The following is a 72089-nucleotide window of genomic DNA, read 5'->3' as shown; positions in this document are numbered from 1 at the left end:
TCCTTGGCTATAAATAAGACCCTCATTGCTCAGAATTAAGGACCTCATGCCCAAGCTTTGAACCTGCAATCCCAAACCCTCACCATTGAAGGATAATCTTGAAGGTTTTCTTTGAAAATCGAGTTTCAAATCTCCATCTATTTTGAGATTGAAACTCCAAGAGTCCAGACCTTTTCTTGATCCTAATTACTTCCAACAAGCATCTGAAGCAAGGCCAAACACAATTGGAATCAAGATCATGCCAATCTGAAGCTCCATTGAAGGTGAATTATCAGAATTTTCTTCTCTTCGATTCTCCCTCAATTCTTTACCATTCTTTGTGATTTTTGGTTGTCTGAAGTCCTATCAATGTAGGTGTAGCGGTAAATTCATGACCATTAAGCTATGAATAAACTTAATGTCCATAAAACCAGAGTCTCCACCGCGCTTTTATTGTTTCCAAAGGAAAAGGGAAAAGTATGAACAAAACCTAAAGATAAGAAGTTTTCAAATCAAAACTAATAAAATGCCAGAGATTACAGGTAATGGGGTTAGTTACACAGAGGGAAGATGTTAGCACCCAAAGTGTCCTAGGTACTCCTAGGGAGCCCTTTTTTTATGTGTGTATGTGTTTTTGGTATAAAATATGTTTGTAATAAATAGAGTGTGGGGATGAGAGGAGAATTCATTGATTATATTTTTGTGTTTGACAAGACCTTCGGACTTGTGCCTACGTACCAACATAAAAATGAGGGATCAAAACCTCGTAGTTCAAGGTATCAATTTCAAAGTGAGTGAATTGCTTTTAAAAAAAATTTAAATTTAAAATAGGCACAAAGGGCCTAAAAGGGTTTGGATGAGTATTAGTTCTTTTTGTCTTTTGAAATTTTAAGTCAATATGATTAAGTTCATTTACAAGTTTGATTTAAGAAAAGAGTTTAAAATGCAATGGCATAAGGCCAAAGTTTCTAATTTGCAATGAAGACTAAGTTTAAAAATCACAAGCAAAGAAGATTTTGAAAAGAGGGAGAGATTTGAAATTTAAGAAGTGGGAGGAGATGAAGAGACTAATCCTAAGCAAAAATTTAAAGTTAAGAGTTGAAAAGATCTGACTAATGGGATGCAATCCAATAGACAAGACTGTCATATAGAAACTCATTTTTCCCTTTGACTTTAGGATCAAGCAATATCAATACACAAATAGTAAAATGAAGAGCAAGGCATCAAATAAAGATAGCCACATCCAAGCTAGCAACTTCATAATCTTCTTTATAATCTTCCCCATGTATCAGATGACATACTCCTTGAATGGCTCAGAATAAGGCATTAGGCACAGGTTCAAAGTAACATTTATTAAGACCATGTAGCAGATGAACTCAAGTGGATCCCAATACTTGCATTAGATGAAAGTTCACATCACAATGCTTGGTTTCAGAAATGTTGGCATTTGCCAAGTCCTTTTGCATAGGAAATGTTGCATAATTCTAAGTCCAAAGCTCAGATCAAAGCCAACCGTCCACACAAACATTTTCTTGTTTTATTCAATAGTGCATTTTTTCTATTTATTTTATTTTGAATTTGTATTAATAAAATAAAAATGATAATTTAATTTCAACGACCACTATCTTCTTTTCAAATTTTTAATCATTTCAATTTTATATATATATATATATATATATATATATATATATATATATATATATATATATATATATATATATATATATATATATAAATTGTTGAATAATGCTCAATCAAAATAAAATAATATCAGAATAAAATAAGAAATATATTGTCATTCCTCATTTTTTTTCTCTTTATGTATTTCTTTCATTATGAATTTTTTTTAATTAATAAGATAAATTTAACATGGTATGAGATATATACTGATCAATCCATTTTTTTTATGTTACATGTTTTTTTTTACTCTATATCCCTTCAATCACTTTTATCTCTATGTTTTATACACATATGTCTATTCAAGCCATTATCTCAAACAATATTTTCATTGCATCAGACAATCAACAACATGGTGTCCATAACTTGTTGATTTTTATTTTTTACAAAATCAAAAAAAATTCACATCTTCTTTTTACAAACTTAGAATTCATTCGATCTCAATCTTGAAAATCTAATAAAATCCAGAAAACTCATCTCCAAAATCCAACAAAATTCTTTTTCATGAAATCAAAACTTGCTTTTGTGTGGTACATAAATACAGCATAGTGATTTGATCGGCTTCTTTCAAATGTCACAGGACTTTCTATTTCTAATAGAGTGTGTCACTTTGATTATTTAATCATGATGGAAAATTTTCAGAATAATTAATTCACTTGAGTAATTTTTAAATATATTAATAATTACTTAGGATAGATATACAATCTATAATGTAATTTTTTATTATAATATTTTTCTTTTATTCAATTATTATATTATAATATTAATAAGTAATAAAAGATAATAATATAAAACAAATATACTATTAATCAACAAAACATGCCAAAGGCCTTCTGTTAACTAGAGTATTTAATTATCTTTTGTATAACCACTGTCCTCGCTTTCCTAGTCCGTCGACTACATTGATCGGCCTGCACACTCAAACTCTCGATAATCTCCGCAAAAGTTTCTATTTTCTTCTTAATCTCGTCGATCGCAAGCTTTACAGCATCCGCATTTCCAAGAGCAAAATCAGCAATTTGCATCATGGACTCAATCTTTATTTCGAGTTGATCGATACGTACCCGAATGTTGTTCATATCCACCAATGCGATATAAGTACCAACCTGCATTGAACTGATTACTTCTCGTTGGCCTTTTAAAGCTGTCTCGTATTTCTTAAAGAGCGAGTTGCACCATTTTCCAACGGAGCCTATTGGAACAGATAATGCCCCGGCCAAAGCCGTTACAACAGGAGGTGCGGCGATTGCAGCTGCCACCACGGAGAAAATCAACACGGCGACAAAAGCAGCTACGAAGATAACGCTTGACACCCTCTTTAGTGTTGTGAGAGATTTCAGTTTCTTATCAAGCTTTTGCTTTCTAATCAGCAATTTCTTCAGCATTGATGATTGTTGAGTATAAACCTTCTGAAACAAAGAATAAAACTCTTCTGTAAAAGGGTCTCCGGTTTCCTTGAAATCCTTCAGACCTTTCAATGTCTTTAAATAAGTCGACCCTTCAACCCCATTTTGAACCTCTTCATCGAAACACGTCATAGCAGAGTTAACCGCGACAAGTTTTTCACGAGCTCGTTTCAAGCATTTCTCAAGAGCATTACAGAACTCCAATGTCTGGAGACTATTGTCGAAAAAATCCTCCACCAAGGAAAACAAGTCGCGGTCTTTCTTGTTCCATATATCTTGTTTGCACTCGAGAATGACTTTGACAACTTCCTGGTTCATGTCAAGAAGACTGCCGGTAACTTCACCTAGTGACTCAAGTGATATCGAACGAACCTCGATCCCTTGAGCAAGAGAGTTGATCACCCTATTGGTGCGCTCTTGAATGGTAGCGTCGAAGGATTGCAAGTTCGGATCATCAACACAAGCAGCTTCATAAGAGGTTAAATCAGCCGCGTAGAGAGAATGCGCGCCCATTTTAATTGGTGTCGGGACTTCGGTATTAGAACTAGTCCCCTTGCTGGACTGACATCCCATCCCAATTTCACAGTCCCAACAGAGAGCTAAGAAGAACAAAAATATTAGTGAGTATTCAATGTTGCAACTACAAAGATTGACTTTGAAAATAGATTCCGATAAAAATTGAGTTAAATGTAAAGTGATTTATATTTGGATACACTCATGGAAAAGTGAGTCGAACAATAATTTCAAACCTAAAAATCAATCATAGAGGCAAAATCTCCAAATTCTAGAAGCAAAATAATTTCTATTCGAGAACATTCAAACATGTCAAAATCAATTGTAGACTATAATCAATTTTGTCTACTGCAAAAGTTTGAACCAAACATATATTAAACCCAGTTTCAAAATTAGAAAGCTACTTGCATTCTTGCAATGGTTTTTGCTCAATTCATCACCAGCAGGGTCAATTCTTCAACAAAAAAAACCCCAGAAAATACAAAGTTTCAAAGTATTCATTTGTTTGATTGAGAAGATTATGAATATAAATTACAAAAAAATATAATAACCCAACTTCAAAGTTTCAATTTTTAAGTATTTATAGACAAAATGGGGGAATCCTAGAAGTTTTTATTACCTGGGTTTATGTCAGAATCTCAGAACTATGTTGGTATGTTTCCGTCCAGAAGAGAAAGGAACTGCAAAATTGAAGTTAAGGGGAAGATGAATGAATAGAGATCTATGGCTAATAATAGAAGCATTGACTTGAGTGGGAAGATGAATAAATATATGTCAACAGAAAAGAACAGTGATTGAGGAAATTGCTCCGAACGTGTGTTAAGAATGAAAGTAGAGATTTGAGATGCTCCCACGCTAAACCACCCTTAGTAAAAAAACAACATTCGCAATCGAAAAGGCAAACATGTTATTTATGGTTGTTTAGTTTTGTTTTCAATAAAAAATTTTACTTTGTCCCTCCGCAGCCATAATAATCATGTAATAAATAATCAATTTAGTTATTAAACTATTGAAATTTACTTAAAAAGTTAGTATTAAAGTGTTATCTTATCTAACTATTGAATGACTCAATAATTACTAGTATGAGAACTACTAGTAATAGCTTAAGATACTTTTAGTTGATTTTTGGAATAATCTCTTTTGTGTGTGTATCGATTATACAATTATTATTATCTATATATACATCCCTCCTCCTATTGTCATTTATAAAAAAAGAATTGAAAAAACGGGTCCTTCACACTATTCTGATCCAATTTGTTATTGTTATATTGTTTAGGCTATAAGCTTCTCAAATAAGGGACCATGATCCTCTGCAGTTATGGGAGTATGCTGTCACACCTTCAAAATTTTATAGACGGTATGATTAAGATTAAGTGGTGTTGATTTATAGTTTGATAAATAAATAAAACGCTATAGCAAATTCAATGGCTAAGATTACCCTGCAGTTATTATTTCACTGCATGAAATCCATTTCCTCAAATAAGCTTCCAAAGTAATCACATACAATATCTTTCATTTCATTTTTGACAATTCTAACTTTTGCTTTCCTCTTCCTCCCGACCACAAACGACTTTCTTCTTTCTTGTATCATTCTTTTTTTTTTTTTGCTTTGGGTTTAAAGAACTCTATAAAAAAAGTAAAATTCTTCAATAATAGTGACATTTGTAATAAGGATTTATTCGAAACCTTCTTCAATAGTGACGTTTTTACACCAATCGTTTTCCTTTGTTTTTTTTACTTCGTCGTTTTTTTCCGTATTCATTTGAAGAAGGGAACATTCATTACATACCTCCATTGAAGTATTTTTTAATTTTTTCGCAGGTGCCTAAATCGAGTTAGAATTTCCACTTCTTCGCCACATTGTAGAAAAATGAGAGATTTGAATGGACGAACGAATGTGACCAGGTCGGCGTTCTTAAAGTTGAAGGTGTTTTTAGTGTCACCGCCCATTCTAACACGCCTAATAACAAGTTCACCGTTATATCTCTACTTGTATGTTACTGATCATGCGTTAAGCTCGGTAATTGTCCAAGAAACAGATAAAGTAGAGCGACCTGTCTATTTTGTGAAGGGCTCTGAGGCTTGTTATTAGAAGATAGAAAGACTCACATTGGCGGTAGTGGTGACCGCAAGAAAGCTCCTTATTTTCAAGAACATCGGATACTGGTAAAAAACGACTATCTTGTACATCAAGTCGTTAAGAAGCCAGACATGTCCGAAATGATGGTATCTTGGGCAGTCAAACTATCTGAATACGACATCCAATATATTTCTAGAGGCAACATCATGTCACATGTCATGGTCGATTTTCAAACGGAGTTCAGCAGTCCCATCGGTGAGGAAGTCTTCCCCGCTTGGATCCTTTTTGTGGGTGGATCCTCTAACATCAAAGGGGTCGAGTAGTCATTAAAGTTTGAATTCAAAGCTAGTAGTAATCAGGCCTAATATGAAGACATCATCGCCGACATGATCCATGTTTTGGAAGTGGGTGTGACGACTCAGCGAGTCAATAATGACTCTCAGTTGGTGGCAAAGCAAGCCTCTGGAGAGTACCAGTCAAAAGAGCCCCCGGTTATCAAATACTTAAAAAAAGGTAATGTGACTTGTCCAAGCGCTTCAAAACTTTTGAGATAGAGTATATGCTTATGGAGCAGAACTTCAGGGCAGATCTGTTTTCCAAATTGCCTAGTTCGAAGAAAGTAGGGTTCAGTCACAATGTAATACATCAAACACTCACCATCCCTTTCATAGAGGCCAGAGAGGCGCATGATATCATCCATAGTCCACTATTTGCAGGAAGTCGAGTTACTGCAAGACGAGTTAGAAACAAAGCAAATTCACAAGTGTGTAGAAAAATAAATCCTTATGTTAGGAAATCTTTATAAAATGGGAAAAGTCACTCGTATGCTAAGATGTATAGGAGAACACGATATCGCCCTGGTCTTGACCAAAGCTCATCAGGGATCATGTGACAACCATATTGGTGGGTGAGGCTTGGCCTACAAGCTATTAAGAACAAGTTACTATTGGCCCTCATTAATGAGTGGCAACATACCTTTCATCAAGAAATGTGACAAATATCAGAGACATGTCAATCTACACCACCCTCTAGTTGAACTCCTCCACTTTGTATCAACGCCTAGGCCATTTTATTAACGGGGCTTTAAAATTGTGGGCCACTTTCCTATAGTTCTTGGTCAACTGAAGTTCCTGTTAGTAGGAATAGACAACTTCACAAAGTGGATAGAAGCATAAGATGTGTCCAAGATAACAGCGAAGAGAGTCTGGTGCTTTTATTTTGTAGAAGATCATATGTAGGTTCGGTTTACCAGGAATCATCGTCTCAGATTATGGAACTCAGTTTGCAAATGCCTTCTTAATCGATTTTTACAAAGACATGGAAGTACAAACCAAGTTTGTATATGTCGTCGCCCACAGGCAAATGGACAAGTAGAGTCAGATAATAAGGTAATATTGAAATGGATCAAGAAGAAGCTGGAGGAGGCCAAAGGTTTATGGGTCGAGAAGTTTCATGAAGTGTTGTGGTCATATCACACTAGCCCTTACGCCACCACCGGGTAAACCACTTTTACACTAGTATATGGAGTGGAAGCCATGCTACCAGTCGAAGTCGACATGCCAACATGGGGATACTCTCATTTTAACAAGGAAGAGAATGAGGTAGGTCTAAGATGTAGCATTTACCTAGTGGATAAAATAAGAGATATTGCCCACATTTGAGAGTTTGTCGCTAAATAGAGAGCAATTAGGAGGTATAACTCCAAAGTCATTCGAAGAGAGATGTGGGAAGGTGAATTGGTGCTACAATAAGTCGTAGTAGTCAACCTATGGTTTGATAATTTTTCTATCCAAAAAATCCCTGGATGTGTGTGTGTTCCCCATGTAAGGGCGAGAAGACTAAGAGCATGTAGTAGGTGTATTACACAAATGGGGTGAGGGATAGCTCATGGTGGCAAGTAGTGGTATATAGTGGTATTTGAGGCTGTTTAAGAGACCAACTCACATAAGGTGAGAGCTCTATTGGCGTACGGTATTGCTAGGTTGTAGACATGCTGTTAAATTATCGGTGTTATGGTTGTTGGGAGTGAAGTGCTCTCTAAGAAGTATTAAGTGGTATTGAGTGAATATGACTTCATTTATCATCCCTTTGAGGGTGGAGTATTTATAGGGATTCTTGATTCCTAAGGCTTTCTTGGAAAAGGTTGTCGCCCACCTAATCAAAAGGTGGATTGATGAATTCCTATTTTCAAGGGATATGTGGGTCAGTAACTATCTTGACTTTTTCGTTATCTAAGACACGTATTATACCATGTTTCTTCTTCCTATGGGCGAGGAAAACGTAGGGGAAAGGTGGTACCTCCCTTCGGGCGACCATGCGTCGTCACCCATTTCCTAGGGCAATTCCAAGTTGTCGCTCTAGGCAGGTTATTTGCAAATATAACATTACACAGTCCCTCAGACACGAGTCCTTCGGTAGAGGGCAAAATGTTTTTCACCCTCGGTTAATGAGAGTACTCCAAGGACTAAAATTTCCCCTTATGAGGCTTTTGTCAACCCTTAGGAATTCAAGAGTCCATCAGGCAGGATGTATCTCCTTTAGGCGGATTCGCGCCGCAAAAAATACAAAGTCGCCACCGAATTTTATTTATTCCAAAGGAAAGGGAAAATATCGATAAAACCCCAAAGAGAATGGTCTTCATAACCAAGAGCGGATTTGGAACTCAGTTATGCAAGGGGAAGATATTACTACCCCTCACATCCATCGTACTCAATGGGAACCGCTAGCTTGTATCAATGCATATGGATGTTATTTATCTGAATGTTACTTGCTATTGGTGAAACAAAATGAATAAGATGGGAATAGAAAATAAGTTTTAATTTAGTGTGCTCGCCAAGGATTCGAACCCTTGTGCATATGTATCCTCATTCGTGCAATAAGGAAGTCAGAGCTCCGTAGTTCCGCTCACAAAACAGAGTATTTGTTTGATTGTTTTTAATAAACAGTGTTGACGTTCGCGTTCTATAATCAACTTGCATGTATGCTTGGGCATGTAAGCGCTAATTGTTTATTTGTTTATGATAGAATGCATGCGCTTGGATCACACTCTAGCAGTTAAACATTACTTGCCCATGCATAGAGGCTTAAGCGTCATTCACGGTAAAACGGAAGTAACACGCCATTTCTGAAAAGGTTTGAAAGATGCCCTAAGGTAGAAAAATGATTTGATCGGTTGAGGTTGATTTTAGTACGGAGATAAGCATCAACCTTGGCTAAGTACGACAAAAAATCTGAATACTTGGGAGTTGAGAGGAAAGTTGCATTCTAACCACTCTTTTTCATCCAAAAGAGTTTTTATTTGTGAAATGATTTGGCTAGTTTAATCATTGGTACTTATAGGGAGACAAGTATCTAACCATTAGCTAAGTACGACCAACAATTAGAATACTCGGGAGTTGAGAGGACAGTGGCATCCTAACCACTTTGTTTATCTCTCAGAGCACCAGATTGTACTCGTTTTATTGTTAGATGTTTTGAGGAGGAAGTCAAGCATCGGGCCACGAGGTAGGTACGACCAAAAACCCAAGTACTTGAATGTTGTTTACAAGTACGTACACCCCGTTTTTGCATTCCAGTTTATTGAGAAAATGTTTTGAAAATGTACTTGACGCTGGATCAAGTGTCTGGAATTTATTGTGAAAAAGTGTGTGAAGAATGGAGATAGAGATAGATTAAAGAATTGTATGGATAATGGAATGAGGTACTTAACGTTGGATCAAGCACTCGCGTTGCTATGATGTGAATTTGATTTGGAAAACACTTGACGTTGGATCAAGTGTGCTTTTTGTCTTTTGAAAAGTTTTATTTTATCGTTTGGTTTTATCTTTTAGTTAGCATGCATGAAAAGCTATAAAAGAATAGTAAACCTAAGATATTACACTTACGTGGGATGGGGGGACATGTGACCCACAATGGGGGATGAACCATACAATACAAAAGGTAAGGAATTGAAACATACAAGTTACAATCCAAGCACCATGTCTAAAAAAATCAAGTGGCATGGTGTCCTCAAGCAATACAAGGAAAAATGAATGATTAAAGGATAATATCATGGATCCAAACTTGAAGTCATAATGGTCCATGTAATCAGACAAATAAATGGATTTAGTATGAAATCAAAACTAATGAGAATGATGCACCAATTGTAAACATGTTCGATGGCTTTAATCAATTCAAATGAAAATGGATTAATCATGGATAAATAATCAAAGACTAATCCCATCATCATGGCAAATAAAATAGACATACACAAGGCATACATCACATAAATTGAAATGGCATTTTCAATTTCCATAAGATGATCACAAACTAAATGAATCAATTAAATGGACAATTAAAATGGACATTAAATCTAATGATCAAAGAATTAACCTAAACATGGATTATGGATTAAATTAATCAAAGGCAAGTTAACAACCTAAATCACCATTATCTAACCTACACATGGACATGGCAATAACAATGCAATGTTCGAATTGAATGGAAATTAACTAAAGAACGAATCATGATAAAAATCAACAATTACACATATTAATCAAATCATGAACAAAATGGAAAAAAGAGTCAACCAAAATTTGATGACAAGTGATACCAAAGCATGACATGATTAGCTATAATTGAATTAATTCTGAAAAATTCAAAAGATGTAATTAACTTGATTAATCGAATTTCTAATCAAACTATAATAATCAAATGATAAATTAAACCTAATTAATTAAAAACCATGTTAATCCCTAATTATCAAAAATCAGGAAAATCCTAATTTTAACAAGATTAAAAGAAAAATCAGGGGCAATGTTAATTAACAAGAAGTTGAAATAAATTAATATAAATTAAAATTAAGAGAGATTAGCATGAACAAATCATTGCGCTAGAGGGTGAATCAAATAGGTTGAGGTGCAAATAAACACTTGGTTGGGCCAAGAAGGCCCAATTTTCATCCCAAGACCGCGTTCACACCAACACCCAAGCACCATCTACAGGAAAGTTTTACCTTATACCCCTACATTTATCCCTACACCCCTGCATTTTATAAAAATATCAATTTTTTCCTTATATATTTTTAACTAATTTATTATTTTATTTTTAAAAAATTTAATTTTTTTGTGTGTACCGGAAGACTTTACAAAAGAGTTCCGGTAGTCATTTTTCTAGCATTTTTTTAACATTTTTTTGTATACTAGAAGACTTTGCAAAAGAGTTTCGGTAGTCAATTTTTGTGTACCGAAAGACTTTGCAAAAGAGTTCCGGTAGTCATTTTTCAAGCATTTTTAAAATATTTCTGTGTATCGGAAGACTTTGCAAAAGAGTTCCGATAGTCATTTTTTATGTACCAGAAGACTTTGCAAAAGAGTTCCGGTAGTCATTTTTCAAGTATTTTTTTAATATTTTTTTGCGTATAGGAAGACTTTGCAAAAAAGTTCCAGTAGTCAATTTTTACGTACCGGAAGACTTTGCAATAGAGTTCCGATACTCATTTTTCAAGCATTTTTTTTTGTATACCGGAAGACTTTACAAAAGAGTTCCGGTAGTCAATTTTTGTATACCAGAACTCTTTTGCAAACTCTTCTGGTACACACACAAAAAGTTTAAAAATACTTGAAAAATATTACTGAAACTCTTTTGCAAACTCTTTCGGTACGCAAAATAAAATTTAAAAAATATTTAAAAATAAAATAATAAATTAGTTAAAAATATATAAGGATAAAATTGGTACTTTTTATAAAATTTAGGGGTAGATGGATAAATATTGGGGTATAAAGTAAAGTTTTCCCTCAACAGAAGTGCATTCCAAAGAGTTGCCCTGGTCCAAATACGAACGAAACGAAACTTCACGGCGCCGGAGAAAAAATCGCTCGGTGGCATCCGAGAATCAACGAAAAGGTCGCCTCAACATTTGATGTCTTTGATCCCTTCTTCATTTGTAATGGCGTGCTTCTGCTCATTGTGGCTTCGTGTGCGTTGCGTTTGTGATTAAGAATGAAGATTCGCGTTCGCGCGTTGTTAATTGAGATGAAGATGAAGACGCTGTGGATTCGCGATGAGCTTCCTTTGAATTACTTGTTACAATTCTATCGTGAAGCCTTCTTTTCGAATTGGTATGCTTCTCCTTCGGTTTTTCTGTTTTTGTTCCTTTGAATGCTTCTTGTTCCTTCTCCTTCAATTCTGTTTCTATGAATTTATCTTGTTGATTTCTGTTGGAAGTTTTCTTGAGAAGTTTTTTGTGAATCTGTTGAAGGTTGTTAGACAATTTCCTTTAGTGGTTATTAGCGGAAGGAAGTTGTTAGGAGTGTTGTGAGAGGTTGGTTTTGTTAGAGGTGGTTATAAAGTTGATTGAGAGAGTGAGGTTCAGTTCGTTCAGAAATTGTTAGGAGTCTTTGGCTTTTTGTTGAAACTTAGTTGGTGTGAGTGAGTGAAAGGGAAGGTGGTTGGAGGTGTTATGTGCATTCAAGTTTTCAATAGTAATTGAAGTTAGAGAGAGTTAGAGGTTTTGTTAGTTATATGGAGGTTATGACAGCTAGGTAGTGATTTGAGGGGAGTTTTGAAATTAGTTGTGAAAATAAAAGTTATTGAAGGTTAGAGAAAGTTTGAGGGAGTGAGATTTGCAGTTAGAAGTTGAGGTCAGAAGTTTTGTTCGAAATTCTGATTGAAGGTTTGTTAGTTCTGTTGGAATTTTATTGAGGTTTTTTGAGAGGTTCTGTTATGACTATGTTGTGTAGTTGGAAAACTATTATGAGTTGGTTAAGAAATTTTGTTGTGAATTCTTTGACAGTTGGGTTGGAGGTTCCAAAATTCGGTTAGAATTGTTGGAAGTTTATGCTAGATGATTAGAGGTGGAAGTTTCTGTTAGGAATTGTTGAAATTGGCTAGTTGTGAAATCTGAGTTTTCAATTTTGCCCACGACTATGGATCATTGCACTGGAATTGCTTGGATGCTTGGATTGTGATCAAGTTTGTAATTAATTGGAACTATGCATTGGATTTGCTTGGCTTTGAATGGGCATTGCCTTAGCTTTGAAATGTAGAATTTATTGTTATAAGTTTTGTAAGATGAAATTGAATGTAAAGTTGGGTTTATGGTTGTAATTAGATATAGTTGGAAATTGGAATTGGAATTGTATGGAATTTTGTATGAAATTATGGAATTTTGAAATTGAAAATGTAATGGTTTATGTCATTGAAATGGTGTATGTAATGGTTGAATGGTTTATGTGTGAATGAATGTATTTTGGAAATTGAATAAATGGAAATGTTGAATTGAAAATGAATGTATGTGATTGAATTGGTAATTATATGTATGATTTTGAAATTGAATAGAAATGATGTATGGGATGGTTGAAAAATTGAAAAAATGTGTAGGTCAAATTATTGGTCTGTTTACTAGTATGACCAGGTTTTGGACCTGGTCATGGACTTGGTCCCTTGGTCCAAATGGTGGTCCATCTGTTGGTCTGACCTAGAAACAGACAAAGAAATGGACCTAGCCTCTTAAGTATGAAAAAACATGGGAACATGCATTTTAATGAAGAAACGTGATGAAATGAAATGAAAATGGACTCAGAGGGTCACGGGGGTCAGTTGACTTTGGTCAACTGGTTGACCAAAAAGTCAATAGTTGACCAAAAGTCAACTGTAACAAAAATGGCCAAAAAATGTAATCTTTGCAATGGACATGAACACTTGTGAGGAAAACAACCTATTATGAATGGACTTTGAATGATAATGAAATGAACAGATGAACTAGAACGATTGTGAACCGATTATCCAATGGACCAAGCACAAACCAAGATCTTAACCAACTATGAACATGAATGCACATCATGACTGAATGTGGACTTAACTGAATAACCCAATGTTCTTAAACTAGATGAAACACACCATGTTCTAAGACTTGAGATCCAATTAATCAAAACCAACCAAATGATACTTGACCCAATAATAGATTGTAACATCTTGAATGAATATCAATTGATCAAAGCATGAAGATCATGAACAAGTAGACCTCTGGCGAATTGTTGAACCAATCAATGAAGCTCCATGAATAACCTGATGAACCTCAATCTTGAATGCACATATGAGGGAATGCTAGGGCCACAACTGGAAATTAGGGTTTCAAGGGTTGAATGACCTTGATGATGCCTCCAATCCAAAACTAATGAATTAAGGTTTCCTCTATGCTCCATGATGAATACCTACAAGATGAAGAGTTCCAATACAAGCATGACCATTATAATGAACCCTAGCTTGGGGACTCAACCTTCCTTCCATGCTTTATATGATCAAGACCCTTGAATCTATGACCTTGGGTTTCTCACTGAAAATGAATGTACTATGATGTCATGGATATGCAGATGGAATCTTAAACCAAAGGTTAGGTAAAAATAAAAACGGGAAGGCAAATTTTGGAGTATGGTAGTTGCCCTTATTTAATATTCTCAAACCTGAATGTATGAATAACGACGACTTTCAAACATTCGAGGTAAGAGAGGATTAAATATTAGAATATCAAAAAGTTTACCCGCTGGGGATAAATGTAATGTGAGGTATGGGTATTAATGGGAGATTGTTTAATGGACGACATATATGTTTTCGTTAGGGATTAGTTGAGATGTTTGCGGGGAGAATGGGTCATGTGTAAAGAGAGGTTAGACATGCATGACGTGTGCAATATGCTATATATAGAATGTATGATTGATTTTTCATTTTTGTCTCTACTAACAAGTTTTAGCAGTCACTAATATATAACTTTTTCCGTTGGGGGATATATTGTGTAAAATGTTTGAAAATGGTTTGCCAGGTAAAACCTGGGCTTTAGGGTGATATATGACTTTGCTGAGGAAGACAACATGGGAATTTGAAAGCAAATACTATGACGTCAACTATGAGGTTGGGGATAGAAACACGACCAATACTGACTGCTGGGGATTGAAATGTTTTTGACCTCAATACTGCGAATGAGGTAAAACTGTACATTCTCAACTCTGCGATTGGAAACAAAAGTATGATCAATATCAACTCTGGAGCCAGGGATAATATAAGGTTAAGATTAATTCAGTAAGTGAAAGAGGGAATGGTAGACATCAGTTTTGTGACTGGGATACAAATTATAATCAACAACTCTAAGGTTGGTGTAAGATGATCAACATCAACTCTGTGGCTGGGCATAACAGATAGACAACAATTTTGGGGTTGGAAATAAAACTGATCATCGACAACTCTAAAGCTAGGGATTAAAAAGAGACAGTCATTAACTTTGAGGCTAAGGGTAGAAAGGATAGACATCAACTCTGAGGCTGAAGCACAAGTGATCGATATCAACTCTGAGGTCAGACATAACAGGATAGCCAGGACATCAACTCTGAGGTTGGGCATAAAGTGATAAACATCAGCTCTAAGGTTGGAGATAAGAAAGATCGGCATCAATTATGAGGCAGAGATTGACATTAACAAACAACAATTATGAAGTTAGGGCAAGAAGTATACGTCAACTTTAAGGTTGGGGACACCAGGATATGCATCAACTCTGAGGCTGGGGATGCGAAAAGGATAAATGACAACTCTGAGGTGGTAGATAGAAAAAGATAGACGACCACTCTGAGGTTGGAGATATCAGAAGGGATAGACGACAACTCTGAGGTTGGAGGTACTGATCGATTAGCCAAACGGGAATTATTCTTTGAGAAAGTTCGTAAGCATATAGATTAGTAAAAATGACATTTGTAAGCTTGATTTTGAAATTTTTTGCCCGCTAATTTCATGTACATTTGAGAATCGGTTCAACCAATCTTTCGGTAGATTCAAAAATTTATTCTGGTTGACATTCTAGGCATTATACATAATGAAATGCATGATATGATATGCAAATGATACAAATGTCATGATGCATGTATTAATTTATTGAATGAGGGGTAAAATTGGGGTATGAATTCGTGGAAGTCCAGTATATAATTGCCTCGAGGGGCGACAAGGATCCTTTCACGAAGGTCCATTTTATTCATGTTGCCATGAGACGTGGCAAGGATATTCCCGTGGAAGTCCAACATAAAATCGCCTCGACGGGGAGGCAAGAATCCTTTCATGAAGATCCAACTTATTCATGTTGTCATGAGAGGCGACAAGGATCTTCCCGTGAAAGTCCAACATATAATTTCCTTGAGGGACGACAATGATCCTTTCATGAAGGTCCAACATATAATTTATTTTAAAGAGGGGGTCACAAAATAAAGCATTTGAATGATTGTCCAAAATTACACAGGCATAACGTTTAGTGGAAAGTTACAAATAAATTTAATTATAGTAATATCGGTGGTGGAGTGCGTTCAAGGTCCAGGGTATGAGCATTCCTTCAACCTCTTGCAAGTTGTATGCTCCGTGAGACAATTTTGGTATATGCGATATTGACCTTCCTAGTTAGGTTGTAGCTTCCCCTGTCGTGCAGGTATGACTACTTCTTTTAATACCAGGTCGCCCTCATGCATCTCTCTCGGCTTTACCTTAGAGTTGTATCTCCTAGAGGTTCTATGTTTGGCAGCAAACTCTCAAATGTGGGTGGCTTCTCGTAGCTCGTCGATCCGATTTTTTGTACACTTCAATCTTATCTGGTTTGCTTCTTCGTCGAAATGGACTCGTCGGCATGACGACGTCTTAATTTCTATGGGAAGCATCACGTCCATCCCATAAGAACTAAGACGACGTCGTTCGCATCTAAGCATATCAACATGGGAGTAACCCTCCTCATTCTGTAGAGATTCCGTGAGAGTAGGGTGTACTTGGCGACTTTCCTTATATTCATGGCTTCTTCCCTGTCAGGTGGGAGTTTTCCAGACTACATGTAACACAATATGGGTGACATCCAGCTGGACTTTAGAACGAGTTCTAGAGTATGTTTCACCTTCCTCAATGTTGGGGGGAGGCCAGAGTTTCCTGTATGATTATCATATTGAACCCCGCGACCTTCAAGGTGGCCAGCTTTGATAAGAGGGTTGTCCTAAGGTTCTGTTCACGGGGGACGTGCTCTACTTTGAAAGAAATGAAACACGATGACAAATGTCGTACCTTCTGCAGATATTTTATCAACATATGCTCATTGATCTGGTATTATTCCGAGATCTAGTTGGTTACCAGCTGAGATTCACTTTTGGCTCTTAATCTGGTAGCTCCCATTTCAAGGGCGAGGATCATACTAGGAATGAGGATTTCGTATGAATAACGATGATGTATTTATAGGGATTTCTGATTCCTAGGGATTTCTTGAAAAAGTCGTTGTCCACTTAGTCAAAAGATGTTGAATTCAGTATCCAAGACACGTTTTATCCCACGATATTGAATTCATATTTCCAAAGGATATGTGGTCAATAACTATCTTAACTTTCTCAATATCCAAGACATGTTTTATCTCACGTTTCTTCTTTTTAAGGATAAGAAAAACATATGAACGAGTCAGTACCTCCCATCGGATGACCTTACGTCGTCACAAAAGGACAATAAATTATCATCCTAGATGAGTTATTTGCAAATATAATCATACAACAATCAATATTCTTCATGTAAAGAAAAACTAATATTCTTATCCAAAGTTTCATCGCCAATGTTTCTTTTCATGGGGGCACAAAAACCGTCAAAAACTAAATGTGATATATGCAGTATTGATCTTGTGAGACCCCTTCATGAAATTGGACAAACACCAAACATTCAACGATAGGATCCCTAGCATGCTTAGGTGTCATCCATTTTTTTCGTAACCATATACCATAATGAGTATTGATTGAGCTTTATTTTTTCCATCATATGGAGAGATTTATCATGAGAACCTTTAAATGATGTCTATACGGTTAGAAAATATAAAATTAATTGTCGTGAAAAAGAATGTGAGGAAGTACACGACAAATTTTCAAATTAATTGTTTATTATTAAAAATACTATACAATGAATCTATATTGTGGATAATATTCAAATAATTAATAAATATTGTTTAGTAAAATAATACACCATCCTACCGTGCTCCTCTTTCAAAATTCTACATAAAAATAAAAATAAAACCTAATGCGAAAACCCTGCAAAATATACAATTAGTCATTAAATATATGTCAAATTCCAACCACTTTCCAAATTTATCTTGGTTTTCCACAACTGAAAGATAGGTGACATTTGTTATCATAATTATTATCACAATGAGGACAACTATTCGGACACGAAACATCTTTATTTTTGTAATATTACACAGGTAGATAGGCACCTCCACAACACTATTAAAACAGATATTTTCACTTTTTGTGGAATTTGCCATTTCCAAATACTCACTCAATCATTCTATATTACATATTTATGTTCTATTTCATACTAAGACTTATTACCTAATAATATTAACTAAGAGAACAAGTAGCAAATGGAAAGTTAAACCTTAAACATTGCATATTAGAGAATCAAATTTTAGATATAGACGAAGATTACATGTTGAATTGTTCAAGAGATTAAGAATAATGATGAATATATTGGAATTTTAGATCATAAGAATGATGAACAATGATGGAAAAAATGGAATGTGTAGAGCGAAAGAAGAAAAGTGTGTGTGTGCGTGTGTGTGTGTATATTTACAGTTTCGTCCTCACTCAGAACAATATTCTTCATTAGACTCAAGAACACTCTCAAAACACTAAGGCTAAAATAAGATAGAAAATTAGAAAGATTTATAGAGATAATGAATGAAATGAAAAGTGAGGTTTTTCACATTTTATGGATGTGAAAAAGTGATAGAGAAGTTCCTTATTTATAGGTCAAAGTGTGGTATAAATTTGAAAAAGTAGTCCATAAGATAAATTAATAACCTAAACGATTAGGTTAATCGATTGGCAATGCAAATAAACAATTGTTATGACCCAAAGTTGAAGGTTTAGATATATAGATGATACCACTCACAGAGAAACTGTCACAACCGATTATAGACTCAATTATCCATCCTCTAATCAATTAGGCCAAAAATCTAATTGATTAGACATTTGTAAATAGTCTCATAATCAATTGAATACTTTCCTAATCAACTAGTTAGGCTCCAAAAATATTTTTGGTGATTTTAAAAAAGTGAGAGGCTTCTCAATGATTTTAGTATGTTTGTGTGTGATTTATCCATTATGTTTTCAAAAATACCCTTGTGTATTTACAAGACACTAATCACTCAAACGAAAACGATCAATTGGGTTTTCACATTTTCTCTCTTTCACACTCTGATGCTAGAAGTTTTGCATTCATTTTCTTTGATTTTAGCATCACACAAGAACTTTGAGTTTTCTTGATTTGATTTGAGATATATCCATGTTGATTACCATCATTTGAGAGTTTGAAATGTTAAACCATGGGTATTCATAAACCGTATAGTGTTGACTTTAAACAAATGTCTATATTGATTCAAGATGATAGCTTGATCAACCATCAAGCATTGTCAACATCAAAATTAAAAAGTTACTTGTTGATTTGTATCCTTGATATCCATAAGCTTTACCATATTTATGACCACCTCTTGATTATGCCTACAGGCACCTAAATTTAAGAGTCTCACATCGAACAATATACACTTAAAAATTTATTTATAAGTAAGGATAATCCCCATCTTACAAACCGATTTTATAGAAATTAACCTTAACCATAATTCTTAAGATTCATTTCTAGACAACTCATCATCGAGTATCTCTACCTCATCTTCCATGTATCCAAGATTTAAGTATTCTATAATTTAAAAGTGATTGAATGAGTATGTTTTTGGTTAAGTGTTATGCAATCAAAAATTTGGTACATGAATTCTCTGACACAGTAGAAAAATGGTGCCCTCACGATATAATCTTCTTACAATGAAGAGAAATATAAATGTAATTAAACTTAATAACTATATTTATAGACTCTTGGATATAATGCAAATATAATATCAGTATAAATCACAAGATTGAAATTTTCTATAATATATACAACTTACATTTAAACGACTTGATTCGGAATTCGATTCAGGTGAATCCTCCTCCTCCTAATCTACAATTATAAAAGCAATTCAAGTAAGTATTGATATCTCCTTATTATATGTCTGACCTTTCTACAATAAGAATTATGTTTATGCGGCTTGATGTAGAGTTTTTTATTTTTAGGGGCACCTTTGGTTTTCACATTCATTGGATCGCCAACAACATGATCATTTGCCTTACTATTTCCATTGATATTTAGTTCATGAAGTTTATCTTTTTTGGCACATAAATTATTAATTCCTTCTAAAACCTCCTTATAATGATCGACATTCTTACACGAAATCTCACATAGCCTATTGAATGCAATGATAAGTACCCCTCGATGAAACATGATCATTTTTCATCATTATTTACTTCTTCGGAGGAAAATGATGATATCTAATCATTCTATGCACTTTTAGGAAAAACATATATGTCCTCATACTTCATGACATAAATAATGTGGGAACATGGAAGTTCTCATATGTAAATTTTAACAAATAAGTGATGGGGTTCACATGAGAAAGTTGCAGAAATAGGTTTTGGGAAAATTTTAATAAACAAGAAGACGACTTCCATGAGAACTCAGGAATTTAACAAACAAGTTGTGGGTTACATGAGAATTCAGTGATGCAAAAATGGTTGTAGGCAAATTTTAACAAATTCAAGTGAGAACTCTATTATAGAAATGGTCGTACTAATTTTAACAAATTCACGTGAAAATTCAGGTTTGCATAAGAATTTATGTATTAATACATATATTAACAAATTATAAATAAATAAATATAAAATTCATTTTAAATGTAACAATCGTCTTAAAATATCATATAATTTCATGAATTAGGTCAAAATATTCAAGTATAACTAATTCCGCTAAAGACATATTTAAATTTTATTCAACTTAAAATGATATCGATCTTTCTAAAAAAAATTAAAAGAAATAAATAAATCAAAGAGTATGACTTTTCCTTTTTTAATGAATATATAAATATGAGATAAAATAAAAGAAGAAATACAACAAAAGAAGAAGAAGAAAAGTTGAAAAGAAATAGCAACAAAGAAAGAGCCATGAAGATGAAATAGTGGAAAGAAAGAAGAAGACAAACATTTAAAGAAATATGAATAACACAAATCTTTAAAAAATATTATTAATAGTAATGTATAAAAAACAAAAATGAGTTTTTTAGGGCCCGTTTGAATTTGCTTTTCACTTTTTAAAATATGTTTTATAAAATGTTTTGAAAAAGTATTTTTAAGAAGAGAATTATTAAAAAAATTATTTGGTAACATGACTTTTCAAAACTGTTTTAAAAATGAGAAAGTAGAAATATTTGTTTGGTAAATTATTTTTAAAAACAATTTTAGAAATGAGAAAATAAAAAATGATAACTCAATTTTTAAAAATTACTTTTTTAACTAATATAAAATAAAAAAGAATTTTAATAAATAATAATTAATTTTTTAATGACTCATATTTAAATATACAAGTGTAAATTTTATTACTAAATAAAATCGAGATAGAAACTTCTTATGATTAAATATATGATTTAATTCCTTTTTAGAGTCAAGTTAATAACTTGTTCACACAAAAGTTATCAAATTTTATAGCGTATATCAATATCTAAAGCATACATATGAAATCAAACTAACATAAGTATTTAGAAATAACCACTAAAATTCAAAGTTGCTTGTATGAAAATGTAACATAGAGATAATTAATTCACTTAATTGCTACGGTGTACCCACATCTCATCTCTAATATGATTTCTCTTTATTGTCATTTCAGCTGCACCTTCATTAGATAACCTTGTTAAGTTGTCGACATTGGAACTTGTTCCTTCTATGATAGGACCTTCTTGTATTCCCTCAAGTTCGATAGGATCCATTTCTTCCCATATCCTAAACAACTCGTCCGGTAAATTCCACTTGCGTATGTAATTGTGAATAGCACAACACGCAATAACTATGAGTCGTTGCCTAGAAGGCTTATAAGGAGGCATCAACTTTAAAATAGGAAATCTATTTTTCAGCACCCCAAAACAACGCTCAATTGTCATCCTTAGAGACGAGTGTCTATAGTTAAATAACTTTTCCGGACTTCTGGGTTGTCTACCTTGACCTCTATATTCTTGTGCGTGATACCTTTCACCCCTATAAGGGGGAAGAAAACCTCCAATACATGGATACCCAGAATCAACGAGATAAAAGGAACCTTCATCAAATAAAATATATGTTAGTTTAACTTGTTAATTTCATTGAACATAATTTTATGTTGATACCATGACTTACCTCTAGGTGGCCAAGGAAATTCAGCATTTTGATTTGTAATTGCATCCAAAAGAATCTTTGAATCATGTGCACTTCCTTCCCATCCCGAATATACATACGTAAACATCATGTTAAAATCACAAGCACACATGACATTTTGTGTGATTGTTATCTTTCTATCTCTACATGAAATTTATTTTTCTGCAGGAACCGATGCACTTGATATGTGTACCGTCAATCACACCTATGCAGTTCTTTAAGACATAACCCAAATAATATGAATAAGTAAACCATAATCAAATTATGTTGAAATAAATATACAACTACAATAGAGGAATATGAATTATGTGCATACCTTAAACCAAGGATAGTATTTTGAATTATTTTTAATTCTTTCAGGAAACTCTTTGGACTCTTGATTTATTAGTTCCTTTCCAAATCGACACACTGCCCTTAATACCTCCTTAAAATTGCGTGATATTGTTTCAGTGGAATGTTGAAAGCGGATTGAAGCAACTCTATGACGAACATTATGACCAATTATGAATAAAAATGTAGCAACCTTCTATTCAACAATCACATCTCTTGAGTCACATAAGTAGTTCTTCTCCCTCAATTCATTACAGAAATTAATAAAACATTCTTTCTTCATTCGAAATAAATCAAAACAACTTGTTTCAGATCCATTTAATACTTCAGCAACAAACTCACGGCCAGTCAACGAAGATGTCAACACCTTTGCTTTGTTAAAGTATTTCTGATGATAATTATAAATCATACTATTAAAGAGAAATTCTGCGAATTCATCATCACTTGCATCAGAAGTAGAATCATCACTTTCATCAATATCAATTCTGGTTAGAACCTGTCATACAATTTAATAACAAAACTTTAAGAATGGTACATTCAATAAAAATGTTTTATAACATAACTATAAAATTCAAAATAATGCATAAAAACACAAACAATTGTCAGCAAACAGAACAAAGTACACAACCATAAAAATAATAAACAAAGTACTAAGAGAAGTATGTCTCATTACTATCACCATAAGTTTAAGTAAGACTTTATCCTTAAAGTCTAAGTACCCATCCACGTTTCCTCTCAACAGACATGGCGATGAACACTTCTCTCCAATCAGGATTCATAAACTTTTCCAAAGCTTTTCCATATGCATCATGTGGAATGTCTTCCATCTCATCCAGAACAGTCACACACTTAGTAAGAGAGCAGTCTGATGTTACACGTGAAGTAGCCTCCACACTCCTATCCCTATACCTCTCAGCTTTTGCCAAAGATGCTTTAGCCCATGTCGAAAGTGTCTCTTCCATCATATGTGATGTAGACTCTTTCTTGGATCGTACTTGAACTTGTCTCTTTCCACTACGTGTGATATGCTCAACTTCATGTAGATCATCGTCTGAACTATCACCATTAACACGTACATGACTCGCACTCCCATTGTTAAGGTATTGATTGTCAAGCTCATTTTCTTCATTTGTATTTGGAGGGTCTTGAGTAGATGAATGATGAAGTAATCCAGTTGTATTATTTTTGTTGAATATGATTTCCAACAACTTATAATGATCACACCCTTTCTTTTGAAATTGAGAAGCTTTATCATGTACCTAAAATCAATTGCAAATAGATTAAAAACTTTCAAAACATTATAACTATATTTAACAAACAGTAAATGCATTATGATCAAATTGTTAAACAAACAATAAAATGTTTTATCACAGAGGAATTTAATGGTAAATTGACATAAAAGAGAGGAATCAACACAATTATATTGATTTTGGTATAACAAACAGAATCAAAGTGGTTCTGACGTGGATTATAGTGTATAAAAAAGTGATAAAAATGACATAATAAATGATAGGCTAGGAAGTTTGAGAAGCCTAGAATCTCCTAAGAATAACAATTATGCACAAGAACAACACATCTGCAGTAGGCAGCACCAAACATGCATCATGCAGTTCCCTTTAGTTTCAGCAGCACACATTAAGACACCTGTCGCATTACGCGAAAAACCGGCGGGAAAGGAAAGAAACAACAGAGCCGCCACCGTGCGTTATTTATCCCAAAAGAGGGAAAGGAAACGCTCGAAGTAAACCTGGGAAAGAACATGGTCTCGCGACCAAAGAGAATGGGTTCGGGAGTCGGTTATGCGAAGGGAAGGTGTTAGGCACCCTACGCATCCGTAGTACTCTACGGGATCCACGCACAAAAGGAAGGAGTATTGGTTGCTAAACACTGCTCAAACTCACACACACTGGCTGAAAGAGACGAAAGAAACTGACTGAAACCGACTCGGCAGGACATCGTATCCTGGGCCTACTTAGTCTATCAGGCATAGACATCAGAGTCGAAGTAGTTCGGACTGGGGAAACGAAACATGCTCGCTAGGATATCGTATCCTATGCATACGTATCTTCTCGGACGAGAGAAGAATCAGAGCATTCGTAGCTCGGCTGACACGCACACAGACAAACAAAACACAGGCAAACGTGGAGCCCGACTGCCAATCGCTGGACTTATGTCAGCATCCGAACCTAAACGCACACAACAGATAGATAGGGAGTCGGGGACTCAGCCTATAACTGCCAAACAACACACACAAAAAGAAAAAGGCGCCGGAGAGATCAGCTCAATCTCCTGCCTACATACTTCATCTGGTATGAAGATCAGGGCGATGTAGTTCCCCTACGCAGGGACAAAGGTTCTAGCCTAACCAGATAACAGAGGGAGACACAACTCTAGGGAGACTACGACTCGAGCCTAGATGTTGTCATGCAAAGTCAACCCTAAGTTAAGGTTTCTAGCTAAATGGCACACGGGCCAACCTATCCTAGACAAGGCTTGCACAGGAAGCAAGGGTCTCGATTGCAACTAGGGCAAGAGAAAGAGGAGGTCTCAATCGCAACGAGGGCGAGAGAAAAGGATATCTCAATCACACAGGGGTGAGAGAAAAGAGTTAGTGTTAGTGGTTAATCAAACTCGGCAAGACATCGCGTCTCGTGCCTACGTATCTCATCTGAACATGAGAATCAGAGTTGCCGTAGTTCGGCAGGCTGGGATAAAGGATCTCGATTGCAACTAGGGCAAGAGAAAGGGAAAGGCTCGATCGCAACGAGGGCGAGAGAAAGGATCGCAACGAGGGCGAAAACAAGCACGGATTAGCTGTTAGTCGTTAGTCAAACTCGACAAGACATCGCATCTCGTGCCTACGTATCTCATCTGAACATGAGAATCAGAGTTGCCGTAGTTCGGCCAAACAACTCTAAGTATGGCTCACACAAGGGTTAAGCCACACAGACCTGACTTGCACAGGAAGCAAATCAAGCACAACCTACCTTGCACAAGGGCAAGTCTAAGCTAAACCTAAAGAGGCAAAGCAAACAGGCAATCACAATCACAAGAAGCACACTCTATATGCATACAAAAGGCTCAAGCAAAAGGTTAGGCACTAGGGCCAACTGGAATAGGGTAGGTGTTGCTCTTAACCTTGCCATTGAGAGGCTAAGGTGAAGCAGATGAATAGGAGATGAGGGGTGTGCCTCATTGCTTCTATCCCTAATCAGGGAGAGCATCAAATAGACAAATGAGCATGGGTCCAGAAAGTGGGAACCCTTCTATACTCGAAGACTCTGACACTGTACACTTTGTACAAGATCTTGGGTTTGTATCCCAATGCGTCAACACACAGCAGTGTGAGCAGAGGGATGACACAACAAGAGTAGTGGGGGATAGATTGCATATCCCTACCTTCCACCAATTGCCTTACTTGAAGGACTTTTCCTGCTTGGGACAATTTTAAACATACACAAGCATTGCCTCTTAAGGAGGACTTCAGACAGTTTGCCCGGCCAACTTAACAAGCCGGGACTCCAGACTACATGAAGTAAAAGAGATTATACCTCAAGCAAATTGCTAAATAGCAAAGCAAAGCAAGTTCAGAGAACTTAAGCAACTAAAGTACCTGAAAAAAAATCAAACCAATCAGTAAACAGTTCCACAGTTAAAACCAAAAGGAATGGATAAACAGTCAACTACAGAAGGTCAACTGTGCAAAGCAAGACTCAAACACATGAGTCAAACCTACAAAACAAAGGTTAGTACATGATATGTAATCAAAACCAAGCACATTTGTATGATCTCAATGGCAATGGTGCTCAACCTGAAACAGGAACTCAATAGTAAGCACAGAAGACCACTAGGACTAGCCTAGGGTCAAGGATGAAAGAAAAAGTCAAAGCAGCAAGTAAAAGTCAACCAAAGTCAAGGTCAAACAATTAGGAAGCAACACAATTGGGCCCACTTTCAAATCATGCATTATGATCATTTCATGAACATTTGAAGTCAAAGTAAGGCAAAGGAAAGCACACAAAAGTCAACAGAATGACTTGCATCAAAAGTCAACCCAAACATTTTCAAAACTCATCAAATAAATCACACTCAATCCTAACATCTAACATGGTAAGCATGTAAAATTTCATGGCATTTGGATGAGAGGAAGGCAGTCAATTAAAATCATGAAGTCAAACCAAATTCAAGCATGCACAATGAAAGTCAACAAGCATGGGTCAACTTCAAAAAATCATATCAAATTGAAAACAGATGAGAAATGAATGAGATTAACACCAATGCAAAGCTCAAGATGTCTAGTTATCACATATGAAATTTCATGATCATACAATAAGATTTGAGAATTTCACAAAAGATTTGGCAACATGTAGCACAAAAAGTCAACAAATGACTAAGCATGGAAGAAAATTCTCACATAAATGGAAAACAGCATGATTAATTCCAAGAAAATTCATACACAAACTAGACATGTGATAGATGATTCATGCAAAATTTGAGGTCAATTGGATAAGAGGAAGCATGTGAACAAAAATTGGGAAAATACATGATCATGGTATAGCACCAAATGTAACACATAACTTCAGAAAATCATAACTCTCAATCCACAAATGATAAATACACAAACTTTATATGGAAATGAAGGTCAATGTGTCTAGTTTCACCACAAAAAATTTCAAGCTCATTGGATGCAACATGAGTATTTCACAAAAGGAATGGCAAAGGGTGTCATTTTGGCATACATGTTGGGAAAATAACTATCATTTAAAATCCAGCCAATGAAAAATTAATTAAAATTCACAATAAAATACTAGACTCATTCATGAGTTTAATGCAAAAAATCCCACAATTTTTGGAGTTGAAATGAATTAAAAATGAATTTGGCAAGTTGATGAACATTTGGATGAAGTATGAACAAGATGATATGGTAAATGGGGTCAAACATGGTCAACCGATGGCATACTTGTAAATAGCGCAGTCACTTAACTAAACTGCATCGTTTTGGCAAGGCAAATGAAATGTTTTCATTGGTCCTCAGCCAATGAAACAGTGATCTGGCCAATGGACTCAAATTCTGAGTTTCTAAAAAAACCTAGGGTTTCTAACAGCATGGCCAACATTGCAAGCATCGAAACATGAACAACAACATCAAGCAGACAGCATGGCATATGCATCAAGTTCATCATGTAACATTAACCAACAACAACCAAACATGACAAGCACAATTCAAAGGATTTTTCTGGGCAGCTTAAAATAGCAAAACAGCAGGGCATTTGGCCATCTTCCAACAGCACATACCAAAATGTAAACAGCTCACACGGCAAGGCAGTAACAATGTTCTTCAAGCCAACACATCATAAACAACAAAAAAAACCAAAACAACCATGAGAAATTCTGGGCAGAGTAGAGTTTAACATGGACAACATGTAATTCATCATCTCTAACATTCATCAGTCAATCATCAACATGAATAATAACATTAACAAATAATCGTGGCCATGAAACAACATCAACTAACATTAAAACAATCATAACTATGGGAGTTTTTCTGGACTAAGTTATGTTTAAATGCAGCAGCATTCATCAAATTCATGTTCATGGTTCATCATCATCTGACAGATTTCGAGCAAAACACACAATGGCAAAGCAAGCAGCATGACACTAGCATCTAACAACCATATTCCCAAACATGACCATGGAAAACAAACTGGAAAAAAAACATGTAAAGATCATGAACAGCAGCAGCATAAATTCGATCAACATCATGAGCTCGAAAATCCAATGTGCCCAGAAATCTAAATCAAACATTCTAATAGCATCATTATACTCCAAACAACAAAAATGTGGCAAGGGTTTTCATGAAATCACACATATGTGAGCAAATCGATGGAAAACAACATTCAAGCATAAAATGAAAACTCATATTTCTCCATCATGAGAGCACCATTTTAAATGAAACAAAGTGCATTGAAACCAGCATATAAAGACCTTTCGTAAACACATTATGGCATGGCAAAAGGAGAAGGTCGATTCACTTATTTTGGAAGAACTTGATGGAACAGTGATTATTTGAAGGTTTGAAGCTGAAACAGTTCCTCTCTATGCTCTACAATGATGGAGTCTTGAAGAGGTTTGGCTTAATCTTGCTTGGAAACAACCATAACTCGAACTGCCATTGGAGGTGCTTTGAAGATGCAGAGCTCGAAAGAAGGCTTACAGTTGAGAAGTGATGATTCAAAAGAGCTCACAAAGATGTTTAGATGAAGAAACAATGAAAGTTTGCTCGTGGTTTGTGCTGATTCTTCCAATTCGAGCAGGGATGCAAAAATGCAAGAGAGAGGAGAATGAAGTTTCTGTTTGGTGGCTGTCAAAAACTAGGGTTGCAATCCAGAAAATGAGACTTAAATATCAACTGTTTAAGGTCTGCTAATGATGTGTTAAGCTGGTTTTTGTTTTATGACATGATTTGCAACTTTGCTAATTTGTACCAAGGTGGATAATGGAGGTGTGTTTGCACAAGCTGGGCCTGGTACAGGCTGCATACAGACCACTACAAATGTTGTTTTCTGTTGTTTAACAATTGCTGTACTTGCCTTGCTTATATGCTCCCATTTGCAAAATTGCCAAATTGTGCTTTTGGTCCAAAATGGTGGTGGAATGATGGTATGGACATGGTTTAAGGCTTGGAACAAATCACAAATGACATATGAAACATTTTCCAATTGGCCAATTGGTAAAAAAAATCTTAATTCAAAAAGTCAAAGTTTGGTCAAACTTTGAATTTAAATGAAAAAGGTCCAAAAATGCCATTTTGAATGGTAAGGTTTTGATGAATGAAATTTATATTTTTGGAAAGAGGATGAAAAATGTGGTGTGTAGGAAAAAACCCCACCAAATTTGGCCTTATGGTTTGAGAGATATGGCTTGTTGAAGTTCAAAAATTGGTGAAAATGATTTGATCATATCTTGACAACCACACATGGGATTTGAGAGTTCTTGGACTTTTTGAAAATGGGAGGACAAGATCTTCAACTTTCATGTTGGGAAAAAATTCATTTGAAGCTTGTATCATGATGCAAGTTGAGGATCAAGAAGTTTCTATTTTTGGCAGTTGAAATTACAGGTCCAGTTTCTATTTCTGGAAATTTTCTGATTTCACTTGATTTTCTTCCATGATGTTGATTGCCATGACACATAAGGTCTATTAGGACATGAATAATCTCCTTCAAACCATTTCCATCCATCAAAACCATAAAATCAACCACAGTTGACCAACTTTGACTTTTCTAGGGTTTTGGACTGACTGAACCACTTCTGATGAAATCCAAACCCTAATTCCTTGAGAACTTGACTTCAAATGATGTCCCAAGTTGTATGAACTCTTGATTATTGACCATGGTGCCCAAATTCCACAAGAATGGCCACCATCCACTGCTTTGACTGATTGTTGACTTTTTAGGGTTTCTGCCTGGCTATGCATTGACTGATGACCTCTGAGCCTTCAACCCTTGACTTGAACACTTCAAATGGTCCCCCAAGTCATGTGAACTTGTTGGACAAACCCTAGGGCTTTGATTCCTTGAGAAACAACTTTGCTTGATTGGTTGACTGATCTCCTGATCAGTTTGACCTAATTTCTTGCTTGCTTGCTCTTGAGGCAACTGAGGACAATGCAAATGTTATGCAATGGAACATGATATGCTATGACCTAATATGAAATGGTATGTACAATGATAGGTGCAAATTTGAGGTGCTACAGCTGCCCCTATTCAATCAGCTGGGAACCCGAACGGATGATAGCAACGGCTGTCAGACTTTCAGGGTAAACAGGGATTGAATACAAAAGAACCGTAGAAATTTGCACCGACTAGATATGATACAAGAAGAACCACGTCATTTACCGATGACAACTGTATGACAACTTCAAAACAGCAAAACCATTTACCGATGGTTGGAAAACTGGAACCTCGATATTTACCGATATCGACTTCAGCACGACCATTTACCGATGGCGGCTGTGGAAAACAAACTTCTGAAAAACAAAACCATTTACCGATGGTTAGAACTGGGATCTTGATATTTACCAATATCAACTTCAGCCAGACCATTTACCGATGGCTGCTGGGAAAACAACTTGGTGTAGGAAGGAAGCAAGACCATTTACCGATGGTGGCTTCAAAGAAACTGGACATTTACCGATGTCAACTTAGCAAGACCATTTACCGATGGCTGCTGCAACTGGGAATTCGATATTTACCGATATCGAAGAGAACTGGGCCACTTACCGATGGCATCTCCGCTTGGGGAGGAAGAAAATCTTCGTGGTGATACCAGACAAAACGTTTGCCGACGACTTCTGGGGATTTGATTTTATTAACAAGAGAACAAGGAAATGACCAGACATTTACCGATGACTGGGTGAGACACGATGTTTACCGACATCGAAAGATGATGTTTACCGACATCAAAAGAGTGACCAGACATTTACCGATGACTGGGTGAAAAACGATGTTTACCGACATCGAAAAATGATGTTTACCGACATCAAAAGAGTGACCAGACATTTACCGATGACTGGGGTGGGAAATTTATTGGTGAGACGCAAACAAGTTTTTTTTGCAACCGAAAACCAGATAGGACATTTACAGATGACTCTACTGGGGGTTTTTGTTGGGGATTATCAGACATTTACCGACGACTGAAGGAAAGACTCGATGTTTACCGACACCGAAACAATGGTGTTTACCGACACCAAAAAAATGACCAGACATTTACCGATGACTGGGGTGGGACTCGATGTTTACCGACATCGAAAGATGATGTTTACCGACATCAAAAAAGAAATGACCAGACATTTACCGATGACTGGGTGGAACTCGATGTTTACCGACACCGAAACAATGGCGTATACCGACACCGAAAATGACAGAACACACGCGGGTGTTGACATGACATTTACTGGTATTACAAGGAACGACATCTTAGATATGCCAAGGCAAGGTTGATCACTTGCTGGGGTCTCACTGGGGAGGAACAACTATCTGTCACCATCGGGTGAGGAAATAAACCTCTGTGGGGATAAACAATTCTGAACGCTGTCGAAGCAACTGTAGCTGATTTGCTGTGTTGATGTTGAAAAAGACAATCCGCCTCTGCCGGGGAATACGGTCTGATGTGGTTTTGAACACATGAATGCATATGTTTGAATTTTTCTATGGCGTAATGCTCCATATGGGATGGAAATGCTACGCAGTTTTGAGGATGCAATGATTACTATATGCAATGCAATATGATGAGAACTCTGCGGGGAGAGATACACAGGACGACTGTGCTGAGGAAACTTCAAGATAAATCCGCTGGGGGAAACAAATCAACTGCTGGGGATGGCCAACAACACAACTCCACTAGGGGAAGACAAGGCAACTCACTGGGGGGGTAAGAAAGCAACTCTGTTGGGGAGAAATGAATCAACTCTGCTAGGGAGAAATATAGGTAGTCTGCTGGAGAGAGTCCAACGAATCCACAAAAACTTCTTCTTGGGGAAATAACCACTCTGCTGAGGAAATCATTATTCCGCTGGGGAAGATAAACCAAAAAAAACTCTCTGGGGATAAGGCTCAGACAACCCTCAGATACGATGAACTCTGCTTCGGGGAATATCTGTTACTCTGCCGAGGACAACCCATACCATACAAGCAGAAGCAACTCAGCTGGGGATGCAGATATCGACCTGCTATAAAAACCTGTCCAATCCACTGGTGGGATAAACTCTGCTGGAGAAGACAATTGCTTCGCTGGGGAAGGCTTAAGCAAACCGTAGTTGGGATAAATGATTCTGTCTGGGGAAAGCACTGCTGGGGAATGCTCACGGGTGACAACCTTACTGGGGAAGATATTCACAGGTGACGACCTGCAAATCAGGACAACAGATGCCCCAGGGAGTACATGGACAAGATACGGTCAAGTGTCCTCAACATTCAAAATGATTTTCAAATGTTTTAATCTTTCTGCACGTCATTGTGTAGCCTTCATGTTTTTAAATGCAATGTTTATCAAAAATTCGGACGTTTTTGCAAACAAAACAGTAAAAACAAAAAACAAAAGAGCAATTTATCTGAATAACGACTTTTATTGATTGAAAGTGTGCCTGAAGAGGCAAATACATTGGGAAGCAATTCCTAGAAAGAGGTAATTGCGCACAAAAGGAAAATAAACTATCCTAATGGCAATGTGAACATGGCATCCACTGTTTCCCAACTCTGCTATAACTCATAGATCATCAGTTTCCTCCCAATTCCTTGCTTTCTGAGAAGACTGACTGGACCGATCACATCTGTCGAGATGGCAGCTGACGAAGCATGACGAAGTACAGATGACTCAGACTGTAGTCTTCGCTTTAATCCCTCTTTTGGCTGGATCGCCCTTTCGGGTTTTCAATCCACCGGGATACCCATTTTTGCCTAAGCCGCCCTTGCGGGTTTTCGACTTACCGGGTGTACAATTTTTTTCATTTTTATCCCTAACTTTTGCCCGAACCTTTTCTTTCTGTTTTTTGGTTCGCCGGGATGCCCATTTTTGCCTGGACTCTTTTATTCTTTTTGTCCAGCGGGTCAATTTATGCGAAGTATTTTTTGACTACATCTGAGTTGACAGGGGAAGGGAAGTCTTCACCATCCATAGTTGTAAGCATCAAGGCTCCACCGGAGAAAACCTTCTTCACAACATATGGACCTTCGTAATTAGGAGTCCACTTGCCCCTATTATCTGTACCGGGAGGAAGGATCCTCTTCAAAACTAGATCGCCAGTTTGAAATGTCCGAGGCCGCACTTTCTGATCAAAGGCTCGCTTCATCCTTCTCTGATACAACTGCCCATGGCACACAGCTGCTAACCGTCTTTCTTCGATAAGGCTTAACTCATTAAACCTTGTACGAATCCACTCGGCTTCGTCCAGCTTGACATCCAATAATACCCTCAGAGAAGGGATCTCCACTTCAACTGGTAGGACTGCTTCCATACCATACACAAGGGAGTAGGGGGTTGCCCCGGTCGACGTACGTACTGAGGTACGGTATCCATGCAAAGCGAAAGGCAACATCTCATGCCAATCTTTGTACGTAACGACCATCTTCTGCACAATCTTCTTGATATTCTTGTTTGCTGCCTCTACAGCACCATTCATCTTTGGTCTGTAAGGAGAAGAATTGTGATGTTCAATCTTGAAATCTCTGCATAAGTCTTTCATCATTTTGTTATTGAGATTCGAACCATTGTCAGTGATGATTCTCTCGGGAACTCCATAACGACAGATGATTTCTTTCTTGATGAACCGAGCAACCACTTGTTTGGTGACGTTGGCATAGGAAACTGCTTCCACCCATTTGGTGAAGTAATCAATCGCAACCAAGATGAAGCGATGTCCATTAGAAGCAGTTGGCTCTATCCTCCCAATCATGTCAATGCCCCACATGGCGAACGGCCAAGGCGAGTTCATGACATTCAACGGGCTTGGTGGTACATGCACCTTATCAGCATAGATTTGACACTTATGGCATTTCCGAGCATATTTGAAACAATCGGATTCCATAGTCATCCAGTAATATCCAGCTCTCAGCAATTTCTTCGACATTGCATGACCACCAGCGTGGGTACCAAACGAACCCTCGTGCACTTCTTGCATTAACATGTCTGCTTCGTGTCTATCCACGCATCTGAGCAGAACCATGTCAAAGTTTCTCTTGTACAACACGTCGTCCTGATTCAGATAAAAGCTTCCAGCCAGCCTTCTCAGGGTCTTCTTATCATTTTTCGACGCACCCTCAGGATACTCTTGAGTCTTGAGGAAGTTCTTGATGTCATAATACCACGGCTTATCATCAATAGCATTAACAGACTCGGCTGCAAACACATACGCAGGCCTCTCAAGTCGATTCACAGCAACATGTGGCACATGATTCCACCAATGAACCTTTATCATAGAGGATAAAGTAGCCAAAGCATCAGCCATCTGATTCTCGTCTCGGGGGACGTGATACAACTTCACCTTCTTGAAGAACGTCAGTATTCTTCTGGTGTAATCTCTATACGGAATCAAATGCGGCTGGTTCGTATTCCAATCTCCATTGACCTGATTGATCACTAGAGCAGAATCTCCAAATATGTCGAGTGTTTTGATCCTCAGATCAATGGCTTCTTCTATCCCCATGATACAAGCCTCATACTCAGCTTCGTTGTTGGTGACGTCGAATGTCAATCTGGCAGAGAAAGGTATATGAGCACCTTTGGGATTGATCAGCACTGCACCAACACCATTACCGTTCATATTCACAGCCCCATCAAACATCAGTGTCCACTTGTCATCAGGATCCGGTCCTTCCTCAACAAGTGGCTCTTCACAGTCTTTCGTCTTTAGGTACATGATGTCTTCATCAGGGAATTCAAACATCATAGGCTGATAGTCGTCGATCGGTTGTTCGGCGAGATAGTCTGACAGAATACTACCTTTGATGGCCTTCTGCGACGTGTACTGAATGTCATACTCTGTTAAGATCATTTGCCATCGGGCAACACGTCCGGTGAGAGCTGGCTTCTCAAAGATGTATTTGACTGGATCCATCCTAGAAATCAACAGAGTAGTATGGTTCAACATATACTGCCTTAGTCGGCGAGCAGCCCAGGCCAAAGCACAACAAGTTTTCTCGAGCAGTGAATACCTTGTTTCACAGTCGGTAAACTTTTTGCTTAGGTAGTATATGGCATGCTCTTTTCGACCAGACTCGTCATGCTGACCCAATACACACCCCATCGAAGTCTCGGTGACTGAAAGGTACATGATCAGTGGTCTCCCTGGAACTGGAGGGATAAGGATTGGAGGTTTCTGCAAGTACTCCTTGATTTTGTCAAAAGCTTTCTGACAGTCATCATTCCATTTGATCGCCTGATTCTTTCTGAGTAGTTTGAAAATAGGTTCACATGTGGCAGTTAGGTGAGATATGAACCTTGCAATGTAGTTCAATCTCCCTAAAAACCCACGGACTTGCTTTTCCGTCTTCGGTTCAGGCATCTCTTGAATAGCTTTGACTTTAGCTGGATCTACCTCAATCCCTTTTTCACTGACAATGAAGCCTAAGAGCTTCCCGGATCTCACCCCAAACGTACACTTGTTCGGATTCAGCCTCAGCTTGAACTTGACCAGTCTGTCAAACAGCTTCTGCAAATTAACCAAGTGCTCCTCTTCCGTCTGCGACTTCGCAATCATATCATCCACGTACACTTCGATTTCGTTGTGCATCATGTCATGAAAGAGAGTCGTCATTGCCCTCTGATAGGTAGCACCGGCATTCTTCAACCCGAATGGCATCACTTTGTAGCAGAACGTGCCCCAAGGTGTAATGAATGTCGTCTTTTCCATGTCCTCTGGCGCCATCTTGATCTGATTGTAGCCTGAGAAACCGTCCATGAAAGAGAATACCGAGGATTGAGTCGTATTATCCACCAATACATCAATGTGAGGTAATGGGAAATCATCTTTCGGACTCGCTCTGTTCAGATCTCGGTAGTCGACACACATTCTAACTTTGCCATCCTTCTTCGGCACGGGAACAATGTTGGCAACCCACGGCGGGTAACTTGTGACAGCTAAGAAACCTGCGTCCCACTGCTTCTGAACCTCTTCCTTGATCTTGACAGCCATATCAGGACTGGTTCTGCGAAGCTTCTGCTTGACCGACGGACATTCTTCTCTAAGAGGTAACCGATGCACCACAATGTCTGTATCCAACCCAGGCATATCTTGGTATGACCAGGCGAATATTTCCACATATTCTCTTAGCATCTCAATTAGCCTCCTCTTGACAGAGTCTTCTAAAGCAGCCCCAATCTTGATTTCTCTTCTGGCGTCCTCAGTACCCAGATTAACAACTTCCAACTCCTCCTGATGAGGTTGGATGACCCTTTCCTCTTGCTTCAGTAGTCTGACCAATTCTGCAGGGAGTTCACAGTCTTCCTCACTCTCCTTTTCAGCTTGGTAGATGGGATTGTTGAAATCATACTGAGCCATAACAGAGTCGTTCACAGTGGATGCCAAAAGATCATCTCTGCATGTTTAATGTTTTGTTTTTTAGAAAAAGGTTTCAATAAAGTCACAAAAACAAAAAACATTGCCATTTTTATTGTTTTGAAAAAGTGAGAAACAGAAAAACAGAAAATAGAAAGACAGAGATCTCAAAATTTGATTGAAAAAACGTCCTTTATTTATAAACATTGTAAAACATGATGTGGCCCTACAATGAACCGCTACGCCTTGGGCAGAACGTAGGGTTTTCATGCAAAATGAAAAACAAAAGAAAATTACTCTGTCAGTAGAGTAACTTGGACTACATCTTCTGCTGTCCAATTGTTGATGACCTCGCCTGGTGCACAAGGGCGGACCCAGACATCCAAATCATGATCACTGTCTTCACCATCAGTAGCAAAGACGTCCCCATGGTTCATCAGCCCAGCGCTGGTGAAGGTGCTCGGACCTGCTTGTACATGCTGCTCTGCTTGGAGAGGCTCGTACCCAATGCCGAATTTGTCTTCTTTGATAGGCAAGTCAACCATCTTGCCCCAGCCCTCTGCTTTGCCAGAGTCAACAACCTCTTTGGCTTGCTTGTATGACGACATCGAAGCGCCAGGCTTCCTCTGCTCAGCACAAGCTACCCCTTCCAACGCCACAGTCTCGAATGCTTGACACAGGGTTTCGTGGATCTCGCCATCCACCTCAACATATTTGAATGAGGAGAGATGACTCACCAGAATCTCCTCTTCACCGCAGACGGTCACAATCTGACCGTTCCAGACATATTTGAGCTTCTGATGGAGAGTTGACGAGACTGCTCCAGCGGCGTGAATCCAAGGACGCCCCAACAGACAGCTATAAGCAGGCTGAATGTCCATCACGTAGAAAACAATGTCGAACACCTCCGGACCTATCTTCACCGGCAATGTGACTTCACCAAAGACAGAACGCTTGGATCCGTCGAATGCACGAACTATCAGGTCACTGGGAGTGAGCACGACTCCCTCGACATCGATCTTCTTCAGAATCTGCTTCGGAAGGACATTCAGGGACGACCCAGTGTCCACTAGCACGTGAGATAGTACTGCACCTTTGCACTCCATAGTGATGTGCAAGGCTTTGTTGTGATTGCGGCCCTCAGGCGTTAGGTCTAGGTCAGTGAAACCTACACCATGCCTGGTGCTCACGTTGGCTAGTACACCTTCCAGCTGGTTGACTGATATCTCTTGCGGGACATATGCCATATTCAACATTTTCAGCAAGGCGTCCCGATGTGCCTCAGAACACATCAGCAAAGAGAGTATCGAGATCTTCGACGGAGTCTGGTTGAGTTGATCAACAATCTTGTAATCACTCTTCTTAATGATCTTCATAAACTCCTCGACATCTTTCTGGAAAGAACCCTCAGTCTCCTTCTGAGCCGGTTCTTCGTCAACCATTGTTTGTTTACCCTTAGCCCTTGCAGATGACTCAGCAGCAGTATCTCTCAAAGGCTGAGGAGCAAACAGTCGTCCACTCCTTGTGAAGCCTCCCTGTCCTCCAACATTGTCCACCACAGGACTTGTAACAGCAGGGATCCTCACAGGAGCACTGATCGTAACCGGTGCTTGGTTAACTGGCCTCGTTTGGTTACCAGCCCTTCTATCTCGGCGATAGGCATTGTCATAACTCCACGGAACAGCTCTACTATTTCCAACTTGTCCTCTGCCGGACGCCACAATAGTAGTAGGTGCTCTGATGGTTACCGGGGTAGGAATGGTAACCGGAGTATTGCTGGTGGTGGGTGTACTGACAGCCCCACGCCCTCTTCCTTCAGCCGGTTTATAAAAAATGGTGACAGTAGACACTGCCCCATTATCTCTGGTAGCACGGCTGAACTGCAAACAGCCCTCATCCATCAGACTCTGAATTCCAGCCCTCAGCTGGTCACAACCGTTGGTAGATTCTGAACAACCCACACAATCTTCTGAACAACCTGGGTCAACACCCCCCTTCAACAATCGGCCCTTGACGACCAACAAAGACGTCTGAACATCTTCAACATCTACGATCAGGTCTTCAGCTTCCCCATCTTCAATGTTATTAACCCTATGCCCTCCATGCTGTGGCATAGGATTGTTTACCACATTCGGAACCGGAGAGAAGTTGATTGCCTTGGAATCAATCAAGTCCTGGACCTTGTGCTGAAACGCCCGGCATCTTTCAGTATGGTGGCCTGGTGCCCCAGAATGAAAGTCACATCTTACATTGGCATCATAGCCGGGTGGCAGCATGGTAGGAGTTGCCATCGTACGCAACTCTACAAACCCTAACCGGAGTAGTTCGGGTAGTAGCTCTGCGTACGACATAGGCAAAGGATCAAATCTTCTATCAGGATTCAACCTCTGTCTCTGCTGAGGCTGGAAAGGACGTTGTTGTTGTTGTTGCTGTTGTTGAAGTCGTTGCGGTTGTTGTTGAACTCTCTGTTGTTGTGGACGAGGTTGTGGTGCAGGAATGGTCACTGCAGCTACTGGACGATACTGGTCCCTGTTTGTACTTGCTCTGTACACACCCCCTCTGTGCTGTACAGCATTGGTCTCTCCTTCTCTACGGCGAGGTGCCCCAGAGAAGGGTTTCTTGGAAGAAGACGAGGAACCAGCATCATGGATCCTCCCAGCTTTGATCAAGCTCTCAGTTCTTTCGCCGCAGATAACGACGTCAGAAAAGCTTCCGAATGGGCAACTTCCCATCCGGTCCATGTAAACACCTTGCAGAGTACTGATGAACATGTCAGTCAACTCCCTTTCCAGCATAGGGGGTTGAACTCTCGCAGCTAGTTCGCGCCATCTCTGGGCGTACTCTTTGAAGCTTTCGTTGTTTTTCTGACATAAGCTTTGTAACTGAGTTCTGGTTGGAGCCATGTCCATATTGTGCTTGTACTGCCTGAGGAAGGCCTCACCCAGGTCTCTCCAGCACCGAATTGAATCCCGCTTCAATTCCATATACCAGTCCAAGGATGCCCCAGATAGACTATCCTGGAAGAAATACATCCACATCTTCTCATCGTCAGTGTATGCGGATATTTTTCTGTAGTATGCCTGCACGTGGGTGCGAGGGCAGGAGGTACCGTTGTATTTGTCAAATGACGGTGCCTTGAATTTGTGCGGGATTCTGAGTCCTTCAACTAATCCCATGTTGGTAACGTCAAAACCGAGGGAGTTTTGACATTCCATTGCTCTGATTTTTTCAGCAAGGGCCTCAACTTTGCGATCTCTCGCATCATTTCTACCCAACATGTTGTCGTCTTCACTGAGCATAGTAAACAAATCCTCTTGTCTGTCAACAATTGGAATTCTGTTACGGACCGGAGCATGGATGACTCTGGGACTAACAGCATCTGGAGCAATCGGTTGACCGTTGACTCGGATACCCCTCAACTCTTCACCTACCGCATAGTCGTTGACGGGAATAGCAGCGGCAGGGACTTCAGGAACTGGGTTTCCTTCTTGCAGAGGCTGGTTGGGCGGTGGCAATGTAGCTTCTTGCCTCTGGACCATTGCTCGGAGCTCTTCTTGGCCTTGTGCGACCCCTTGCATCATATGAATGAACTGGGCCATGCTAGCCCTCATCTCTGCCAACTCGGCTTGTACTTGATCCATGTTGCGTTGATGGTTGAGCCTCGTTGAGTAGCGGTGTTGTCTTTGATCAGCTATCCTGCCTGAACACAGGAACCCACAGTAAGAAGACGGCACAAGAACACCTGTTATGCAAATGATATGATTATGATGTCTAATGATATGCATGATGCACATGAGATGCTCATTTCTCAGGCATTCAAAGAGCCTGACCCATTCTGGAAAGATGGCAACCTACAAGAACAGATCAAACAGATACAGGGAAAAAGAGAGCAACAGGGAAAATCAGACATCCTTATATATGAATAAGGGTAAAATAGTCATACAACTGAATGTTCGAAAACAGAGTACAAAGAAAAGAGAATCCCATCCAACAAGCCTGGTGGTGATTCTCAACAATAAAGGTCCAAGAGATGGATTACACACAAATGAATCCCATCCAACAAGCCTGGAGGTGATTCAGCAACAAAATACAAAGATACAGTCTAAGGCAGACGGTCTTCAGGGATGAGGGTCTTCAGGTAATGACACTGGTCTATCAACAGTGAGCATTCTGAACAATCTGGTAGCGGAGTGATCTTCTCTTTCAACTGTCTCCTCAGCTCCAAGACTTCTCCTCCAAGATACTCCTCTGACTTCTGTCTCAACTCCATCTCCTTCTTCAACTGATTGTCTTTGTCTTTGAGTTGCTTCTCCAAGTCTCTGATCTTCTTCTGATAACTGACTTCTGCTCTTTGCAATCTCAGACACTCCCTATGCTCTGTATCCAACATGGACTCTATCTCATCATATGATCTCTTTTTACCCCTTGCTCTACTAGCATCCTCTCCTTGCACTTCCCTGAGTTGATGGGCCAAGTGCAGATTATCGGCTTTAGCTTTGTATAGCTCCATCTGAGTGTCTTGCTTCTTCTCCCTCAGACGACGACTCTCCATTAGGGCTTGCTTATAGCGCTCAGCAGGCACACTATCAGCAAGTACCAAGGGTGGTTGCTCTTGCAACGGCTCCATCCTATCGTAGGGAAGCAGCAAAGTTTCCACTCTCTTTTTTACCCAATCAGTGTAACCGGGCATGGCAATGGCAAACTTCTTCCCTAAGACGGATCCATCCTTCACTCCAACATCTCTCCAGGCTTTCCCTATCTGCTCCAACTTAGCAGGGTCATCCTTCTTCTCAAAACAAAAACTCTCAGCTATCTCTGCTTCGAGCGGCCTTCTACACATGACAAACCCTAGCTGGCGAAGGGAGAGAACTGGGTTGTAGTTGATGCAACCCTTGGTCCCTACGAGTGGCACGCCCCGGAACTTGCCACAGCTTAAGATAACATCCTTCACATCCATCCGGTACGACTGCCACCTGATGTCGTAGGAAGTGAGCGACATCACCCTCTGAGTCCACTTCAGAGTGCTCTGGGTATCTACAAATGGTCCACTGGCTGGCAGAAAAGACATGAACCACTTGAATAGAAGAGGTAAGCAACACCTGATGGCTCCACCCTTACCATGCCTACTGTGGATGGCATAATAAGTATCTGCTAAGAGAGTAGGGACTGGATTCCCTCTGATGAAAATGCTGATGGCAGCATAGTCAATGAAGTTCGGCATACTAGGAAATAGGATGATCCCATAGATCATGGCAGCTAGCTGTGCGTGAAAAACTTCCCAATTCCCCTTCTCTGCTTCATCTCTGGCTACCCTCAACAGAAATTTCAACGGCAGACCAACAACTTCCCCACAGGGCTTCCAATTCTTACCAACCTCCTCAACACTCAACCGGAGAGCTCTGGCAATCAAACTGAAGTCGACCTCCTTGGGGACGTCCAAGAAGGGAGTCTGGTGCTGAACCGGGAGACTTAACAGGATGGAATACTCCTCGAGAGTAGGTGCAAGCTGGTAATCCTGGAAGGTGAAGCATCTGAGCTTTGGATCATAGAACTGGAGTAGTGTCTGCAGAGGTACTGGATCCACTATTGTCTTCAACACTGTCAAGATGTCTCCATACCGCCCAACGAAACTCTTCAATCGATCGTCTGTCACGAGGCTACCCAACTCTACTAGTGGAGTCAATGGCTCACGGTGGAAACTGTAGGAACAGGTCTTCCGCTTCAACTCGGGAACTGTTGCCATCTCTATCAGTAGACAAGCTCGGGAATGTACCTGAGAAATGATATGCATGCAGAGATTAGTTTTTTTTTCTTCTTTTTTCTCTTTTTTTTTCAATATTTTTCGATTTTTTTTTTTCAATGCGTTTCTCTTGAAAAATAAATATGCTATGATGCACATGATGCAGACTGGACTGGCTGGTTGTGCAATCTCTGACTAGGTCGAAGCTTCAGTCAAAACTCGGAACTTAAATCCAACTTAAGGTCAAACTGATCACACTGTCTGAACATAAAGTCACCATCAGAACCAAAGTCACCAACGGTACCTGTAATGAATAACCCTTCCCCACTCACGGGTGTAGTCTAGGCCAGGGTAAAGCTGAGAGAAACGCAGTATAAATAACCTTTCGCAGAAATACTATCATATACACACCCGAAGTATGTAACGACGGTATCCTACCAGGGTCTGAACTGCTCGTGATATCAATGTTCCGCTAAGTGGCGCCATACCACCCGCTTCCCATGAATCACTCTATTCCTAATCGTCCTAGATTTTCACTCATGGTCTGGGTATTGGACCTTTTACCTCAACTGACTCCCCCCCACACAGAGAAAAACAGACAGCCAGCCAGTAATGAATAATGAACATGAATGCAAACATCAATACACACAATCAATGCAAACAATAAATGTACATATATACAATGAATGCAATAAAATATAACAAGCAGAAAGCAACCAAAACCCTAATCCTAGAGAGCGCTAGGAGAGACTCGCTCAGAGAAGATGGACCAGCATAGGTCAACTTCTCTATATCCCCAGCAGAGTCGCCAGCTGTCGCATTACGCGAAAAACCGGCGGGAAAGGAAAGAAACAACAGAGCCGCCACCGTGCGTTATTTATCCCAAAAGAGGGAAAGGAAACGCTCGAAGTAAACCTGGGAAAGAACATGGTCTCGCGACCAAAGAGAATGGGTTCGGGAGTCGGTTATGCGAAGGGAAGGTGTTAGGCACCCTACGCATCCGTAGTACTCTACGGGATCCACGCACAAAAGGAAGGAGTATTGGTTGCTAAACACTGCTCAAACTCACACACACTGGCTGAAAGAGACGAAAGAAACTGACTGAAACCGACTCGGCAGGACATCGTATCCTGGGCCTACTTAGTCTATCAGGCATAGACATCAGAGTCGAAGTAGTTCGGACTGGGGAAACGAAACATGCTCGCTAGGATATCGTATCCTATGCATACGTATCTTCTCGGACGAGAGAAGAATCAGAGCATTCGTAGCTCGGCTGACACGCACACAGACAAACAAAACACAGGCAAACGTGGAGCCCGACTGCCAATCGCTGGACTTATGTCAGCATCCGAACCTAAACGCACACAACAGATAGATAGGGAGTCGGGGACTCAGCCTATAACTGCCAAACAACACACACAAAAAGAAAAAGGCGCCCGGAGAGATCAGCTCAATCTCCTGCCTACATACTTCATCTGGTATGAAGATCAGGGCGATGTAGTTCCCCTACGCAGGGACAAAGGTTCTAGCCTAACCAGATAACAGAGGGAGACACAACTCTAGGGAGACTACGACTCGAGCCTAGATGTTGTCATGCAAAGTCAACCCTAAGTTAAGGTTTCTAGCTAAATGGCACACGGGCCAACCTATCCTAGACAAGGCTTGCACAGGAAGCAAGGGTCTCGATTGCAACTAGGGCAAGAGAAAGAGGAGGTCTCAATCGCAACGAGGGCGAGAGAAAAGGATATCTCAATCACACAGGGGTGAGAGAAAAGAGTTAGTGTTAGTGGTTAATCAAACTCGGCAAGACATCGCGTCTCGTGCCTACGTATCTCATCTGAACATGAGAATCAGAGTTGCCGTAGTTCGGCAGGCTGGGATAAAGGATCTCGATTGCAACTAGGGCAAGAGAAAGGGAAAGGCTCGATCGCAACGAGGGCGAGAGAAAGGATCGCAACGAGGGCGAAAACAAGCACGGATTAGCTGTTAGTCGTTAGTCAAACTCGACAAGACATCGCATCTCGTGCCTACGTATCTCATCTGAACATGAGAATCAGAGTTGCCGTAGTTCGGCCAAACAACTCTAAGTATGGCTCACACAAGGGTTAAGCCACACAGACCTGACTTGCACAGGAAGCAAATCAAGCACAACCTACCTTGCACAAGGGCAAGTCTAAGCTAAACCTAAAGAGGCAAAGCAAACAGGCAATCACAATCACAAGAAGCACACTCTATATGCATACAAAAGGCTCAAGCAAAAGGTTAGGCACTAGGGCCAACTGGAATAGGGTAGGTGTTGCTCTTAACCTTGCCATTGAGAGGCTAAGGTGAAGCAGATGAATAGGAGATGAGGGGTGTGCCTCATTGCTTCTATCCCTAATCAGGGAGAGCATCAAATAGACAAATGAGCATGGGTCCAGAAAGTGGGAACCCTTCTATACTCGAAGACTCTGACACTGTACACTTTGTACAAGATCTTGGGTTTGTATCCCAATGCGTCAACACACAGCAGTGTGAGCAGAGGGATGACACAACAAGAGTAGTGGGGGATAGATTGCATATCCCTACCTTCCACCAATTGCCTTACTTGAAGGACTTTTCCTGCTTGGGACAATTTTAAACATACACAAGCATTGCCTCTTAAGGAGGACTTCAGACAGTTTGCCCGGCCAACTTAACAAGCCGGGACTCCAGACTACATGAAGTAAAAGAGATTATACCTCAAGCAAATTGCTAAATAGCAAAGCAAAGCAAGTTCAGAGAACTTAAGCAACTAAAGTACCTGAAAAAAATCAAACCAATCAGTAAACAGTTCCACAGTTAAAACCAAAAGGAATGGATAAACAGTCAACTACAGAAGGTCAACTGTGCAAAGCAAGACTCAAACACATGAGTCAAACCTACAAAACAAAGGTTAGTACATGATATGTAATCAAAACCAAGCACATTTGTATGATCTCAATGGCAATGGTGCTCAACCTGAAACAGGAACTCAATAGTAAGCACAGAAGACCACTAGGACTAGCCTAGGGTCAAGGATGAAAGAAAAAGTCAAAGCAGCAAGTAAAAGTCAACCAAAGTCAAGGTCAAACAATTAGGAAGCAACACAATTGGGCCCACTTTCAAATCATGCATTATGATCATTTCATGAACATTTGAAGTCAAAGTAAGGCAAAGGAAAGCACACAAAAGTCAACAGAATGACTTGCATCAAAAGTCAACCCAAACATTTTCAAAACTCATCAAATAAATCACACTCAATCCTAACATCTAACATGGTAAGCATGTAAAATTTCATGGCATTTGGATGAGAGGAAGGCAGTCAATTAAAATCATGAAGTCAAACCAAATTCAAGCATGCACAATGAAAGTCAACAAGCATGGGTCAACTTCAAAAAATCATATCAAATTGAAAACAGATGAGAAATGAATGAGATTAACACCAATGCAAAGCTCAAGATGTCTAGTTATCACATATGAAATTTCATGATCATACAATAAGATTTGAGAATTTCACAAAAGATTTGGCAACATGTAGCACAAAAAGTCAACAAATGACTAAGCATGGAAGAAAATTCTCACATAAATGGAAAACAGCATGATTAATTCCAAGAAAATTCATACACAAACTAGACATGTGATAGATGATTCATGCAAAATTTGAGGTCAATTGGATAAGAGGAAGCATGTGAACAAAAATTGGGAAAATACATGATCATGGTATAGCACCAAATGTAACACATAACTTCAGAAAATCATAACTCTCAATCCACAAATGATAAATACACAAACTTTATATGGAAATGAAGGTCAATGTGTCTAGTTTCACCACAAAAAATTTCAAGCTCATTGGATGCAACATGAGTATTTCACAAAAGGAATGGCAAAGGGTGTCATTTTGGCATACATGTTGGGAAAATAACTATCATTTAAAATCCAGCCAATGAAAAATTAATTAAAATTCACAATAAAATACTAGACTCATTCATGAGTTTAATGCAAAAAATCCCACAATTTTTGGAGTTGAAATGAATTAAAAATGAATTTGGCAAGTTGATGAACATTTGGATGAAGTATGAACAAGATGATATGGTAAATGGGGTCAAACATGGTCAACCGATGGCATACTTGTAAATAGCGCAGTCACTTAACTAAACTGCAGCGTTTTGGCAAGGCAAATGAAATGTTTTCATTGGTCCTCAGCCAATGAAACAGTGATCTGGCCAATGGACTCAAATTCTGAGTTTCTAAAAAAACCTAGGGTTTCTAACAGCATGGCCAACATTGCAAGCATCGAAACATGAACAACAACATCAAGCAGACAGCATGGCATATGCATCAAGTTCATCATGTAACATTAACCAACAACAACCAAACATGACAAGCACAATTCAAAGGATTTTTCTGGGCAGCTTAAAATAGCAAAACAGCAGGGCATTTGGCCATCTTCCAACAGCACATACCAAAATGTAAACAGCTCACACGGCAAGGCAGTAACAATGTTCTTCAAGCCAACACATCATAAACAACAAAAAAAACCAAAACAACCATGAGAAATTCTGGGCAGAGTAGAGTTTAACATGGACAACATGTAATTCATCATCTCTAACATTCATCAGTCAATCATCAACATGAATAATAACATTAACAAATAATCGTGGCCATGAAACAACATCAACTAACATTAAAACAATCATAACTATGGGAGTTTTTCTGGACTAAGTTATGTTTAAATGCAGCAGCATTCATCAAATTCATGTTCATGGTTCATCATCATCTGACAGATTTCGAGCAAAACACACAATGGCAAAGCAAGCAGCATGACACTAGCATCTAACAACCATATTCCCAAACATGACCATGGAAAACAAACTGGAAAAAAAACATGTAAAGATCATGAACAGCAGCAGCATAAATTCGATCAACATCATGAGCTCGAAAATCCAATGTGCCCAGAAATCTAAATCAAACATTCTAATAGCATCATTATACTCCAAACAACAAAAATGTGGCAAGGGTTTTCATGAAATCACACATATGTGAGCAAATCGATGGAAAACAACATTCAAGCATAAAATGAAAACTCATATTTCTCCATCATGAGAGCACCATTTTAAATGAAACAAAGTGCATTGAAACCAGCATATAAAGACCTTTCGTAAACACATTATGGCATGGCAAAAGGAGAAGGTCGATTCACTTATTTTGGAAGAACTTGATGGAACAGTGATTATTTGAAGGTTTGAAGCTGAAACAGTTCCTCTCTATGCTCTACAATGATGGAGTCTTGAAGAGGTTTGGCTTAATCTTGCTTGGAAACAACCATAACTCGAACTGCCATTGGAGGTGCTTTGAAGATGCAGAGCTCGAAAGAAGGCTTACAGTTGAGAAGTGATGATTCAAAAGAGCTCACAAAGATGTTTAGATGAAGAAACAATGAAAGTTTGCTCGTGGTTTGTGCTGATTCTTCCAATTCGAGCAGGGATGCAAAAATGCAAGAGAGAGGAGAATGAAGTTTCTGTTTGGTGGCTGTCAAAAACTAGGGTTGCAATCCAGAAAATGAGACTTAAATATCAACTGTTTAAGGTCTGCTAATGATGTGTTAAGCTGGTTTTTGTTTTATGACATGATTTGCAACTTTGCTAATTTGTACCAAGGTGGATAATGGAGGTGTGTTTGCACAAGCTGGGCCTGGTACAGGCTGCATACAGACCACTACAAATGCTGTTTTCTGTTGTTTAACAATTGCTGTACTTGCCTTGCTTATATGCTCCCATTTGCAAAATTGCCAAATTGTGCTTTTGGTCCAAAATGGTGGTGGAATGATGGTATGGACATGGTTTAAGGCTTGGAACAAATCACAAATGACATATGAAACATTTTCCAATTGGCCAATTGGTAAAAAAAATCTTAATTCAAAAAGTCAAAGTTTGGTCAAACTTTGAATTTAAATGAAAAAGGTCCAAAAATGCCATTTTGAATGGTAAGGTTTTGATGAATGAAATTTATATTTTTGGAAAGAGGATGAAAAATGTGGTGTGTAGGAAAAAACCCCACCAAATTTGGCCTTATGGTTTGAGAGATATGGCTTGTTGAAGTTCAAAAATTGGTGAAAATGATTTGATCATATCTTGACAACCACACATGGGATTTGAGAGTTCTTGGACTTTTTGAAAATGGGAGAACAAGATATTCAACTTTCATGTTGGGAAAAAATTCATTTGAAGCTTGTATCATGATGCAAGTTGAGGATCAAGAAGTTTCTATTTTTGGCAGTTGAAATTACAGGTCCAGTTTCTATTTCTGGAAATTTTCTGATTTCACTTGATTTTCTTCCATGATGTTGATTGCCATGACACATAAGGTCTATTAGGACATGAATAAGCTCCTTCAAACCATTTCCATCCATCAAAACCATAAAATCAACCACAGTTGACCAACTTTGACTTTTCTAGGGTTTTGGACTGACTGAACCACTTCTGATGAAATCCAAACCCTAATTCCTTGAGAACTTGACTTCAAATGATGTCCCAAGTTGTATGAACTCTTGATTATTGACCATGGTGCCCAAATTCCACAAGAATGGCCACCATCCACTGCTTTGACTGATTGTTGACTTTTTAGGGTTTCTGCCTGGCTATGCATTGACTGATGACCTCTGAGCCTTCAACCCTTGACTTGAACACTTAAAATGGTCCCCCAAGTCATGTGAACTTGTTGGACAAACCCTAGGGCTTTGATTCCTTGAGAAACAACTTTGCTTGATTGGTTGACTGATCTCCTGATCAGTTTGACCTAATTTCTTGCTTGCTTGCTCTTGAGGCAACTGAGGACAATGCAAATGTTATGCAATGGAACATGATATGCTATGACCTAATATGAAATGTTATGTACAATGATAGGTGCAAATTTGAGGTGCTACAACACCATCAGTCCAAGCAGAACTACATCTGCTGCAAATTCTGCATCAAACACCTACAACATGTGGTCTGCAGCACACCACACCATGGCCTGGAACCCTATATCTTGCTCATACCAAAACCTAAAGTTATCCCTGCAGTTCAGTTCACAATTATTACATGCGATATCCAACACCAGTCCAGGTACACACATGCTCAAAGCATCCACATCTTGCAGCCAACATGAAACCAAGTCAAAGTTTGTTGCAATGCCTAAATGTAAGTCAACAAGTACCCTACAACCATACAGACAAAAGAGAAAGAGTAATATAATGCATCATGTCGTAGGTAAGAAATGTCTGCTGCTTCTGTTGCTGCTTGTTCAACAGTTGTTACCCCAATGATCTTTCTAGGCAACTCCTGACACGTGAATGAAAGCCCTTTTCAAGCTAAAGTTTCCATCTGTTTCAAGGCACCAAACTCTAGAATAATTTCTCTCCTTAGCCACTTTTAAACCTTAATTTGTGTTGTTGAGGTCTGGAACTAAATTTAGAATGGAAGGAGGCAAGACAATCTTATTGTTACTGATAATGCAATTTAACATGGACTTTAGATTGCAGTAGGAGGACTCATGGATATTGAGAATATCACCTAAGCTTTTACCACACCAATTATCTAACCACGGGTTGATTTTGTCCCCTGTACCTGCAAGTTAGGCAGTGTTGTCTTTGAGAATAGATGAGGAAACATGGTGCTTAATATGTCAACTCTAGCTTGAAGCGTCAAAGCCCAATTATCGTGAGAATTATTGAGATCCCAACAGTTGATCAGGTTAGTTGCTTCATTAAGGTGAGTGAAGGCCCTCAGGCATAGGCATCCACTATCAAGGCTTTAAAAACAAGCCTTCCAAGAAATCTTCACCATTTTCCTTATAGAAGTATCTCCCGACCAAATAATTTTTTTGCACCATCTCTCAATTTCTCTAAGTAAATAAGTGGGCCAAGAGTAGATAGTGAGGTTGTGCAGCAACATACTCAATTTCTTTGCTTGACTATCTGGTGGAAATTTTTTATATTTCTATCTCCCTTCAAATGCCATTTGACATTGGCTTTCTCCTTCCAAAAAATTTCCTCTATTTTCAATTGTTTGTGTACTTTGTTCAATTGTATGTGACTAATGTGTTCACATCTTTTCACTCATATCCGAGCTACAGATAATTTCTGTCAAAGCAGGAGGAATGATGTCACTTTCTATTGACAGTCTTGGAGCCCTATGGATGTGGGGAAACTGTCCTAATCAACGCAAAGACGGTATATTCTCAATAGTAAGCAATTTCACTCCAACGCCGGTTTGGGATTTTCATGGTCACGTTGTAGTAAAAGTTGCTTGTGGGAATGAACACATTATAGCACTAGTTAGTGTTGGAGAATCATACAATGGTGAACAAGATGATCTCATTTGTTACTCTTGGGGGAACAACAATCATGGTCAATTAGGTTTGGGTGATGAAGAGAATAAACCAAATCCAGAAATTGTAAAAACATTTGATCAAAATTCTCATTGGTCAATTTATGAAATAGCATGTGGTGCTTTTCACACTGCCTTGTTAACTCATAAAAAAAAGGCCTAATGACACATTAGAATTAGAAAGTGTGTGTTGGACATTTGGTCATGGTGATAATGGACAACTTGGTCATGGAACAATACAAAGTACATCAATTCCTGAACTTGTTCAAGAATTGCCACAGTTTGTGAACCAATTAAAAAATCTTTAAGCTTATTTTTCAGCAGTTGTAACTTTCTACAAATTATTAAAATTGGACAGTGAATAATAATGGTATCCCATATGGATTTAATAATGTTCTCACAGTCAGGGTGTTGCATCCACATTTGCATGAATCTGAAGCTAGACTTGAAAGTAACCTCCTAACACTTGAAGTTAATCTTTATTGGGAAATGATCAGAGCATGTCTTGGTAAGGGTAGAATATGATATAGTGGTGCAGTAATCTATCCATAGTTGACTGCAAATGGATATATCTAATGTTCTATTACATAATAAATGATAGGCTAGGAAGTTTGAGAAGCCTAGAATCTCCTAAGAATAACTTTCAATTTCTAATATGCCCACTCCCCTGCATCCGTTTGTATTAATTCTAACTGTATCTCATGTTTTTTGTCCCTTGCCGCAAATTCATGCCTTGCCTCCTTATGAGGGTTCAGTATAAGTAAAGGCTTTAAAATCAAACAATAAAATAATACAGAAAGTGCAAACATACAGACAAAAGAGAAAGAGTAATATAATGCATCATGCCGTATGTAAGATATATATATTATGAAAATCACTAGAGTAAAATTATAAGCAACATACCTTAAGATAATTTCTCCAGACCTCTTCACTTGCAGTAACTGTGTTTGTTTCTGCGTTCCACCCAAATCCGGTATTTTGCAAGAGTGAATAGAACTCACGATACATGGCCCGCAACCTATGCATTTTTGCCTTTAGTTGTCCGGCTTTAAATGATCGATTAGTTATGGAACTCAACTTAGTAGTCATTGAGGTCCATGTTCTATTATGAAATACACCATTTGGCATATTTCCTTTTGTAACTTCATCAACCATAATGTCAATGAAAGCTTTAGTTACAAAATCAGGCCAAAGCTTTGAGTCACTAATGTCAACATTAGTTGCCATCTATCATAAAAATAAGCAACTTAGGAAATCTAAAATAAAATCACACATAGTCATTCACAAGAATAAAAAACATAAACATATTTTATTGCCTCAAGTCCAATGAAAACTATTTCTCAACAAATGAATTATTCAAAAATTTGAAGAACATACAAGATTATCATGGCATAGAAACAAAGAGTTTGTTACCTGTGCAGCAATGGCAGGTGCCACAATAGAAGTAGGTGCAATCGAGGAAGAGGCAGGCCTGGTCGAGGAGGAGTCTGGCGCAGCAAAATACGGACGATAACTATTATTCTTCATGCTTTTTCAAAATCTCAAACCTGTTTAGAACTAATTAATACAAAAATTTCCTTACAACCAAGAATTGCTATGATAGTAGAATGATAGTAGCATTGAACATAATTGTTTTATTCTACTGTAAAACAACATCCTAAAATATAATTTCCTTACAACTAATAAAAAAAATGATTTTATTATCATTTTAGCATGTAAACTTTACTAGATCTAAAATTCTAAATTCAGTTCCACAAATGGATAGATTATGCAAAACTAATTCATATCAAATTGGGTTCATCCAACAAAACTTTAAACAAAAATATTCATATAATTTCTACTAGATCTAAACTTGAATCTTACATACTGTGAAATCTATTGACAATAGTTCAAGATGAAGAAAATACCAAAGGAAAAGTGAAAATACCAACCTAAAAAATTCGAATCACAAATTATAGAGAAGAAATTGAAGATCATAAACTATGAATCAGTGCTGAGTGAAAAATCGAAGATCCACTTTTTCGTTGTTGCATTTTCTTTGGTGTGTGTGAGAGAAGATTGTGTGGGTTTTGTCTAAGAGAGAGAAGAATAGGATAAAATAGATTGTTTTCAATTCCATTTGTGTTTTAATATTTGAATTATAATTTAAAAAACCAAAATTAAAAAATTAAAAACATATTTCAGCTCTTTTACTTTTTTTAGTTTTTAAAAGTTAAAAACACAAAACAGTTTTTGAAAATTATAATTTAAAAATAGTTTGCCAAATATATTTTTAATTTTTTAATTTTTAAAAACAAAAAAACTGTTTTTAGAAAGGGATCCAAACATGGCCTTAATGTTTAATTGGATACCTCATCAAGTAATTTCACACTAATACGAAATTTTATTGTAAATCAAACTAATACATATTTTCCTGTAAATTTTCAATAATATTGACGTTTCTTTCCGACCTTGCATAGTCTAAAAATTGAGATATTCAAACAATTAATAAAGATTATTTAATAAAATAATACATATAAAATTTTGTCTTGACCGGATGATGCATACTAATAGAAAAGTTGAAACACATTCTTCTATTCCTTTTGTGATTCTTCATATTTTAGGAAAACTTTATTACAAAAGTTGAAAAACACATAAACATATAACAACAACACAAATATTTGATTTATTGCAAATTCAACTTAAATTACAATTCATCTTTAAAAAAATAAGATCAGCAATGTCACTAAAACAAATTTATTTGATGTTCAATTACGTAATTTGAATCGCATAAAGATATTCAATTATAGAGATTCAGATTCAAATTCGCGACATTTCATTTTCTTTAACTTTTAAATCGTAATATTCCGATGATTACTCTAGTAAACCTAAAAATCTATTATTCTAATTTTGCCTATAAGCAATGTAATTAGTTAAAGCAAACAATGGAGCACTCTTTTCAAAATCAAAACCAACAAGACAATCATGTGCATCCTTAACCAATTTTTCAGCAAACTCTTTCGATTTTTCCAATCCCAAAAGCTTAGGATATGTAACTTTATCAGCAACCAAATCTTTCCCTGCAGTTTTCCCCAATTCCTCAGAAGATTTTGTAACATCAAGAATATCATCAACAACCTGAAACAACAAACCGATACACCTTGCAAATTTTCTCAAAATCTCAATTTCATCTTCACTTCCACCACCAACTATTGCTCCCATAACAACCGAAGCTTCCAATAACGCCGCGGTTTTACGCAGATGAATAAACTCGAGTGTCTCTAAATCAACATTCGATAAACCTTCAGATTCCAAATCAACAATCTGCCCTGCGACGAGTCCTTCTTTTCCAACTGATTTCGCCAGCTCAGCAATCGCTCTAACAACTTTCTCAGGTGGGACCCCTTCCGTTGAAACTGCCACGTGTTCAAAAGCCAACGAAAGCAATGCGTCTCCGGCAAGGACAGCAACGTCCTCGCCGTAGACTTTGTGGCTCGTTGGCTTTCCACGTCTCAGATCGTCGTTGTCCATGCACGGTAAATCGTCATGGATCAACGACATGGTGTGGATCATTTCCACAGCACATGCGGACGAGATAGATGTCTCTGCTGTGCCGCCTACGAGTTCGCAGGCGGCAATGCAGAGAATTGGACGGACACGTTTCCCTCCTGCGAGGAGAGAATATCGCATTGCTTCATGAATTTTCACTGGTTCTTGAAGTGCAATTGATTCATCCAATGCTTTGTTGACAGTATTAGCTTTTTCTAGCATGTAGACATTGAAATCGAAATTCGGTAATGTTTCTTCGGTTTTTTTGTCTACACTAGTTTGAACTGGAGAAATTTTGTTAGAAGAAAAAGAAGAAACCAAATTTCTTGTTGTTTGTTGATTGGTGATTGAGGAAATGGGAATAGCTAGAAAGGGAACGAGAGTTTGGTGTTTGGTTGTGATTGTTTGCCGCAACAAAGAATTGGGACTAACCCATGTATTAACAATGATTGAACTCATAATTGGTGATTGATTTTTCTTGTTCACCTAGTTATATTATATATAGTTTCAACCAGGTTTTTGTTTTATTCTTTGTCAAATTGGTTATATTAATACAGGTAGAACAAAAAAAAATTATTAAAATGGTTAGAGCTTGAAAGGAAAAAATGAAAATAAAGGTAATTTAATAATAAATTATTGATCTGATAAAAAGGAAAATATTTAAAATATTGATAAATAATAAAAAATAGAAATGTACAAGTATTTTAAGTATTTTAAGGTAGAATTCTTAGTATTATTCCATTCGCGGCTATTTAGAATATTTGATTCCCGCTTTTTGATAGATAACTATTTAAAATATTTAGTTGACGAGTAACGCCGTCATATTTAAGAGTATTATTATAAAATTTGATAAGTGTCGGTCGAATATTAAAATTAATTTGGAAATGATTAGGAATTACTTTTAATTTTAATTTTTTTATTGATTCATTTCTCATTTGTTTGACTCAAATTATCGGATTAACGTGGTTTTGTTGTACGGGTTCATTATACTTGTTTTGTTTTGAATGGTAGATTATTTATCGAAGGAAAATAAAATTAACCTTTTAAAAATTAATTAAATAAAATCGATATAAATTAGCTATTCAATAAAAATGTAATATAGAGTATATGCTAATGTTGTAGAATTGTCGCAATACATTTAATCAGGTGAAAAAAAGAAAAAGATACATTCAATTTATTTATCGACAATTGAATTGTCCATTTTGAAATGAATAGTTTAATTTTAAAATAATTAGATACTTTGTACTAAAAACATATAATTATATTATACTATACATCCAAATAAAATGAATTCCATTAGATTTTGGAAATTGGTAATATTAAATTCAATCAAATTTAATAAAAGTTTAAATTTTTTATCTAAAATACCCTAATATTATTATTTTCCGAAAAACATAAAATTTACCTTTACACATTTCAAAATAACAAAGTGTTCCCTCAAATTTATTTTGATTTATTGTAATCAAAATTCACACGCTCTCATAATCTAAATTTGTGTAAGTTTTCAGAATTATTATACTTTTTATTATATTTTTATTAAAATGTTTTTTCCTCTAGAAATATTTTATACAAACTCTTTAAATAGTATATTAGTATAATTTTAGTTATATATAATAAAGTTTATATAGAAATATGGTGAATAAATTGCAACATATCCCTTTCAATATTAAAAATAAGAGATTAATTGTTATGCATTGTCAGTGTAAAAAGTTTTACACTATCAATGCATTACAATCATCCGTTTGTATTACTTTTAAATGGTTAAAATAAAAGTCAAATATTTTAAATAAATTAATGATTGTGATTAACTAAGATCGTAAAATATCTTTACACTGTTAGTGTATATCAATTAAATTCTAAAAATAAAAATAAATAAAAGTTATTTTTAATAAACTAACAATTAATATGAAAAAGAAATGATCAATTTTTATTTATATTTTAATATAAAATATGAATCAAAATTTATATACTTATAGACTGAATATTAGTTTGGTAAATTTTATATACTATTAATTCAGAAAATTCTGGTATATTCTCTGGTGATTATGTTTGGTTAATAATTTGACACGACTCATTTTATTATGGTGTTGTTTAAAATTAATACATCTTTTAACTTTAAATTATTGAGTATCTTTCTATATACTTACGATACTGTTATCACTTTTTAAATGAAGAAATTAAAAAATTTAGGGGAAGGCGATGAGGTCAACATGTGCCGATATGTAAATGACAAACATAGAATTTGAAATTAATTGAATTTTTAAGAAAAGGGAATCTATGTATGTTTGGTACGGTTCACCTAAATCTCTAAATAAAAACCATGAACCGTTTGATGCAATATTTATAAGGGTAATGCTAATTTTATTAAAACTTAAGAGATAAATATAGAAATAAATTCTTGGAAATTATGTATTGAATTTATTATGAATTTATAATTAATAATTTTATTTATTTTTTTAAAACAAATTTTTTATTTGTGGGTTTCTTAACATGTGTCTTTGGGGCACACTTTACCCTATTTATAAATAAAAAAGTTAGAATCGAGTATCGGTTGATTTTGATTCGATGATATTTACATCTTACTTTGATTAAGGACGAGTTTATTTTAGCTTTAAAAAAATGGATTTTTTTTTGAAAATGAATTTTATAAAAATATTTTTCAAACTATTACAAATTTTTCTAAATTTATTTTTTATATATTAGAAAATTGAATTGTTCATTGTATAACATAAATATACATTATTGAAGATCAAAACATAGTCAAAATCACAATTTTTTTAAAAAATTGTATCTCAAAAAAGATTTTTAGAAAAAACTATTTGAAATAGCTTCAAAATTAAGTGATTTTTTGAAATTTTGATATCTAAAAAAAGTTTCGATAAAATGATAAAATACCTAAAATAATATTTTAAGAATAACTATTCAAACAAAATTTAATTTGAAGCTTTTATGAAAAGTTTCTTTATAAAAATTTTTTACACTAAAATATATAACACTATAAAAATCATTTTTAAAAAAAGGCAAAACAAACGGGCCCTAAATTGATCAGGGCTAACTAAGTCAACCGATTTTTACTTTTACCTTTCTTTTACTTTTTAAATTTTATTTTATTTTATTTTAATTGTTACGTGGTTTCTTATAAATAAATTGATTGATGTTAACGTTTTAGTCATTTAATTTTAGTCTGATTTTTAAAGTATTAGTTTGATCACAACGTTTTAGTCCTTCGATTTTGATCTAATTTTTAAAATATTAATTTGATGATATAACATATTGTATTTTAGTCTTAAAATATAATTTTATAGTTTAGCACAAAAAATTTAAAATATTTAATAATCATCTTGGTGAAAAAAATAGTTTTAATATTAAAAATTTAACTCTACTTAAAACATTAAGAAACAAGATTCAAATATCATTTAAAATATGAATATTTCACACACAAGAAACTATTTAAAGGGATATAAATATTTTAATATTTCTGATAAATTTCTATAAAAAGATTGTTTGAAAATGATACTAATTTGACTGACACTGTCTAATTTATTAAATTATATTTAAATTTTCAAATTTAAATAGTCATTCAGTCAACAAAAATAAGTTCACCATCATATCAAAAAAAAAAAATACAACTAAGTTCGTTAGTTCACCATCAAATAACAAATTAAAACTAAAATAAAATTAAATCTAAAATAAAATTTCAATTCCTTTCTCACTTGAATCGTCAATTCACCATCCTAAAATAAATTCAAATAAACACAAAATTAGAATTAGAATATTGAATTTATTTTCAATTTGAGCATATTGAATTAAATTCAACCTTAGATTGCTTCATTCATATTATGTTGTCACTTCATCATTGTTAACCTCGCCACTAGTTAGACGTGTTCTAGCAATTTCTAAAAATTAAAAGAAACACACAAACTATGTCATTAATAAATTAATAAAGTAAACAGTAAAAAGATTTTAAATTTTCATATCTTCTTCAAGTTGTTGCACTTCATCCATCGGTTCTCGTAATTCAAATTCCTTGGCCTTTTTTTATCCAATTTTGGATACAAATCAACGCTTCAACAATATTGGAATTCAAACAACTACGAAATTGATCAAGCACCCGACCACCCGTACTAAAAGCTGACCCAGAGGAAACAGTAGACATTGGGATAGATAATATATCTTTATCCATGTGAGAAAGAACATAATATTTTATAGGTTTTCCTTTCCACCAACCCAAAATATTAAATGAAGGATCCTTGCAATCTTCATTTTCAACTCCAACATACCTCTCTAACTCACTCTTTTTTACATCAATCTGCTTTTGCTTCATTTTCAAACTAAAAGCATCATCCCAATCAATATCATCATCATCTTCAACAACACATTGACTTGTGTTATCTTGTGTAGAATAGCTTGAGGATGCACTACTAGACACAATAGGAACAAGATACTCAACCTCATAATACTCAAACAATTTTTGGACAAGTTCTTTCAATGTTTTCAGCATATCTTTTCCCTTTGCACTATCATACATCTTATTAAAATAGAACTCTATGTAACCATATTTATAACGAGGATCTAAGACAACAACCACAAACAACAAATAGTTGATAGCATCACTATCCCAATACTTATTAAACTTCAGTTACATATCTGTAGTCATCAATCTTAATACATCATCCTCACTATTTAACCGTTTATGTAATGACTTCTCAATGACGCACAAGTTTAAAAAAAATATTAATAGTAACATGCAATGAACCAGAAAATGAAAGAGTTGCATTATAAAAAACCTTCAAAAAATTCACAAAAACACGAGTACGTTCCCAATCAATATTCATAGGAACATTCACTCCTTCACCAGCAAGAAACAAACTAAATGAACTCTTTTGATATCAAATTCGGTTAAATGCACAATGAAGTGATCATACATATATATAATGAATAATTTCGTGAAAGACGTTAAGAAATTATATTACTATTCAAGGTAATATTATTATTATTCATACAAAAATAAACCAAGAAATCCTATGTAGCGGTAAATTCATGATCATCAAGCTATGGATAAGTTAGACATCAAATAACAAGAGTCGCCATCGCGCTTTTATTGTTTCCAAGGGAAAAGGGAAAAGTAAGAACAAAACTCGCAAATAAGAAGTTTTCAAATCAAAACTAATAAAATGCCAGAGATTACAGGTAAGGGAGTTGGTTACATAGAGGGAAGGTGTTAGCACCCAAAGTGTCCTAGGTACTCCTAGGGAGCCCTTGCTTGTGTGCATATGTATTTTTGTACAAATGATGTTTGCAAACAAATAGAATGGGGGGATGAGAAAAGAATTCCTTAATTATATTTTTGTGTTTGACAAGACCTTCAGACTTGTGCCTACGTACCAACATAAAAATGAGGGATCAAAACCTCGTAGTTCGTGGTATAAATTTCAAAGTGGATGCATTGCTTTTAAAATGCAATGGCTTAAGGCCAAAGTTTCTAGTTTGCAAAATGGTCCAAGTTTAGGAAAACAAGCACAAACAAATAAGTTTTTTTAAAAGGAGTGAGAAATTTTGAAATTAAAGAAATGAGGAGGAGATGGAGAGACTAATCCTAAGCATAAATTTAAAAGTTAAGAGTTGAAAAGATCTGACCAATGGGCTGCAATCCAATAGACAATAATGTCATATAGAAACCCAAATTCCCTTGGACATTAGAATCAAGCAACAAATAATGCACAATGTATCAACTTGAGAAGCAAGGCATAAAATAAACATAGTCACATCCAAGCTTAGCAACTCCATGATTTTCATCCAATTTGCCCATGTAGCAGATGAATTCCACAATGCCATAAGTCACAAGTTCAACATAACAACTTCACAATGATCATGTTGCAGATGAACTTAAATGGATCTTTAATGATGTATCAGATGAAGTTTCAATTTGCAAGCACTGGGTTTCATAACAGTTGGCATTGGCCAAGTCCTTTGCATATGGAGTGTTGCCTAAATTCTAAGTCCAACTGTCTCAAATCAAACCAACAGTCCACACAAGATGTTTTTTTATGGTTTTTGTTCTTATTATGTACATTAATGGTCAAATACCACACAAACAAACACAATATACACAAGCAAAATATATCACAAAATATGGTCCAAATGGACAAAGTGAAAATGACATTAACATAAACAATTAGAATGGTATGAATAACGGCAAATGAATAGAGCTTAAAAAATAAAGTGCATTTAAAATAAAGGACTTGAAAGTAAATGTTAGTTGTTAATGAGTTAGAAGTTAGTATTGCTTTTGCTTTTTTTGTTTAAGTCATTCTTTGGAGAACACTCAACCCACTTATCACAAGCATAGATCCTTGAACCAAGACATCTTGCAAAGGAAGGAAAAAAAGTCAAGTTTCCACACAATACCATGAAAGAGGGGAGACTTACAATCTCACTAACTAGAATGTTATGCCTTTTGTGTCAAAATTTAGCGTTATATTAAGCAATCGTAATTGGACTTATATAGAAGTCACAACTATTTGAGGTCGGGCAATAGAATTTTGGTGTTAATGTATGTTAGAGACATAGTATAATGGACTATGCTCATGAAACATACCACACGCAAAAAGAATATGCAAAAGTGGTGGCCTAATCTCATCCATACTTATGTTGATTTTGCAATCAACTAGCCTTAAGATGTAGAGATATCATAGGTCCATGACATGAATGCATAAAGAAGGGAAATGAGATGAAAAGGGGAGGGGGGGGGGGGGGGGGGGGGAATGGATCAAACTCAAATTGGACAAATCATGACTTTTACCAAATTAAGATCATTCATTCATTTTGGCAGATGGAATGTACATTCCATCAATCCCCTAAATCCAATGATCTTAACCTAGCAAAGTCAAATCAATCTTGACCAAGGCCCAACAACATAAGTCAAACTTATAAAGTCAATCAAAATGGCTCAACATAATTATTTGGCATTTATTCAATTTAAAAATACTAAAAATAATGCATTAAATTAAATATGGTTTGTCAAATTCCTAAAACCTCATCAAAACACCAAAGAAATGGCCATGAGAATTATCATAGGTCAAACAAGGTCAAAAGACCTTGGAGAAAAAAATTCAGAATGTTTAGGAACTTAAAAGTATTTTTAAACAATTAAAAATATTCACAAAAGTCAATTAAATCATGAAAAATATTAATAATGATCCAAAAAATAATTTTAATTCAAAATATGAAAGAGGATTTTATTTAATTTTTTTTGGTGAAACTCTCATATTTTTTGGATCAATATTGAAATTAATATGAATTAATGAAAATTAAAGGAATAAATTGAAAATCAGAAAATACAAAAAGAACGTGGACCACTTGATCTCCCTCATTAATTGAGGTGGCAGATCAAGTGGCCACAAGCGCGCGTTCCATGATGGAACTTAGTCACCACGCTGCACATATGGTCATCCAAACCAACGCGTGAGATTAAAACAATTTAAACTGGATCAATGGCTCAGAACCTTGCCGCCTCGCTGCCGGAGCGAATGGCCGCTCACCTTCTCAGGCGAACCTCACAAGACTGGTTCAGTCATCACCATGATTAAAATAAAAAAAGAGGATATGATCTGAAAGAGAAAATTGCGTCGAGCACGAATCTGACCTCAATTTTAACTAACTCCAAATATATAGAAAGATATGAGGAGTTGAATTTTGAGGTATGTCAACTGAGTTGCTTCGATTTGACCACAAAGCAACTCAATCTTCTTGCCTACATTGGTAGGACTTCAGTCAACCAAAGATCCAAGAGAATTGATAAGAATTGAGTGAGAATCGAAGACAAGAAAAATTCTGAAAAATACCTTCAATGTTGTGCAGAACTTGCTCTTCCTTGCTTCAATTCTTGTTTGATTTTGCTCCAATGACTTGCAGAAGTGGATTAGGAATGGTAAGAAGCTTTGGATTTTGGAGTTTTTGAATCTCCAAACAGTGAGATTCAAACTCAATTTTCAAGTGAAAATTATCAGGTTTTCCTTTGGATTGTGAGGGTTTGAAGAGAGGGAGCAAAGCTGGCGCGTCGGGATCCTTTGAAATGAGCTAAGGGGGTCTCTATTTATAGCAATTTGAAGTGTTATTTGCACACTTGAAATTTCTTCCAAATTTGGCAATGTCATGCACAAGGTTGCATGGGCGTGTACAGGCCCATGAAGCAACTCACTAAAGTCCAAATACAACTGTCCTAAAGTTGGAATGAAGCTTGAATGGCAAGGCAATGTGAAATGGTCATTTGAAGTTTTGATTTTCACCAATGATGCAGGCCTATTAACACCATGTGCAGCTCTAGAAATATTTGTCCAAAATGAATGAAATGTGACTTTTTGGAAAGCTTAGATCAAGAGGAACAATTCTTATGTTGAACACTTTTCCATTTGGAACTTTGATCAAGGTGAATTTTGAGGTGGAAGTTTGGAAATTTCAACATGTTGAAAATTTTTCTAAGTGTCAAGTCATATACTTCAATGTTCCACCTTACTGAACTTTTTATGTGAGCTCCAAATGAGAAAAGTGTCTTCATAAACATTGTAGCTCTTTCAAATGAATTTAAAATGGTCATCAATTTGACATCATTTGGATTTAGAATGAGAGAGTTATGCATTTTTGAAGTTGAGGAAAATCACTTGTTCAATGGTATTGGTCAAAAATGAGCTATAATGTATCCTCATATCACATGATCATAAAAATTGATTTAGCTCTCACTAAAAACATAAAAGTTGAATTATACATCTTGAATTTGATTTTGAAACTTGGAAATCTTTCATCTAATAAAAATTGAGCAAGTTATGGCCTTGGGAAGTTGACTTTCAAATTAGGGTTTAGACAAAATGACATATAATGTTTCAACATAGAAAATGACTTTCCAATCAAAATTAACTCTAGAGATCAACATGAAAGTTGTTTTTAATGTCATTTAGAGTAAAGTTCATCTTGGAATAATTTTCATATGATGAAAAGTGTAGGAGATAGGGTCTAGGGAGACCCGGTTTTGATCAGATGAATTCATCTGACCAACCACCACCAACCAACCTGCTAACTTGAAATTCTCTTGACTTTATAGGCTCATGGTAGATCATATATGCATAAGATTATGAAATTTGAAGTGCACCTTGATAATTTTGATCAATTGGTGAGGAAGCTTGTTGAGGAAGTTACTCAAGACACCTAGACAAACTAGGGTTTCCAAGGCAAACCAACTCCAAACTTTTGAAGAATGCTTGATCAAAATAACATGTAGAGATCATTAGGACTCATATATGATGTTTAAATACATTGTGGGTCATTCCTTCGTTGTGCTCTTATCCATGAGGGTCTTAAACCCTGGATATGAACTTGGTGGATCAATAATGATCACGCTCTACCTACAAAAGAGTTAGGTAAATGCAAATACATATTTTTGGTATTTTGGTTAGTAAAAAATGATAATATACAAGTATGATACAATCACATGGTGCTTGGTGATCTCTCCCAAAAAACTCAATGAAAGAGGGGTAAGGAGGATGCCAAAGTGTGATCCCAATGCTAGTGCATATGATGAAATTGCATGAGGGATCTTATGGTCAAAATTGGGGTCTTACAACTGCCCCTATTTAAGGACATTTTAACTGAGGAGGTGAATGTTAAAATCTTCATATCGAATCAGTATAATGGGCTTAAATAACAACATATAGAAACAAATTTTGGTCCCTAAGAGACCTCATGATGCATATGAATGAATGTAAAAGCAAATTCTCTGTGGGGGAAATGTTGCCACAAAGGAACAGAAATCAGAGCGACCGAAAGTCTACAGGAGTACAATGCATTCCATAAGGAAATCTCACTGGGGCAACAGAGACTCTGGGGGGAATGAAAGGGTTATGCATAGGTCATGATATGACTTAAAAACTGCTGGGAGACTAGGGGAATTCTATAAAAAATGGAAAGACTCAGTCGGGGAAACAAAAACATCAGCAGGGGAAACGAATAGATCAGGATAAAACTGACATACTTAAATCTTGCAAGAATAGCGATTTCACTAAGGAAATGCGCACTCAAATCAACTGGGGAAGAAATAGACTTCGACACAGGAGGAGAAAAAATCTATTATCCACTACCGGTTACTGGGTAAGAAGATAATAAAGATCTGACAGAGAGGACACCCGTCATCTGTTAGGATGAACATATCAAGGATGACTCACTGAGAACCGCCAGGAGGGTGTATTTGTTACCGGTTACTGGGCAAGAATAGCCTTGCTGGGGAAAATTGCAGAAATGGGATTTACAACTACCGGTTACTGGGAAGAAGACCAAAGATGAGAATATCCATCATCGGTTAGGATGAACATATCATGTATAGACTCAAAGGAAAGAAAATCCATCATCGGTTAAGATGAACATATCAAGGATAAACTTGCCTGGGGATGTCAAGGAGGATATCCGTCATCGGTTAAGATGAACATATCAAGGATAAACCGACTGAACAAAAAGTAGGAATTACATCTATCGAATGCTGGATAGAATACCATCAAAGAGAAAATCTATCACCGGTAAGGATGAACATATCAAGGATAGACTCTGCGAGGAAGCAATAGGAATTACATCTATCAGTAACTGGATAGAATACTAAAGAGAAAATACCCGTCACTGGTTAAAGTGAACATATCAAGGATTAACTCTCTGGGAAACAAAAATAGGGATTACGACTACCTTTTTACTGGGTAGAATACCAAGGATGAGAGTATCCGTCATCGGTTAGGATGAACATATCAAGGATAGACTCACAATGGAGGAAGAAAATATCCATCATCGCTTAGGATGAATATATCAAGGATATAATTTCCTGGGGAAACATAAAATGAATCTGTCGGGAACTCCACGGGGGAGAAAACAGGGGAACCTTTGTCGGGTATTGGACAAGGAGTAACAACCGCAAACCAAGAATAATATTACTAGTTACTGGGTAATAAACTCTTAGGGGACCCAAAATATCCATCTAGGTAAGATCTAGAAAGAAACGGTCAATCAAGACTCAACCCAATGAGGATATAACTCAAGGGGAGTGGTTCCACCCAGATAACTAACTGGGGAGGAAACTAAAATAATAATCATCCACGAGGAAATAACTCAGTGGAAAAGGAGAAAGGTTAAAGTCTTTCTGCTTAAGGGGCTGACACTCTACAATGGAGGGAGGACATACACCAAATTTGTATAGGGATAAGGTATCTCCATAACAGAGAATAAGAATCACATGAATAAATCAATAATGATGATGCAATAATGGAATATGTGAGTGTATATGTACATGTATATGTATATGTGATGATTATGCTGACAAAACAACCGCAAAGGATACAAAGGTGTCGCAAATTTGAATCATCGGTACAATTCTCAGTCAATCCACAAAAGAGGGAGACAACTGCTGGAGAAAAGAGAGATCAATGTCCCAAAGGCTCAAACCTAGCTGGGGAAAGAGGAGATCTGTTGAGAGAAACTTGTAGCGGTAAATTCATGATCATCAAGCTACGGATAAGCTAGACATCAAATGACAAGTATCGCCACCGCGCTTTTATTGTTTCCAAGGGAAAAGGGAAAAAGTACGAACAAAACCCAAAAGTAAGAAGTTTTCAAATCAAAACTAATAAAATGTCATAGATTACAGGTAAGGGGGTTGGTTACACAGAGGGAAGGTGTTAGCACCCAAAGTGTCCCAGGCACTCCTAGGGAGCCCTTTTTGTGTGCATGTGTATTTGGTACAAAATGATGTTTACAAACAAATAGAATGGGGGGGGGGGGGGGATGAGAAAAGAATTCATTAATTATATTTTTGTGTTTGACAAGACCTTCGGACTTGTGCCTACGTACCAACATAAAAATGAGGGATCAAAACCTCGTAGTTCGTGATACATTACAGGTCCTGGAGATATCATAAATAAATATGATAAATATTTCCGAAAATTTCTTGCTAGAAGCCTAATGGCTTCCATTATTTATGGCGTTAGCAGAAACGGGACAAGGGTTATTGGCTATGATTCTGATGATGAATCTGATTTTGAAAAAGATGACAAGTCAAATACTCTTCAGTCACATTTTGTTCCTTTTGGGAAACAAAATGATGTTAGGCATAAAGGTAGAACTATTTCTAAACATAAGGCTAAAACAAAATCCCATGCCCCTTCTAATTATGCATTCGTGTAAGATATCCTGCATAGAATCCCAAATTTGTTAAGAACTTTAGGAAGACAAACTCAAAAGGACCCAAAAAGATATGGGTGCCTAAGGATAAAATAGTATATGTTGCAGATATCCTTAATAGTGGAGTTAAGACACCAGTCATGATACCTGACTCTGGATGCTCGCGGCACATGACGGGAAGAAGGCATGTGTTCCAAAGCCTGGAAATTAAGCTTGGAGGCATCATCAGTTTTAGAGGTGATCAAAAAGGGAAGATCATTGGCTCCGGAACAGTAGGTAATGATACACTTCCTTTCATTACTAATTTTATTTTAGTTGAAGTATTAATGCATACTCTATTGTCCATAATTTAATTAAGTGATAACGGTTATGCCATTATTTCCAATCAAAAGTCATGTAAAGCTGACAGTCAAAAGGATGACTCAGTTCTTTTCATTGTGTAACACCCCAAAATTTGCCCTCCTCATTCATGCATTCATTTCATATTGCATTTCATCATGTCAATCAGAATTAGATCCGAAAAAAAAAAAAACGAAAAAAAAATGAAAAAAAAAACGAAAAAAAAATAATAATAATAATAATAATAATTTTTTACAAAAAAATAAATAAATAAAAATAATAATAATAAAATAAATAAAATATAATAAAAAATTTTGGACTTGGGTCTCTCTCATTTGAGCCCACAAAACCAGGAAATTCAGTCTATAAATACCAAGGTTTCACTTGAGAAAAAGGAAGAGAAGCAAAATACTCTGAGGTTTCCTTGGAACAAAACCCTGGACAAAACCTGAAGAGAAACCTGACAGAGAACTCAGAGCAGCCTCCAAGCCCTGAAGGGCCTCACGGGTGCAACTTAATTTCAATCAAGCTCTCCAATCAGGTTTGCCCTATTCCCATTATTTTACGCCTTCAATTTGAATGTTCTAAATGTGTGATGTATTATGAATGAGTGAAACCTATGCCTTGAATGTTTAATCACATGATTTCTGAAATGTATGCCACAGGGTTTGAGGTTTCTGAAACCATACTGTTATTCATGAAAAAAATGCTTATCGTGTTTCACTAACCCTTTTGTTGAGTTTTTGTGAGGACTCACAGACTCTTGCAGAGATGGTTTGCATGGTTTTCCCACTTTATTTGTGGGATACCCCCTGGAGGTTCATTCCGATTACCTGTACTGACTCACTTTTCTTTGATGGCATTAGCTTGGGAGGTCCCTGGGTTTCTTACTCCTTTAATTGCTGTTACTTCGGATCTTCATCCGTGTGGTACTTTTACCTCTTTTCCGCATTTTATCGCTTTCTTAGCTGGAAGACCTCGATAGGAGGCATGTGTTTTCTTTTGTTTATTTACTTCTGAGCCCCTTGTTGGCACATTTACTTTATACATGTTTGTTTTGTATGTGTTCGTATCCCTGCAGGTAGCGCATTTCCTTCATCAAGGACTACCTTTTTGCCCTCGAGCATCCCAAACCCTAAAACCCAAAGCAACACGTTAACTCCTTCTACTACAGGCGAGTAAGTCTCCAAAGGTCGAGCATCCGGTAGATTGCGTAATGACGTCGTTCTTCCAAAACCCAATCCATAACCCCGTAGTTAGCCGAACTACGTTTTGCTCTGATTCTCAGGCCAGATGAGATACGTAGGCATAAGACGCGATGTCTTAGCGAGCACACATCCCCCCAACCCATAGGTAGCCGAGCTACGAAGACTCTGATTCTCATATTCAGATGAGTTACGTATGCAGTGGATGCGACATCCGCGCGAGTCATTTTCATTTAACCCTTTTTTTTTTGGTAAACAGCACAAGATAAACTCACACCCTTTAGACGAAAACTACAAAAGTGGATCCCGTAGAGTACTACGGATGCGTAGGGGTGCTAATACCTTCCCTTCGCATAACCGACTCCCGAACCCAAGATTTGGTTGCGAGACCCCGTCTTGTCCTTTCCTTTTTCAGGTTTACTTCGAGCGTTTCCTTTCCCTCCTTTGGGATGAATAACGCACGGTGGCGACTCTTCTGTCTTTTTCTTTCGCCGGTTTTTTTTCTTTTTCGCGCACTGTATTTTTCAGGTTGCGACAGCTGGCGACTCTGCTGGGGACTAAGAAGTTGACCTCTTGCTGGTCCATCTTCCCTAAGCGAGTCCCTCCTAGCTTGTGTGATTTCTTGTTTATTGGGTGTTCATGCTTTTGTACATTTATTTACTTACTTACTTGCATTCATCTGTTGTATCTATTGGATCTGTTTGTTTGTTTGTTGGGATGGGATGTTTAATGAGAGATAAGCCCATTACCCAGGCTTGAGTGTACACACAGGTTTTAGAGTGGATGATCATGAGGCTTGCGTGACATGTTGCTACGTTAAGTCGTTCGTGAAGAACCACACCCAGACGAGGTTTCTTTTGGATATATTATGTCCTACGGATGTTCCGTAACGACATGGTGTTCCTTTAGAAATCGTCGACTCTGGTGACCATTTCCCGAGAACTCGGTCGAGGCCTCTCCTCCGAGACGTGATTATGTTAGCTCTGGTGGGCGCATTCTCGCTGATCAATCCGAGGACCCCGAGACTGGGAACTTGCTTTAGGATGTCCTGTTGAGGGGAGTCAGTGGAGGTCTTTTATCCCGTAATAATGTCAAACCTTCAGTGGTAAACGTATTATTCGCGACTGAAGGGCTGAAGCTGACGAACTTCTGTTCTTAGAACCTACCAGTGAGGGGTGGGCTAAATTCAGGAAACCTTAACCTCCAACCAACCCGGTTTTCTGGAGCAGAGTTTTGGTCTTGTATTATATTCCTCAGTGAATTTCTCTCCAGGAAGTGCAACCTGACAGATGTTCAAGCGGATCCATCAATTCTGATTGACATGCCTTTGCATTGCATAACATCATCTGCATATTTGCATCCAACATCTCATGCTTATTCATTTGCAGGGTATTCCCTTTCAAAACGGGGGTGCCTTAAAACTGAACAAGCAGTGCATCGCATACCATGCATATTAACCCTTGTCTGTTTTGCAGGTGTCACCGCAGTGTCTAATGTTTGTTCCCTGTATCAGGCAGTTATTGGTCCCAAGTGAGTTCACAGATACCCGACAAAGGAAAACCGTCCACGACTAGCGATGGACCAAGTACAGAAAGAGCTGGCTGATATGCGTGAAAGGATGGATCAGTTCATGACATTGATGACTGGTATGGCAGAAGGCCAAGCGAAGCTGAGGGAATTGGTTGAGCAACCGAGACCCGATCCGGAGGTGGAGATACCAAATGCTGAGGGAAACCCTGGTAACCCTGGGAACGCTGATAACCCTGTGAACACTGGTAACGCGAGTAACGCAAATGCTGATGGAAACCCGGGTAATGTTGGCAACACAAGGAATGTTGGGAATGGTATTGGCAGAAGGTACGATGTGAATCAAGGAATTCGGATTAACGGGCGCCCCGTTACTGAAGATTATCAGTGTGATCAATTTTCTTTGCACGACGAGGCCCTCGAGACCACTCGCCGTATGGATGAGCTTGCTGAGAAGCTCAAATCTTTGGAGTCTCAAAATTCCTTAGGTTTTGATGTCACAAATCTTGGTCTGGTTCAGGGAGTAAGGATTCCTCACAAGTTCAAACCCCCTACTTTTGAGAAATAGAACGGGGCTTCTTGCCCACGCACTCATCTCCAATCTTATCTGGGAAGGTTGGGAGCTCACGCGGAAGATGAAAAGCTGTGGATGTACTATTTTGAAGACAGTCTAACTGGAGCTTCTCGTGAATGGTATTCTCATTTGTCTCGTACTACCATCAAGAGCTGGAAAGACTTGGCAGAGGCTTTTGTCAAGCAATATCAATACAACTTGGACATGGCTCCGAATCGGACCTTGTTGCAAGGTATGTCCCAGACTGCCAAGGAGACCTTTAGAGAATATGCTCAGCGTTGGAGACAGATTGCTGCGTCCGTCCAACCCCCTATGTCTGAAAGGGAGATGACTGACATGTTCATGAACACTCTTCAAGGCAATTATATTGAGAGATTGGCTGCTTTCCCGTCAATCAGCTTTGCAGAGATAGTAATTGCTGGAGAAAGAATCGAGAGTCTGTTGAAGATGGGCCGAATTCAAGACAATAGTGTTTCCAACCCATCAGGTCCCAAGAGACCGTTTGCTGGTAACGGTCAGCGAAGAAAAGAAGGCGAGGCAAGCGTTGTGTATGCCGGCAGAGGCAGGGGTAGAGGACGCCCTAATTATTATCAAGATCAAGTGGCCGCGGTCACTATTCCAACACCTGTTCCTCAACCGCAATATCATCCGCAACAACAACCCAGGTACAACAATCAACAACAAGGAGGTAATCCGGGTCAGCAGAGACACTATCAACAACGTCCAAGGCAGACGGACCGGGTCATCGAGCCAATCCCAATGCCTTATTCAGTATTACTTCCCAAGCTGATTGACATGAATCTGGTTACGTTGAGAACTCTGGCCCCACCAATCGATCCCAATAATTTGCCTAGAGGTTATGATGTCAACGCCAGATGTGCTTTTCACTCCAACGCACCTGGCCATACTACAGATAATTGCAAGGCTCTCCAGTTAAAGGTACAAGATTTGAGAGATGCCCAGGCTATCAATTTTGCTCCGGTGCCTAATGTTATCCAGAACCCGATGCCGGCTCACGGCGGGCAGAGGATTAATGCTGTTGATAGTGGGGAAACTTTGAATTTGGTTTCTAATGTGACTAAGGTGAAGACTTCGCTATCGGTGGTTAAAGACCGACTTTTGAAAGGACAGATTTTCCCGGGTTGTGGGGAAGAATGCAAAAATTATCAAGCTACCGAGAACGGATGTGACAGTTTGAGAAGGGGTATTCAGCAACTGATAGATGAAGTTTGTATTCAGTTCGATCAGGCCCGTCCAGTGAAGAATGATGTATCGACGGTGACGTTTTATTTCACTCCTGAAGAAATATATGTTCCCGAGAGACTCGCTCCGACAACAATATATTTCCCAGAAAGTACAGAACCAGCAGCGGTGAACATCGAAAGTTCAGCACCAGTCGCAATTTACTCTGACAGCCCTTAACCGACTTTGGTTGGTCCAATCACCATCACGGTACCAGGACCTGTTCCGTATGAGAAATACAGTGCTATCCCGTGGCACTATGGGGCTGATATCTACTGCCAGGGGCAGAAAGTTAACGAAGAAGACATTGACATTGGTAGCTCCGCTGTAGACAATGTTGGAGGGGTTGGTGGCTTCACTCGCAGTGGACGCCTATTTGCACCATCAACATTACGCGCGAATACTGAAGCCGAGGCAGCTGCCAAGGCTAAAGGGAAACAGGTATCCACCGAAGAGGCTACTACTGAGGAAGATCCTCCTAAGACCGCATTCGAGAAGGAAGTGGATGAGTTTATAAGGATTATCAAGAAAAGTGACTACAAGGTAGTCGACCAGCTAAATCAGACACCCTCAAAGATCTCCATTCTCTCACTATTGTTGTGCTCTGAGGCGCACAGAGCAGCCTTGTTGAAAGTACTGAATATGGCCTATGTTCCACCGGAGATAACTGTTAACCAGCTGGAGTCGGTAGTTTCCAATGTAAACGCTAGCCGGGGGCTAGGTTTCACCAATAATGACCTGATATCTGAGGGCAGGAATCACAACAAAGCCTTGCATATCACAATGGAGTGCAAAGGGGTGATGCTTTCCCATGTTTTGGTTGATACAGGCTCTTCTCTGAATGTTCTTCCAAAGAAAGCCTTAATGAAGTTGGATTGCGATGGCATCATCCTGAGGCCAAGTAACTTAGTTGTGAGGGCTTTTGATGGCTCTAAGAGAGCTGTTTTTGGCGAAGTTGAGTTGCCAGTTAAGATTGGACCGCAGGTGTTCAAGAGCACCTTTTATGTGATGGATATCCAGCCTGCCTACAG

General features: G+C 37.6%; 4 protein-coding genes across 4 annotated transcripts; all 4 read right to left on the bottom strand.

The window, feature by feature from the left end:
• Positions 1-2443: 2443 nt before the first annotated feature.
• On the bottom strand, positions 2444-4480 carry LOC127120289 (UPF0496 protein 1). The gene is made up of 2 exons (XM_051050703.1): positions 4195-4480; positions 2444-3661 (listed from the first exon to the last, which is right to left on the bottom strand). The coding sequence occupies exon 2, from the start codon at positions 3633-3635 to the stop codon at positions 2493-2495; it is 1143 nt and encodes a 380-aa protein (XP_050906660.1). The 5' UTR covers positions 3636-3661; positions 4195-4480; the 3' UTR covers positions 2444-2492.
• Positions 4481-21303: 16823 nt separating this feature from the next.
• On the bottom strand, positions 21304-22070 carry LOC127120288 (protein ALP1-like). Its single transcript, XM_051050702.1, has 2 exons — positions 21930-22070; positions 21304-21852 (listed from the first exon to the last, which is right to left on the bottom strand). Exons 1-2 carry the CDS (start codon positions 22057-22059, stop codon positions 21365-21367), a joined length of 618 nt encoding a protein of 205 aa, XP_050906659.1. The 5' UTR covers positions 22060-22070; the 3' UTR covers positions 21304-21364.
• A 1235-nt stretch (positions 22071-23305) lies between these two features.
• On the bottom strand, positions 23306-51861 carry LOC127123681 (L10-interacting MYB domain-containing protein; the record flags this gene model as incomplete). The annotated part of the gene is made up of 2 exons (XM_051053883.1): positions 51340-51861; positions 23306-23536 (listed from the first exon to the last, which is right to left on the bottom strand). Coding segments are annotated over exons 1-2 (555 nt in total), but the record flags the coding sequence as incomplete, so codon positions are not given.
• A 1367-nt stretch (positions 51862-53228) lies between these two features.
• Positions 53229-54459, bottom strand: LOC127120287 (geranylgeranyl pyrophosphate synthase 7, chloroplastic-like). Its single transcript, XM_051050701.1, has one exon. The coding sequence runs from the start codon at positions 54421-54423 to the stop codon at positions 53320-53322; it is 1104 nt and encodes a 367-aa protein (XP_050906658.1). The 5' UTR covers positions 54424-54459; the 3' UTR covers positions 53229-53319.
• Positions 54460-72089: the final 17630 nt, after the last annotated feature.

Source organism: Lathyrus oleraceus, chromosome 2, assembly GCF_024323335.1.
Source record: "Lathyrus oleraceus cultivar Zhongwan6 chromosome 2, CAAS_Psat_ZW6_1.0, whole genome shotgun sequence".
In the NCBI taxonomy this organism is placed as follows: Eukaryota; Viridiplantae; Streptophyta; class Magnoliopsida; order Fabales; family Fabaceae; genus Lathyrus; species Lathyrus oleraceus.
The sequence above is the reverse complement of the archived record's forward strand: the minus strand, read 5'-3'. Positions and strand labels throughout refer to the sequence as shown.

Excerpts from the sequence above, each read along its gene's own strand:
- LOC127120289 (XM_051050703.1), bottom strand. The coding sequence starts at position 3,635 with ATGGGATGTCAGTCCAGCAAGGGGACTAGTTCTAATACCGAAGTCCCG.
- LOC127120287 (XM_051050701.1), bottom strand. The coding sequence starts at position 54,423 with ATGAGTTCAATCATTGTTAATACATGGGTTAGTCCCAATTCTTTGTTG.
- LOC127120288 (XM_051050702.1), bottom strand. The coding sequence starts at position 22,059 with ATGTGTGCTTGTGATTTTAACATGATGTTTACGTATGTATATTCGGGA. Across the intron at positions 21,853-21,929 it reads ATTTCCTTGGCCACCTAGAG|GTTCCTTTTATCTCGTTGAT; the intron begins GTAAGTCATGGT and ends TATTTGATGAAG.